Here is a 72,089-nt window from a genome sequence, read left to right as displayed (position 1 = left end):
GCAAATATTTCTCTCTCAGCTAAAGAGAGATTTATGGATTAGCCTCTTCCCTTATTCCCTGGTGGTTATTCCCTCCTATTGTTAAGAATCTAGGGGGCAATATAATGAGATGCTCACTTGGTTACTATCAATAAGACTTCAAATGGGTTTTTTTAGGAAGAAGCAGCCAAATTCATCCCAAGTGCAACATCAACAAAATCAATAATATAACAGTAATGAATGAAGAAAACTGCCTACACCACTGCAAAGTGTCTGTCTGATCATTTTGACTGGGAACATTTTTTAATTTTCAAACACTTTTCTTAATGACATGAAATCTTGGAATATTTATCCAAAAGCTCAGCCTGGAAAAAGGGCCAATCTACTGAAAATCTGTGTCAGCATATTCATGTCACACACACCTTGCTGACCTCAGGAAGGGGCAGGGCTCAGTTCATGGGTGTAGATTGTTAAGGGCTGAAGTGAGAAATTCCCAGAGGTATCCAAAAAGCAGCTGAACTTCTCAAAGCCAAGCACCTCCTTGGAAACCAAGCATCTCCATAGACAGCCTGATTTCATAAGAAAGGTTTTATTTTAAAGTCTTTCCCTCATTTTCTTTCTTGGAATTTCATTTTAACACATGGCTTATCTTTAAAAAAAATACTAGAACTGTGTGCTCTTTCTGTTGATATGAAACAAATCTATCATGATCTTATTGCTCATTTTTAATTAAAATTTTCTATTTTGTAATGCATGAGTCTTAGGCTGACTGGCAATCATTCAGGCTCTTGGAACAGAAGATCTTAGCACAGCTTCATAGAAAATTCAGTGAGAACCTCCTGCAGGAGTTCCTTTTCCCACAATGAGATTTCAGTAAATTACTCCATCCCTTTCAAGAGTAATTGCAATAAATCTGCTATTACCAGCAAACATGAAATATGTCAGTGCATCACAGTTCATTACAATAGGATCTCCATTGTGCACTAATAATAAATAGTAATGCTCAGATAACAGACAAGAAAATGTAACATCTGAGCACTGAAGGAACATAAATAAGGATCCAAACTCATCAGATGGTGTTCAGAAGAGAATAAATGGATGCCCTGTGGACTTCTATCAAAGTGATGGATGAAGGGTTTTCTTTTTTGACTACTGAAAATGCAAAGAAATAAAAAAGTATCCAGTGCCTAGAATTCCAATGGTTTCCCTGCATTTTCAGCAGCTCTCCTCTTCGATGAATAATTGAGGGCTGTGAGCCCAGAGTGTGAAGGACAACTGCTCTGGCAGGAATATCTGAGATCATAATCCACATTGTAGCAGTACCTTGGGCATTTAAAAGGAAATGGTCAAAGAATTCTGCTGTGGGTTTTGTTTTGCTTTACTTCTCAGTGTTTGTAAAAAATCATGATTTCTGGAAAGCATGAGCATATTTCCTTTTGTTCTCAGTTCGTCCTCATTTGGAAAGTCTTGATTCTTTCTCTTCATTTCTTTTTGGAGCACGATCCTATTCCGTATGTTTTTTCTGCAGTGCTGATCCTGTCAGTTAACAGCTAACAGTTATATTCATTTTTAATACTATTTTTTGTTCTTTCAAGCAACTCTGTTGAAGCACACTGCACCACAATGCAGCTGCAGCACAGCACACTTTATTTTAATCTTTCACTGATACCAGCGGATGCACAGAAAATGCGACTTACTTGCAAATTATAACTGAATAATTTAAAGCATGGCCAGATTATTATTGTGAGCTCATGAAGGAGAAAATTAAAGGTTTAAGGGACAAACTCAATTCTGATCTAAAACTACCGTAACATGTGGAGATAGTAAAACGTACATCAGTAGTGAAAATTGGTCCAAATATAATTTCTGAATTGACAGTGTGTGTGGATAATCTTGTGATGACATTTTATTATTTTTCAGGCTGAAACAGAAGTAATCAAATCTCATTTGTCAAGGCCGGTTTCTTATTTTAAGCATCTGAGCATTTTTTTCTGCAGCTTAGCAGGTGTGTTGAAGGACTTTCATTTTGTGAGGTGTATGGTAGAGGACAGAGACAGGGCACCTTGACTGATGAACGTTCTGAACCTTTGTGGAAACTCCATTCTTTCTTTACTCTTTCTTTACTCTTTCTTTACTCTTTCTTTACTCATTTCCAGCAATTTATAGTTGCTTGCAACTCCAGAAGCCTTTAATTATTTGTGATGGTATTTTCTTTGTAGAAATATTACTCATGCAGTTCTTGAGTGCATGGTAAATATTATTTACAATGTTAAATTTAAATAGCTATGCATTATACCCCAAACAGGTCAAGCATATATATCTATTTCAAACTTCTGTTAAAGTGGCTTCACTTCCATGGCTCAGCAGAAGTTTGAGAGATGCAATGCCTTAATGTTAGAATAAAATTGTTCCACCTGAATCCAGGAGGGTTGCTTTGTTTCTGCAGGAGTTTTAAAACTTAATTATCTTGTCTTCTTCTCTCTTGTCTGAAATAATAACAGCTTTGTTACTTTTAGAAATCAGAAGTGATTGAGACATGGGGCGGAATGGAAAGCCCTCTTGTCTGGGATCCCAGTGCTGCAGCTGATTGTTAGATAGCAAGCCTGGTGATTTCAGAGCTGACGTGCATAATGTCTCAGCAAAGTCTTGCCCTATGCTTGCCCAGGTGTTATGATAATTTTCCTGTCCTGCATGTGTAAAGATTTTAAAATGCAAACTGGGTTACGGAGATTGCCTGGTCTGATCCCGTGGGCAGCATAAAGCGTAAAATAGAAGCTCCTGATTTCAATAACAACAACATAATTTTGTTTGGAACTTATACATGCTTTTTTTCAGTTTTGTTTCTGTTTGTTTTTCAGAATGAAAGTAATCCCTGGAAAATGTATCTTTTCTTTTCCAAGCCTGTTTCCCTTCTACCATTTTCATTCCAATGCTTACAGTCTTAGCACTGGGTAAAATTGCTTTCAATTTTCTGTCTAACTTTGCCTAAATCAGTCCCTGATCTTGTTGTTGCATCTGGTTGTGTCACTCATGAGAAGTTTCTGGTATTAAAAAATTACTTCCTGAATAAGCAGTTACAGGCAGTGAGGACATTTCCTGCTTGCTCATCTCTTGGATAAAATACAGAATGTGAAGCAGGGCTTCCAGGCTTGTCATTGCTCATACAGGGTGTATGGTATTTAGACCCTCCTCCCCACCTGTACTTCATTTACAGAAGACTTTACACAAACCCAATGTATATTTTAGGGTTCTGACTTGATAATTTGTTCTTTAAACTTACCACTAAGACAGAATTGTGAGTAGCATGCTGTCATTTTGACTTTGAAAGTCCTGCCCATGCCATCATTTAGCCAGGGTACTGTAGAAGTCTGAAGGTGCTGCTGTGCTTGTGCTGAGGGATGGATGCAAACCCAGGGCAGTTCTGCCACTTCATCCTTTTCCCATCTTTTATTCCTCAAGTATATCAATATCAAACCCAAATGCAGTCCTTCAGGTTCCAACATTCTTACCACACAGAGCCACTTTTCATATGTTTTTTTCTCCATTTTGCTCTCTGAAGGAAGGGCAGTCACATCTACTGCTTCAGATCTTTATAAAATTTAATGTTTAAACAGTGTCATAGTTCTCAGCAGAGAGATTGAATCAGACTTGCATCAAATTGCGTTCTGACCTCAAGGTATTATCCTCAAACTGAATCCATGGTGCTTCCCCTCATTAGTTTAATGAATGCTACAGCAGTTTGTCTCGGTTGACTTTTTTCATAAATAATTGGAAGTCCTCTTTTGCCATGGTTTAATATCATTTCATGCCCTCTCCCTTAATGATTCATGGCTGATTTGTTAATCCAGAACTCTATTTTCCCTGAAATGCTCCTGTCCACAGTGATTATTCCCATAACTGCACCAAGCTGATTGAGAACTCCAGCTCCTGCCTGTGAACCATTACTCCATCCCCATCACAACAGATGCTGAGGAAATTTACTACTTTACTCTGCTGACTCTTTTTCGACTAGGAAATTTTGATCAGGTGCTTATTATGTGAACAGAGGGTTTGATAGTAACTAATTTGCATTACTTGTGTATTATCTTCCTGATCTAGGAAGTTACAGATTCAGTGTGCTGCCTGCTGACTGAAGCTGAGCCAGCTGCCAGTGTGACTGTGGAAAGTGTTCATGCTGAATTTTCTGATTCCACTGCAAGATAGAAGTTGTTGGGTGAGCAGCAGAAGAGGAAAAATAGGCCCTACTTCTCCTAGACAAATCTGCCTTTGCTTTCCAAAGAGGTCTTTCTTCACTGATGGACTTCCAGAAACTTCCAAACTTGTGTCATGATAGCTGTGCTGTGCTGGGGATAGGGATATTCAGAAGTTGAGATTTAGTTGGTTTATTTGGTGGTATTTGCAAACATACATTAACACTGTATTTCAGATCAGAAGTGGGACTCCCTTGGGAGGAAATCTTTCAGTGGTCACCACTCACCACACCGTCCCCTGGGAAGTGCCCAAATTGGATATTATTTGGACCAGAACAGAGTCAGGCACTTGGCTACACCCAGGGATTGTGAAAATCAGAGAAGTATGACCCCTTTATTTCTTCATTTAAAAATGTTTCTCCTGGGTGCTGAGATGATGTAGCTATTAGTACCAGTCCTGGAATAATTGGAACATTTTTAAGCTTTTTGTAAATATTCATTTTTATACCCTTCGGGTAGCAGTGTGGAGAAGGGCAGTGAAGATCTGCGTCCCCACGAACTTCAGTGCTTTTCTTTGTGTACTTAAAAGCCTTGGTGATGCATTTTACAGTATGTTGGGTTTGAAGTGGTCTGCAAGAAAGAAGTGTGGCTGGGAGAAAAAGCAACACCTAAAAATGTGTATTTACAGGTAAACAAATAACAATATATCCTAGAACAAGTAAATCACAAATAATACTCAGTTTTATCTCTGTACAAGTGTGCAGACTTCAGTGACCAGGGATGTAACTGAAGGCTGATTTAGTGCTAACAGCACAGCACAAACCAAAGGAAAATAGAGATGCACACTTGCACTTTTTGTTTGCAGAAATAAATTCCTGAACTGAAACACTTTTGTGGCCTTGTGTCCACAGTATTCCAATTTTTCTTGATGATAGTGGTGGAGGAGTGGGGAGGAAAATCATGAAGTGAAGCCTCTCACCTATTTATAGAATGTACTGATTTATAGGCAAGGCATGTAGGTGCCCTGTTCTTGCACAGAGCCAGAAAAACAGATCGGTTTGGTGCTGGGGAACACATGGGCTGTGTGCTGGCATCAGATTTAGTGTGAACTTGAGGGGTTGAATTTTTAGGAGGACATTTTGCCATATGTTTGCAGCTTTTAAATGGTGTGTTTTGTTAATGTAAATCATGTCGTTGATTTTTTCGTGACCTCAAATGGATTAAATTCCCAGTACTCTGGCCAGTGGTCTGGATTTGTGTTTTCATTAAAAAAAAAACCAACAAAATCAAACAAACCAAAAAGCAACAACAACAAAAAACACAAACCCACAACAAAAATGAACAAAGCAAAAATTTTTTTCTCACCTATTTTGGATACATCTTTTTCCAACATATCCTGATTTTTCTGTGTCCACTGGATTGTCACCAGCAGTGCAGCTGGCACAGTTGATCTTAGAATTGAGCTGAAGAAGTGCTTCTTTGTTAGATGATCTTAAATATACTGTTTTCTTTGCTGCAATGTTTTTTTTTCATTGGTGTTGGTTTGGGGGTTTTTTGCTGTTGTTTAATTGTTATTGATGGTAACTTGAAGAATTATATCCTCTGTGAAATGGCCAGCACTTAAAAAATTAAGCTATTACAGATCTAAGCATTAATAAAAACAAAGCAATTTAAAAGATTTGTACACCCACACATTCTACACTCAAGCAAAATAAAAAGCAACATTTTATGCAGAAAAGCCCACATATTTCACAGATCAGCACATTGCTATTCCTATGCAAAATATTTATAGACAAGTCAGTGGGTTTTAAATTCAGTTCAATATGGATTAGAGAAAAACTAAAGAAGTTTGAATGAATCAATAAGTTTCTCATTAATACTAGCCTTAGAGTGAGAATGTTTTTTATTAATACAGAACACCATGCTTTGTCTACAAATGAACCTGTCATATCATTTTGTCTTTTGTACTTCTTTCTGCTCAGTAATTATTGATCTATCAACATGAAAATTCTATGGATTTTCTATACAATGCCATACATTTTTCTCATGTAGGAGTGGCTGGTTATTTTAAATCAAGCTACTGTTGTAAAAGAATAAAATATGTCTAAATTGTGCAAATGGGAATATATTTCACTTGTCTAGGGGTTTGACAGACCTCACCTTCTGTGATTGAAGGTGGGGTTTTGTGTAGGAAGTGTGATTTTATTGAAATTACACAAGTGAGTGTTACTTTGGGTTTCTAAGCTCAGAGCGGTAACTTCACAAACATTGCCAAATTCAGGGATAAAGAAAAAAGGTTGTTCAGCTGCAATCTGAGTTCCAAGGAAAAATGTCCCAAATTTGCAGCTCTGCTGTTCTGCTGGGCCCAAGCTTAGTGCAAAATCAGGAGAGAGAAATAGAAAATCACTGGTCTCGTCCTGCAAGGATCTTCATCTCATGGGCCCCCTTGAAATCACTTTTACATCCATTGGGCTGAGCAGTTTGGCGTGGAGTTCACATCTAAACCCTACATCTGATACTCTTCTCTTACAGCCCTTTTGCTTTAGTGCTTGTCCATGGTGGATTCCAGGGAAGCAGGAGATGTGTTTGCCATCGGAAATCCTGTGTGCTGGCCTGTGCTCTTCTGCTGTGACCACTTGTGGGATTCACTGATTCAAAGAGTCAGCAAAAATCTTTGACATGTCACAGAAATAAATCATGTGCATGTCATTCTGGAAGACGCTGTAAATAAATTATAAAAGGGATTAACAGGAACCAGATCACATGTGAATCTATTCAACTCCTGACACATAAAGTCAGAGGTGCTGAATCTCATGCTGTGTCCAAGTCAAGAATATAAATTCTCCTGTAAGGCCTAAAACCTAAGGAAGAGGCTTTTAGTGTTCATGCTTAGGGACTTGCTTGTATCTTCAAAAATGTCTTCTAGAGAGCCTCAAGAGTTATGCGCAGTCATCTTCCTTGCATGTGTAGGTGGGAAATAAGTCAGAAAAAACAGGGAGTGCTTGAATATTCCCAAGAGAGAAGTTTTCCAGGGAGCCTGGTGGGTTTATAACGAAAAATTACTCCTGAGGAAAACAATCAGTAGGGGAAAAAGGGGTAAATCTTGGGGTATCTCTGGTCATGTTGTTGGTATCTACAGTCTCTAGTGCAAGTTGCACATAGCCTCAGGAGCATGAAGATGCTATCACAAATGAGTCTGGGAAATTTTCACGCCTATTAATGAGATCTGGGTTTGTAACATGCTTTTCAAACCCAAATTGTTTTATAGCTGTGCTCTTGTCAGACATCTGCAGCTTATTGCCAGCCAGTCAGAATGGGCTGTGGCCTGCATGAATGATGCTTTAACCCCAGGGGTAACCTCTGCCTGTTGTTGCTCCCCCTTTGAGGGCTGGGAGGGGGAAACTGAGGCAGGGCGAGGGCAGAGCTGTGAGCTCTGGGCTGTCGCTGTCTTGAACTAAGCTGAGTGTGTTTGCTTGGTCACACATCTGCCATATGCTAATCTATGCTGCACCAGAGGTTCCAGAAATATTTGTGGAAGGCAAGAACTTGAAAGAAAGTCCCTGCTTCTCTGTATAATTTAGGCACTGAATTTAGATATCCTGTAGAAAATGTAAAATTGCACATAATGACATAATGGGGGAAAATATATGTGCTGTGTACACAGCTGAACGTGTGTTGTCTAAATAATTCACATGAATATTAGAAAATTTGACAGATTTATAAGTGACTTACCTATTTTTTCCATATAGGTCTTTCCCCTGTTGAAGAAGACATAAATGGGAATATCTCTTTATACAGTTTTGAACACAACAATCATTATCTAGACAAGAAATCCCTTAATTAATGTGCCCATTTGTCATTATGTTATTAGCGATAATCACCTAATGAATGAATGTACTGATCCACAGTTCTATTAGGAGCTGCTTTTGATGCTCAGGCCACTCTAATTGCTACCTGTGCAATTGTGTAGCTCTGGTAAATTGCTAAAGACAGGTTGATGTAAACACAGTGTTCAAATTTAGAAGGAGTGACAGTCCTAATATAGGAAAATAATCAGAATAGATCTATTTGACAAAGCCAGTAATTATTAATTTGAATACCAATTAGTTCTGAGTAGGTAGGTTTATTCCAGCTCTTTCCTTGGACTTGAGAATGCTTGCATTCCATTTCCAAACTCTCCAGAAAAATAAAGGCAAAAATGTATTATGCAAAACCAACACGTGGCTGGCACTTGTCTTTTCAGTGTTTCTATTTACTGCCATGCTGCAAATCCATCTGCTCAAAATAGACAAATTGTCACCCCATTGTTGAATTTAAGTAATAAAATCTATCAGCAAGAGACCTCTGCAGGTGGCGGAAATCGATCCAAGCAGGACAGTGTAAAACACTGAGAGAAGAACTGCTCAGAAGGCTTTTGAAGATATATTGAGATGCACCTGCTTTTCTCACAGCAGTTTATCTCACATTTGGAGCTATTGTCTTTAATGGCATTGTCATTATTTTGGAGGTCTCTGATCTTCTCTTGCAAGTGACACATCATCTATTTATCTGTCTATCTATCAATCAGCTATTTTTGATAGGAACAAAACACCCTGTTTCCCCTCATATTTCCTCCAGTATTACCATGGGGACTAAGCTAAATTGATTAAAATTGGAACTTCATGATTTTTTATTAGCTCTGAAATGCAAATAACTGTCTGCACTTCCTGTAACCAAGTATTAGCAGAGCAAATACAAATTTGCATAACTTGGAAGGTTGGAGCATGGGTTGATTGCAAAACCTGGTGTTGCGGAAGCAAAACTTTTTAAAATAAACTCTCAAGGTTATTTTTTATTTTAGCAACTGAAAAATGTGAAATTAAGTCAATAAAAACTTGTATGTCATTAGCCTTATAGAAAATCTTTTCCTTCCTGCTTTTAAATATATATATCTGGAAAAAAAAAATTAATTCAAGAGTTCAAGCAAGTTCAATATTTTCCTTTTTCTTCTGAAAAGTAATTTATGTGAGACAATTCCCTGGTCTGAAATCTATAATACCTATTAATTTTTAGGAGAAATAGACACTAAAAGAGGTAGAGTGGTGCAACTGTGTCTCTGCAAAATTTGGTGTCTTTTCTGCCTTCAGCATGTCTTTGGATTAGGTACAAGTATAGATTTCGCATTCTTTTTTCTGGGTGTAATAGCACATGCCCTACTGAAAGTGCCTCATTTATTTTACTGTTGGAGTAGTTAATACTGTGAAGAACAGGGATGTTGGAAATAAACACCCTTCAAGGATTTTTTTCTCCCAAACCCTTTTAAAGTGTAGGATAAGGTTTTTGAAACATGGCATGCTGTTGTTTTCAGGTGCTTTATTTTAGGTAAGAATATGAGGTGTAGTCTTACTAAAGTGAAGAGGTTATTTATGATTTACTGAAAAAAGCCAGTGCCTTCACTGGACGATTTTCTGACATTGTTATATATTTTGCCAAGCAATAATTTTTAAAAATAAATTTAAATTATGTTAAACAGGGATTAGCTGTATGAAAGATATGGATTCTCTCAAGTTATCATATCCCAGGTTAGTGAAAGGATTGTTGAAGAATTGGCAAAATAGTATCAGGTAGGGAGAATGAGTTGATGTTTGAGGTGATGGGGTTTAGCAGGCCATGAGAAATGTTAAAAGAAAAATAACTTCATGCAACAGGTCTTTTGAAAGCAGATTTGCAACCGTTGGGCAGATCTGAGAATTTGCAAGGAAATGATGATGAGCCCAAAAGGAATCTCTCTGCTGATTTGCATCTGCCTTTGATGTTTTACATCCTAGCAGAAGCTGTAACTTCAGTTTGATGAAACCTTTGTTATTTGTTGGTTTTTGTTTTTCTTTTTTGTGTACATTGCTGGTGTTTTCTTTTGCAAAGTGGGCAAAATTCAGGAGGCATTTATTGTAAATGAATCAAATGTCTTTTCTTCTTAACAAGAAGTGTATCTTGTGAATATCTAAAGTCTGGAAAAACCACACTGAGCTCAAACTCTTTGTACTCTCAAACACCTGATTCCACACAGCACCAATTATGCCCCTTAAAATCTGAGGCATTTTTTGCAATGCTCTGACAGAAAAAATCTGCTGTAAGTAGTGTAGTGAAAAAGGAACTGGTTAAGTCCAGTGAGTGAATGAGGATCATGTGCTCATGAAACTTTTTTTATTTTGTAGGGTCATGTTTTAAGCAGTTATGGGGAGCTCTGGGCTGTCAGGTGTACAAATACACCTGCTAATCATAAAATTTTTCTTAATGAGAGAAGGAGCTAGGTCACTGGAGCTTTGGTACTGGTAAGAAGAATGCCTTTCTTATATTTTAAGGAAATGTCCTCAAAGGGATGGATCTTATTTGGACACAAATGCCAAGACTAAGTTGGAAACCTTCTAATTTTTTGGAAGGCTAGTTTAGAACATGGTCTGTGTGTTAGGCTAATTAGGTGAAACTTGTGTAACAAAGAATGTTTGGTCACTGTGACAAGAAAACCACTCGGAGCTTTGTTCAGCCAAGCTCAAGATGTGTTGCTTGTAGAAAGAGGATACCTCAGAGCAGTATCATTCAAATTTTTTCAGTTCAGGTTCCTTTTTTTTCCCTTTTGGCAGTTCCTGTAAGGAACACTACTTAAGGAATTTAAATCTGACAGCATGTCAAAGGCCATTTGGATCTCTCAAATTGGCAGGACAAAATATAATCTGACTTAAACTTCATTTCATGATCTCATTAAGAATTAAAATAAATAAACAAGACAGTAGACAGCAATTTGCAGGTGACCATGGCTGCATAAAGGCTCATTAGCTCTTCCTGACCTCCTGTCCTGCTTGCCAAGCCCAGCTTTGATCTAATGGTGCTGTTCCCGGCACACATCAGGCCTTAGCATGAGCTGGGGTAGCCAAAATATCAGTGGGAATTGAGTGAACAGTCCCACAGCACCCTTGTTTTCCTAATTCAGTCGTTCATGTCTGTCCAAAAGCCCCTGACCAAGGGACTGTGGCCTAATACTTTTGGCCAATGTTTTTGTGTAGAAAAGGGGACATTTTGAGGAAGAAAAAGATAAATAGATATGGGTGGTTGTCCTCATCACCCTGTGTGCAGGGATCTCAGTGCTCTCTTTAATTTTCTGTGCCAGAGAGCAGTTTTATTGTCAGTAACAGTCTTCAGCTCTATGTTCACTTTATGCTTGCTGTCTTTCTCTTCCTAGGAGTTAGCACTCCAGTCAGGAGAGCCTCCTCTAATTAATAAAATGCAACCCCAGGTGCTCTGCTGTGTAAGAACACTCAGCACCTGATTCAGTCTCTACAATCGTTGCTGATTGTATAATTTGTATGTCAAAGCAAGGGACACTTGAGATGTGCTGGCCCTCAGGAGGGAACATAAATGAGAGACATTAACAAAACAAACATCAAATTTGAAATCTCTTGTTGATAAGAATTGTTTGGGTGCTCCTGAGACCGTTTTTCCTTGTGTTGTCTCCCAGCAGAGACCAGTCCTTCCTTCAGCTCTTAGCACTTACAGGTATCCCATGGGTTAAAAACAGCCACACCTTTACATTTCAAATTTGTTTTGCTTATCTATTTCCTTCCATCACAATTCCTTTGCTGTCTCTAACTTTTCTTACCTAAACTCAGGCCTGTATAGTCAAAGGTAGGAAATAAAAAACATTTGTTAATAAACAGACACTGTTTTAGTTCAAGAGTTCAAAAACATTGGGTTCCAGTGAGCCTCACCTCTGGCAGTTATGCATATTAACTACCCTAAATTGTCTTCTTTTAGATTTTCTGTGAAACTCCAAAGAACAGAATTAAAACAAGAACTTCTAAGAGATTTTATCCTTGAAATATTAATTATTAATGACATATTAAAATTTCTATGCTTTCTATTAAAATTACTTTAATCATCAAGACAGAACAAAGAAGTGCCTTTGTAGTTGAAGATATTATTCAGGTGGTTGTTTCAAATAAAGCTGGAGAATTCTAAGGTATAAGTCTAGAAGATTTTGAAAATCTGTTTTGCAATATATTCATTAAGGAGTGGAAAGGAGTGGAAAATTGTTTACATGGCTGATGTTGTCCTTGCACACCACTGTTGTGTTGTACTGAACTGTACTTGTATTGTACTGTTGAGGTGGTGAAACTGAAAATTATCCATTAAACTGCAAGTACAGGCTTCATCTGCTGGGGTTAGGAAGAAAGTGGGGTTAATTAATGTCTGTATTCCCATGGCTTTCACTTTCAATTACTCCTTTAAATTCTATCTGGGTTGTTTTTTTCTGAGAACCAGTCTTTTAAAAAAAAATCATGTCTGCTATGTTCATTCCTGCAAGATGGTTAGTGCCTTCATTTCTCATCAGAGTCATTGCAAAATGAATGAATGCAACAGATTAAGAAATTGAATCTTAAATTATTCATTCATTATTCAGAGGGCTGGGAATCTCTGATGTAGCCAGGAGGATTCATAGGGGAAAAAAATGCAGGATCCTGTGGGAATTACTCCTTTTGGACATGAACTTCAAGTGACAAGGTCAGATTACCAACAAACTGGGCAACCTTGAGAACTGTAAGAAAAGTGTGTCAGAATATATGGTTGAAATAAAGCTGTAGATAAATACAATTTTAATGCATATTTAGTTTTAACTGCAAAGTTTGGGGAATACCATTCAGTTGTTAAAACCAAACAAATTATTTGAAAGATAGTTGGGGATGGAATTAGTACAAGATTAATCTCTCTTGTTCAGTAGCTTTTGGGAGCTGTGAAATAGAGTCAACACAATATTTATTTATGGACAGCTTAGGGAATTGAATTTTTTAGTTGGAATATTCATATAAAGGCAGATGGGACTACAGAAGGTTAAATTAAAAAAAAAAATGGTGGATGGAGAGATTGAGGACAAAAATAAACTGAATGCATCAGTCACTTCTAAAGGATGTTTTAATTATGGAGATCCATGGCTGGAGAAGATACATAATGTTATATTAATCTGCTAAAATTTGGTATCTACTTAATGAAATTCTTTCTTCTTCTGTCTTGCAAGAGGGAAATCTCTTTGCAACCCAAACTGTAGGAGGAAGTTTTTATCATCATCTCAGTCAAAGGTCTCCAACCCTTAGATGCATTTCAGGTTACTTCTATTAAGGACTTCTGTGTACATGTGTCCAGTTGTAATTCCATAGGTCTCTACAACTCTGATCCAAACTTTAGGGTCAAGATTGATGTTTTAGAGCCAGTACATTTTTCAGTAGCCTGTGAATGCAAATTGCTCTCTTCTGCAAGGTTTTCTTCTGATATGGGGAAAAAAACTTTTGGGTCCTTAATACAGAAAATTACTTATCTTGTGAATTTTTAACAGAGAAAAGCTCATTAAAAAAACCCCACAAACTTTGAAAATCAGTGATTCACCATGCTTGCAAAAGTAAAACTAATATCTTTAAGATGAAGTTTTTACAATTAATTTAGAGAATTTTATGCTATTTTATCATTACCCAAACCTATAATTTTCATTGGAAAATAAATATTTCTTCATAGAAAAATTTTTTAGGGCACTGAATGCAAGTATAGTACTGGCAATTTAACATAGCCACTTAAAACCTGTAATAATTATTTAAAAAATACAGACAGGTTGCAGTCATATAGGCAAGTCTTCCACTAAAAAAAAGTGAAAGAAAAAAGAGAAAAAAGGCAGCTATTTTTCATAAGGGAGAAGAAGAATAAGTTAAAGCATAAAGGTTAACTTGATTGACCTATCTTTCCTGGAAATATGCTGAAATTCATGGTTCAACAAAATATTTGTTTGCATCCAGAAGACAAGAAGAAGATAAGAACCCATATTCATTTATCAAGAAAAAAGTCACTTGAGACTTACTTAATTTCATTCTAAGACAGAATCATAAGTCATTGGAAAAGGGAGAAGAAATAGATGTCAGAAGCCTGATAAAGTTTTTGGCATTTTCTCAGATGACATTCTTATCCACAAAATAGGGAAACATAAATAAAACAGGAAAAATGTAAGCTCTGTGTATTTGGAATTCCAGAATGAGATAATCATTGAGGTTTGCTGTCAGAATGGAGGGATGCCCAAAATGAGGTTCAAGAGATCTCAATATGCCTTAAAATTCTCATGAGTGACTTGAGTAGCAGAATATGGAATGTAGTTATGGAATTTGTATGTGAGATGTAACTAGGGGTGCTTCAAACACAGTGGAGAACACTTTTCAGATTCAGGGTGACCTTGCTGAGGTAGAGGAAGGCACCAAAAGTGCACAGTACAATAAGAGCAAGGTAGAAATATTAGGAAACAGTTTGCTGCAACAATATATTGGAAAATGCCAATTTTGCAGAAAAAAGTGCACAGTTATCAGGTGAACATGAGTTAACAACATCACGTTCTTGCAAGAACGACAGACAATGTAATGATCTACATAAACGGGCCTAAAGGCATAAAAAATAATCCTTTTGCTTCACTTGTTTCTACATCCTTAGCCTCAGCTGGAGTTCAGTGTCCACCTTGCTGCAAAGATGTGGAGTTGGGACTGTTCCAGCTAAAAACATGACCAGTTTTCCTCTCCTTCCTCCTTTCTCAACCTTTTGTTCTCTAACTTTTGTTATTTTATTTCCCTGGTCTACTACTTAATTGTGGCCACGCTCGTTTCTTTGGCTACTCCAGCCCCCAAACCTCGTGGGTGACAGCACAGAGCAATTCCTAGAATGAAGCCTCATTGTTTCCAAAATGTGATTCCTGCCTGATCCTTGCTTGATGCTCTCTCTGATCAGCTTCAGAAGCTGGGGATGCTTGAGCACTTGCAGCTGGGGGATCTCTGCTCCATGCTGAGCAGTCAGAGCTTTTCCCTGGCTTTTAATGTATGTTAGAATATAGGCCTTAGTAATTGAGTAGCTGTTCAGAGGCAATATTTACAGAGAAAAGCCTGGGAACACAGCACAAGCAGACCTATCTCCCTTTAAATAGCTCCACAGATGGAAACCTACATGAAAAGTGTGTAACTGGGCAGAAAAATCTTCCTTTCCTAACTGGCACATTAATGTCACTTGTTAATCCTGGTTGCAACTTGTTTAATTGAGTCTTATTTCACTGATTAATGCTAAAAGAGATTTAAGTATTTCTGACAGCCCAGCAGCACCCTAAGTACTGTGCCACTGTCTCACTGCACTTGTTTCATCTCCTGTAGGCTGTTCACAGGCAGGTGAGAGCCTCTGAGTGCCCAGCTGTGCCAGCCCAGCTCCTGAGCTGCTGCTCAGCTCCGGCATCCCACATCCATCCAGGGCAGCTGCTGCTTCACACCAGCACCTCCAAACTTGGAAAACTTGCAAAAGTCCATATCTAACCAGATGGAGCTCTCACATATCACTAAGAACCATTTCCCTTCTGTTGCAGCTGCCCTTGTTCCTCATCCAACTAATGACCATCTTTGCTATTGTTATTATTTTCTTTTTTGTCATTTATATATTTTCTGGAAATGAGAGTTTTCACATTATTGACTAGGAATTTTGCCTGTGTATCTGTTCAGGTGTTTTTCCCGATAGTAGGAAGACTTTCCTCAGTTTGTTATTCAGCATACAGTAATTTCCCCCTTATATTCTGAGTTTCTTGAAATGGGTTGAAATCTAAAAATATTTCTGACAGAAGCAGTTACACCAGACATCTTAATTATTATGTTTCCAAGGGGATGACAGCCAGAGTAAGGAAAGCTGACATGTATCCCTGCAGCTATGTGCTTTTTATACTGGAACTTGAGGCTGTTATAAATTACCTGGGAGTGAGACAGCCATGAACACCTTACATCAGATTTATACCACCTTGTGTGGTATGAGAGCTCACCCTTGCCATTCTCGTTTTATTTCTGTGCTACTGAACTTATTGATGATCACAGATACCTCAGGTAGATATCCAAACATGACAAAAGCAGCTGCTCTGCAGCCTGATCCCCTACAGTGACTGCAGGAAAGGCAGGGCTCAGGAGCAGTTCAAAAAAAACTCCACCTGTTTTCCTTGATAACCACTGTTTGATTTCGAGGCACTGATGATTTTACTTGCTGTGAATTTTTTTTTATCCGTCAGGGCATGAGAATTCTGGACCTGCTGTCTCCTGGTTAAATGGAAGAGGAGGAGTTCCCCACACCCCACACTGTGCAGCTTACGGGACAAAGAACATAAAGAAGGAAGTAAATTTAAAAATAGACCCTGCTGATCAGGTGTTGAGTTGCCATGTCGCATTACACAGGTTTTAAATCTATTTTAAGATTGCTTTTGCAAAGATATGCTCTATTAAAGAGAAAATCTTATCTTATTACAAAGACATCTAATTGTTCAACCAGTTCAGAAGATATTGTTTGCGCAGGAAATTTTTGACAGGAAAAGCATACGGGAAAATATTTTACAGTATAACATTATGTGCTAGGGTTATTCTGCTAATCCTAAACTCCTCCTAAAAGAGGGAAAAATAGCTAAAAGGGACAAACAGGTCAATGCTAAAATGGGCTTCTTATGTTGCCAATGAAAATAGAGTGATCTTTATATAACTGAATAAATTTATTACTAGAGAAAGAAAGGATGATTTGAAAAAATTGCTATATCATATTTTATGTAAAGACTTCTCTGCAATTTTGAGCAACAAGCAGTTGTCAACAGCAACTGAAACATCACAATCATAAAACAAATACTGACAATCAGTGATTTGCAACTAAGATATATTGATGTCTGATGCTCTCCAGCAGTTAAAAGCTAACTTACCTACTTGTCACTCAATTCCCTGATGTTTTCATCAACTCTGCCTTCCATGAGCTTCATGAAGTCTGTTTGCCTGAATATTCAATAAGATATTAGGTTTGTGTACTGAGGTTTTGAATTTATGAGCTGTTAGGTTTCTTTTAGTCCTAAAAAGAAATGGCCTGAAGGGAATATATTTAATTTTAGGTGTCCTTGTAGGGATCTGCAGACCAGCAGTAGGACAATTTCAAAAGTAAATGTAAGAAGTGATAACAGCATAGAGATACTTGTCACCATCCCTGAAGTCTCCCCTCTGCCAGGAAACCCCAACAAGTTTTCTCGTGGATGCAACTTCCACTTCCAGTGTCATGAACTTAAGAAAAATTAAATACCAAAAAGTTAAAAGCTGTTGAAGGTCACTCAGGGACAGGATCACATGAAGTTGAAAGTTCCCCAGAGATATCTGAGAGAGGGGTTAGCCCACAGATGAAATAGCTTTTCTGAACTAAAAGTGGATATTTAGACTCAAGGAATAACCCTATTTCCAGTAGTGTCTAAAGACACTGATATTTCCTCTGAGTTTTTATGAAATGTCAAGTTTAATATTTCCAGTGCAAGAACACTTTAAAACTATTTTGAGATTGGTTTTGCAAAGATATGTTTTATTAAAGAGAAAATCTTTTGTTACTGATGTTCCCAAGGCATTGGTAATTTCCATCATCACGTTGTCCATCATATTTTATCTTCTTTAGAGTCCCTGACAGTCTCTCTGCAGACCCTTCACCGAGTGGAAAACTAGAATTTAATAGTGAAAACCAGGAAATATGTTTCAAAAAGTATTAAGAGCTATAATTTCTATACAGCTGGATCCCATGAAATGCAACTGCAGTTTATAGACTGTGTGAAGTTTGAGGAAGACTTAAGCAGAAGAACCGTTGTGGTTTCTGAAAACCTGATTTTCTGGATCTCAGCTCATTGCTTTTGAGTGAGAACCATGTTAGGAGGGGATGGCTGAGTGATGTGGCTGTAAATAGGATGAAATGGGTGTCAGTCATGAGACAACCCCATAGTTTTGACAGGACAGCTGTGGTTGCCTGTGCTGAAAAAGCTGGGGAACAGGTCAGCAAGATTTTGGGAAGCTTCAGAAACATTCAACTACTCAGGGTTTTACTGCAGATTGCCTACAGAGAGTGCTCCACCTACCCTGACAGATGTTGTGTAAATATTTAACTCATGTTATATATTTGATATATTTTTACATATATTCATTTTTTTGTATCTGACCTTGCAGAGTTGCCTGTGAATGTATCATGCACAGAGAGAGGAGGCTGGGGGCAGGAAGGTGAAGCAGCATGAAAGAATAATTCATTGCACTTCTGTCTGGATAAAGGCATAATGAGACTTTATAAGAACTCACAAATGCATGAAAAAAATGTCTTTAGGGTGACAACATTAATCTTTATTGCTCATTTTCACCAACCATGAGAAAATCCTATGTGGGTAATTATAACTACACATACACCACAACATATTCTAGCCTCTCTGTTGAGTATAATTCCTTATATTTAGTTAAATTTTAGTGGATTCATTCATGAAGAGACACTTACTGTCCTTACTGCAGCAGATGAGAGTTCAGAGACTGAGAATCAACCTGTCTGCATTGAAGAACGGCTTGAGTAAGAGAAAAAAAGAAATTATATCTCTGATCTCACCTGACAGATTTTTTATCTGCCGATTCAATTTAAGGTTTCTGACCTGGTGATCTTATTAGCTCTGTGGATTATTTCTGTATATCCAGGATAGTGACTAAATTAAGAGGTTTTTCTCCCCCCCCATATTTTGACAGGATTTATTGTTTTGGGAGAGATTCTCTGCACTTATATTTACAAGCACCAGTGGAACACGGCAAAAAATGTCAAAATAGAAGGAAAGTGTCAAAGTTACCCATGCATTTGTCAGTCAGAAGATTAATTACTGAGCAGGGTACAGGTCAAGGAATTTCTAAGAGGTTTTTTTTGAACAAAACCACATTGGGTGATGCTCTGAGAAGCACTGATTTCATGGGGAATGGTGTAGCTGCACTCCACTCAAAAATCACTGGACAGATAGTGCCAATTTTGAAGCCAGAAGAACTGTGTAATGTTAAATACTTTAAATTTTGACTTCTGTGGGGAAATTTTTTTTTGGGGAAATAGTGTGCCCCTCAGGTGTCTGCTTTGTGCTGGAGAGTTCACACTGAGACACTTTATGTGGGTGGGTGAGAGCATCTGTCTCGTGTTGAAAGAGAAGACAGTACTTTGAAGGTCCTCCCTAGTGTGGCTTCTTGCATGCAATTTGATGAGTTAACATTTATCACCATCAAGTGTGCCCTGTGTGGGTCCCCATATGGGTGGGAGGGTCAGGTTAGGGGCAAGAACAGATTTCCTGGCTGTGCTGGAGTAAACAGCAGCAGTGGAAGTTTGAGAAATGTGGAGGTTTGAAAGCAGTGATGTTGTCATGCTGATGGGCTCACTGGAGCACAGGGGACTGGACTCTGCTGCACATTCAAATGTTTCTGCTGGGATTCTGCCACAGGACAAATCCTTCAGTTTTTCTCCGCGTTGGTACCCAGCTACAAACCGGAGATAACAATCAATTTTTCGCATTTCGGTTGTAGGGCTGTTAAGAAAGAAAATCTATTTCTCCGTGTGTAAAGATGTCATCTGACACCTTTGGTGGAGATAGCATAAAAATAATCACATTACTTGAGGGAAAATGCTGCTTTTCCTTTATAGCTTTCTCTTTCCTGGTAAAGTCAGAACCTGAGGATCCGTGTTGGCTGCTGACTCTGGAAGAGCTAGACTGAGGTCTTTTGGAAGGCTGCCTGTGTTTGACTTACCTTCTCAAATTCACAGATATAGAGAAGTTAAATTGAACTTGGAATCTGTTTGGGTATTCCATAACTATTTGCTTAAATAAGACAGAGAAAAGAAGAAAAAGAAAGTAAAAAGCCTCCCCAAAACAACCAGAGAATTCAAAGTGAAAGGTTTTGGTAAGGTAACTGCAACCTCTGCCTCACCCTTTTTTTGGTGCTGCATTTCTCCTTAAATATGTAAGGCTTTTCCAGTTGCAAAATAAATTATTGTGCAGCTTAAAGCATGTACAGGTTTAATTGGCTCAATGAACTACTATGAAACAATGCCTAGGACGTTGTTCCTACTCTTTCCAATTTGGAGCAATGACCATTCTTTAAAAATCCTAAATTTTTAATCACGGATTTCAGGCAATTAATACAACCAGTAGTGGATTTTACCTACATGCCCATTCTTTTTACAAGGCCTTAATGTTTATCAGCATGCCGGAAAAGAAAAATAAAAATCAGCCTTAATGCTGACAGTAAGGCCATCTGTCAGGGAGCAGTTCCAGGAGGGCAATGTAAGAAAGGCATGGCTTTCATCTGTTATACTGTTTGACAAATTTGGTGGTTTGTATATGCTAATTAAGAAAAAAACCCCTCCAAACCCTGAACAAAGATCATAAGTGTCTATTAATTGCTTTATTTGTATGCTGAATTTCAACCCATATCTTCTCACTGTGGCTGGACATTTTACAAGGGGTAAGAAAGAAAAATCTGTAGTATCTACCTTATCCTTGGAGCTGGTTCAACAAGAGATTTTTTTGTTTGAACACCATGAAACTGCCATCAACTCTTCTGTTTGATTAACTGAAGAAAATAACGCTACACAAATTTTGCCAGCCTTGTCAATTATCAGCTCTTTGAAATGTATTGAATTTGCAAAGATAATACTGTCCACATTTTTCTCAATATCTTCAGGTCAAGATGTTATCAAACCCCTTAGGTAACTAAGATATGTGAAAAAACAGGATTGAACTGAACTCATCTATGTTTAGCAGTGGCTTTAACTAAAAGGAAGACAAAAATCACCTTTTTGTCTCCATTGGCAAAGAGCTCTGCAAGTAGTGGAGTCCTATTGTAGAATTCTGTCTATCTCCACAAATATGTATAAATTGAATTCACGTTGAACAGGGTATAGAGATTGCAAAGTTAAACATTCACTCACATTTATATGACAATTTTTGTGTGAAGTAGACATAAAATAACAGAGGACAAAATGACACTTGGTACAAAAAAAAATTATCCAAGCAGAAAAAAAATTTACAGATGGTGTCTAGGCTGTTGTATATAGAGTCAGGTATGAAATGATCTGAGTTCATCTTAGTAAGTTCATACATTTCTAGGCCTGAATTCTTAAAAAAAATGTTTACAGGGGTCTTTTTGGCTGCTTCTTTTAAGTTACCTCTAGGAGTGTTGGAATAGAGGCACACAATTTGAAAACTGCGGTCACAGTCCTCTTAAAAAAATTAAAGAGCTTAGCTTTAAAATCAGCCATTCAATTGGAAGCATTTATACTGATCTTTTAACAAGGCAGGAAACAAAACAGGTAGATACCTACTGATAGATGCCAATATAAACCTATTGTCACTTGTAAATAGGATAGATAGAGATGAGGATTTTTCCCCTTGAGAATCTTGTGAAATCCCTCAAGGTTGTTACATCACCAATTTTTCCAATGTCTCTATCAAACTTGGGGAGATCAAAACTGAACAAGATATTCCTGGTATGACTTAAATGCTGCATATCACTTCATCTTCTTCTTTCCTCAACACTAGCATTTCTAAATTAAGAACTTCCACTGAATATCCCGATGGATTTTCTATTAGATTCTTCTCCCAAATCAAGGAATTTTTAGATTTATTCTCCTACTGATCAGTGCAAATTTTTAAGTTTCTATTTCGAGGAAGCTCAGAGGTCTTGGGGCCAGCAAATCTGCTGACACGGAAGTTAACAAGATCACAGGGTAGCCTAATGATGGAGTTCAGTGGAGATGTAGATTAGATAATTTAGCCTGTTGGGTTTTATTTTAAAAGGACAAGTTGTAATTCATAGTTTTAGTAGCATATTTGTACAGCACAGATGAAATCCTCTTACAACCACGTTCATCTTCTAGACTGTCCAATCAGTCAGAAATCTGGGTGCCTTTATATGTTTCTTGCCCATCAGGGATATAAAATTGGATTTTGTAGAGGACTCTACAAAACTGCTGAGCTTTAGCCACAGTTTAAAAAATCTACAGTAAATCTTGGACTTTGATTCCATGTCTTACAGGGACAGAAGCTTTTCAGAAAACCCTGATTTTGATTTATGTGCCTCATGACATTTGTAGACGAACACATCGGATATTTTATTAAGGATCCCCTTCTAAGATCTCAACATCTGTAAGTTGGGAACTTCAACAGGCAGATTTGGAGGTTATGACTTTTCTAGCATAAGGCTAAATTGGGGTATAAGTTAAGGAGAAAAACAGAACTGCCAGATTTCTTTACAGTCATTTCCATCAAATAGGTATTATATTTTTTTTTCTCTCAAATAATTTTTTTTTCATACTCAGCATATCCAGTATATCCAGTTAAGAGAATGTGTCTAAAAGAAAAATACTGCAGTGACTAGCATATTAGATGATTGATCCTATCTTTCATCATATTTTGAGAGAGAGAAATTATACCTGTAGTGGACTTGATCACAATTTATGATTATGATTAATAGAACCTTTTTTTATTATCCCTACTATGTAGATCCCGTTCCACCTTTTCAAAAGCTTCAGCAAGCAAAAGTCTACCAGAAGAAATATAATTGAAAAGTAAAAAGAGTGTTTTTAGCTGAGCTAAAAAGCAATGTGAAAGACAGATAATTATCCCTAGATAGAACATCAATTACTTTTTCTATTTTAGCACATTAAATCGTCTTACCTTACTGTGGGCTGATAAAATGGGACAAATATTTTCCAGAAAAATTGAAATCCTAATGTCTAGTCTGCTTTTTAGACAAGGGGAGGGGGGAGAGAGGGAAGCAAATAAACATCTCTGGGTTACCCAGCAGAAGCAGGAAGGGTGAGGAGATGCAGACTGTGCATTGCCCCAGCCAGCCAGGCTGCACAGAGTTCTCCTGCCTTTTCCTTTCTCTTGGGCTGCTTTTTGTGACACTGGTGATGACTTATCTGGCTCTTCCAATCAAGGGCAATAATATTTTCTGCAGAAGCCTTGAATAAATTTGTTTCTCTTACACAGAGAGCTGGTTGGGAATCAGAGGCTGGGGAGGATGAGGACAAGATGGCAGGAACTGTTCCGCTCACTCCCAGGGTGTGATGAGAAATTAATTCCTAACAGATTTTTTCCCAGCCAATTTTTTTTTTTACCTCATGGAGTGAAAAGCCCCTAACATTTCCTTCAGTCTATCCTGTCACTGTGGTACTCTTCCCTCTACCTAGCCCAAGTCTAGCTCAAATATAAACTGTTTTCCTCATGTCTTTATGGAGAACAGGCTGCCTCCTACCTTAGCAGCAGCTGTTTGTGCAGCCCAAGAGAAGACCCAGCCTACTTCTCTCTCTTCTTTTAACTGAACAAAGCCAATTGCTTCGATCTTGCCTCACAGATCTTGTTTTCTAGAGCTTGGATCATTACTTCTGTCTCTCTGTGAATATGAAGTGGTCATTGTGTTTGTTTAAATATCCCATATTACACAGAGACATTAATCCAGCCAAGGTCTCACAAGGGCTGAGCAGAACAGAGAACTGGTCTGTGTCTTATTTAGCCTGGTTATATTTTCCAGGATGGCTTTCTTTTCCTTTTCCCAGCAGCATGACACTGTTAGCTATAGTATTGTTTAAGAACCTTTTCTGTAGAACTGCAATTAAATCAATTACGTTTGTCTTGGTGGTTATTTCTCCTTGAATATAATAAGTTGATTCTCTGGCATAGGTCAATACAATTTTTCAGAACATACCTATAATATATTGAAACAGGGTTAGAATCCAACATTTCATCTGAAGCAGTTGCAGCTCCTTTTGCCCTTGTATTTCATGCATACTTAGTAGTAGGTCTCTTTATGGAAAACCATCAGTTCTCCAACACCAAAACACTTGATTTGGAATGGCTCATGTTTGACAAGCGTTCCCCAAATTCAGGGCCAAGGTCTGAGCTTTTGCCCAAGTACCTGTCCTCACTGGGGACCCCTGGGAGCACCAGAGTGGCCTGGGCCAAAGGCAGTGGGGGTCTGGCACTTTGGGGGAAGTGGGTGCTCTATTCCTGACAACTACAGTAGAGTTTTAATGAAACACCCCAAGTATGGGAACTAAGAGCTCACTAGAAATCTTGAAGAAAAACAATTTATTCTGGTTTAGACTGATTAGGCATTGAGAACAGTGCTGTCCCACTGGAAAGGTTGCCAACAAGGCAAAGACTTTAAAAAATACACCTTACTGCTGTTGATAAAAAAGGGCGTCTCAGATGAAATGAGAAAAGATGTGTTCAGATCACTTGTAAATTCTGCTCTGATAGCAGCTGTCCTTTCCTCCCCTTCCTGCCCACGACACTCTCTGTCAATGACCTACAATGTCAGACCCCTGCCTACACCAATTCCTGGTGGACAGACAGCTGTGCCAGTAAAATACAGAAGTCCAGCTCTGCTGAAGAACACAGGTTGAATACACACTCATGCAGAAACGGCCTTCTTAACCTGAGGGGGTTATATTTCACCAAAGTGGTGTCAGGAGATGTGTACAGCATCATAAAGAAACCAATGCTCTCACTGAGAGGACCTGATCACAGAGGATAGTGCTCTAAAGCTGAAAGGCTCTCTGTTGACATACTGGATTTCAGTTCTTGCCATTCTCACCACAAGTACTTAATTTGACATTGAAGGACAAAAAAGGATGCATTTAAAAATGCCTAAGAATGGCTTTTTTTGTTATCATGCACTGACTAAGAATTTGACGTGACCTTGGTTTCTCATTTTTCCCTTTTGCAGTGTTTCACTACTAATTCCTCCTTTAAAAGCAGGCAATTTCTTTTCTTAAAAGGTAATTCTAATCTTAAGCCTCTTTTCCTAATGTTAGAATTGAAATCATGTTGATATATTCTCCCAACCTCTTGTAGCCTACCTCTAAATTATTTCTTGAACAAGTGTTATCTTTCAATCCCATGCTTTTACCCTTTTTCTTTTCATAATTCAAGGTTCAAATATGTTTATTTCCTTACATGAACCAAACTCCTCCAAGCCTATCCACTACCACCCACTCAGTCTACAATTTTCTCCCTTTTACATAGCAAAAATCTGGTTTTGAATCTTGTCTAACAAATAGAAGTATCAACATAAATTCTTTCTCATTCAGATGCAACATGGCAGCTATTTGATTTGCATTTGGCTTTTCAGCATAGTTCTCATGTCTTCACTGATTGTTTAATTGGTTTTTAGAAAGAATTTAAGGATAATGTGTTACAAGAAGTTTAAAACTCAGCCTTCACTGGCATCTGTTCCTCTGATTTATGGGACTCTGCCCCCACTTCTGACAGTGCAGAGATCTGTGAGATTTCTGTGTCACCCAAACGGAGGCTGCTCACTGCAGATCCTTCTGGGCAGACACTTCTTAGACATTCATGATAATCTTGGCAAAGATTTGAGACTTCTTATTTACAAAAGTCTTCTTATTTATTTGCCTGCCTTTATGATGAAGAAATTTTCACCTGTTACCTTAAGATCTCTAGGGAAAAAAAAACCCAAAAACCCCAAAAAACAACTAAAGCCTTGCCCCACTATTTCTGTTCTTGAAGAAACAAACATTGAATAAAAAAATGAAAAAAGTTCTAGAACTTTGGAGTAACAATTGGACTGTTTGCAGTTGAAAACCCATTAGTAAAGCTATAACCTATGTTTCCAGTTGCTAAACATCTTGGGAATTATCTGGATCTCTTATCCATAAAGCATTTAGACTTTATAATGAGATTTTTGAAAGACATGGATTGATTACCTCTTATCCTCATTTAGAAAATGATACCCTCTTCTGGATTTTAGTGTTTATTTCCACTAATGTCTACAGTTTAGAATCCTAAAATGTATTTAGCTACGATCTGGCCATACAATATCTGCAATGCAGGAAAACACCATAAAATTTTAAATGAGCAGGATTCCAATAAGTTTTCTCAGCTTTATGGCTGCTGCTAATGCTAAAAGGTTATAATATTTCATGCCTCTGTTTCACACAGAATATATTGAACCTCTGTAATCTTTTGCTTGTCTCTTTGCCAACTGCCAATAATCCAGCTGTGTCCCATTCCCAGCTTGGGCTGCATGGCTGCTTGCTTTCCCTGCATCCCTACAAAATATTTGTTTCCAGGAAGCAAATGGACAGACTTGGTTTGCAAGTGCAGGGTTCAGGCTGAGCTCTGAGTTTTGTGTTCTTAACAACATAAACAATTATTCTTATCAAAAGAACAGACATATTCTTAACAAAATAAAAAAATAATGCAGAGGCAAAAAAATAAAAGATTGGGTGAGGAAGATTAGGAAAAGGAGTGTGAGGATAGGGGCAGAAGAGCAGGGCAAACAATATTTTACTTCAGAGGATGCACAAAAAATTCTAGTAATAGGTATGGGCAAAGCAGAGCAAAGATAAACTTTTGAAATTCCAGACAGGAATAGGAGACGTAGATCGATCCTGTATTTCATTCATCAGAGGTGGGCAACTTTCTCTCCACTGGCATATAAAGAGTGAAAGTAGGTAAAAGATTAATAAAGTCATGGAGTACTGAGAGCCAAATACTTATAGGAACCTACTTTCCCACAGAAGAAAAACTCTTACTTACTGTTGGGTTTATAGGAGCAAAGAAGGACTCCAGTGGTGGCTGAGGTTTCTGCTTGTGGCTGTCAGAGAAAGGGATACAGGACAAATTCTGCTTTACTGAAGAGAGGCCAAATAGAAACCCAGTCCTGATACCTGCTGACCTGACCTTGAAAGCTTTGTCGTGGGAATGTGAGTGCCCTTGTGTGAAACACAAGAAAAATTAAATTCATATTAGCTGATGGTCTTGGACCTTTATCGTCCAGGCAAGCTAATTAATTTATCACTTTATTAAGGGGCTTGTAGAATGTAAAATCTTGCTTGTTAGCATGTTAACAAGGCTGTAAACTGAGCACTCTCTTTAGATTGTAATATAACCAGCTTTATGAGAGCAGGGGGATTATAAAAGCTTCCTCCACACCACACATCTGATTTAAATTAATAAAAGCACTAATGAAAAATCATCTTGGGGATGAGATAATAGACCTGCTCTGAGACCTGCAGTACCCAGTCCCCATGGAATACAGACACTGAAAAGCACAGCCTAAATTGATTGCTATTTACTCAGGTCTTTAGCATCAGAACCTTAATGTTTAAACCAAGGTATCACCAATTCAAGGCCTTAATTTGCATCAGCAGTCCCTGTGTGTTTTGGAGATTACTCAAGGTTAGGAAATGTACAATATTAACGTTATTTCTACTCTAGAATAAAGTTTTGTGCTTTCTTTGATAAGCAGTTTTTTATTTCATATTTGCAATTTTTTACTGATGAAAGGTCATGTAATCACCTGGCTTGCTGCGTGCCATCAAATCACATATTTTTTAAGTAGTTCTTATTTCCATCTCTCAGTTTTCTTCATTATTCTTTACCAGCTTCAAGGAATTGGCCTTGCTAAGCCATTCAGCTTTGGCAAACATTATTTTTAGTTCTTCAGTATGGATTTGACTGATAATCTTCTGCATTTCAGACAGGTACCTTTTCTAATTTTCAGAAACATCCTGGGGATTAGTGACAGTAAAAAAACATTATATGCTCTCAATTTCTTATGGTTTCTCTTTCTGGAAAAGGTGGTTAAAGGTATTTCTTCTTCAGTCTCTGAACTGGATAACACTAATATATCATGATTCTTAAAATAAAATGGAGATTTTGTCTAAGAGATTTAATCATGCCAGTAATAGGAGTTGTTTGTAATTTAGCCCAATATGACCTCATTAAACTTTATTTAAAGTGTATATCAACAGCAACATCCCCATCCCCTCTTCTCAAAGCCAGAAATAAAACCTTACCACACAAATCTTCATCGCTAACTAGGCTGGTGAGAAAAAAAAACATAGACTAAGATATTACACCTGGTTGGGATTATTTTCCCGCATAGGAAAAAAAAAATCAAAATTGTTAAAATAACTTACATAAATTTTAAAAGCCTGTTGAAATAAAGAAAATCTCTGAATTTCCAGTCCAGGAGTACAAAATTGTCCTTTTCATTCCTCGTTGGAAATAGTGAACTTTGCTGGGGATAAGTCCAGTATCATTCTCTTCCCTTCTAATCACAGAATATAAATTAAGAACAGGTCAAGGAGCCACCAGACTCCCCTTCAGACCCTGAAACAAATGAAACAAAACACTCCCAATGGGTTGGGGGACATGAGCTGAAGCTTCCCTGGCTCTGGCAAATGGGAGACGTGTGGAGGAAGGGATCACAAAGTTAAAATTATGACAATTCAAAGAAGGACTGGGAAAAGTGTAGGAAAAAAAGGCAATTGGGGTAGGGTTTTAGCAGTGGAAAGCAGAAATTGCAATGCTGGGAGTGGGTTTTGTAGCCAAGCACCTAAAAGGTGATGAATAGAGCCAGGCAGTGTACTTTGGTGAAAAACACAGCCTTAAGGCAAGTTTGGGAGTCTCCCTTTTTATCTTTGAAGATCTAGATGCTATAACTGAAAATAAATTCAGAATCCTGCAGGGAAATACTGAATTTTTATGGGAACAGCTAGGAAAGGCTCAGACAGTATTTGTCATCTGCTCTGAGGAAAATAAATCTGTTTTGAGAATAAAGTCATGGTTCCTCTTTTAAAATTTTATTTTATTTTGGTCTTCCATCTTCTGGAGGCTTCTCATGTCTCTCAGGAGAATTGGAAAAACTGGAATTCAGACAACAGCCATCATTTGTCTAAGAATACCTCTCACTGTGCATTTTAAATAGCCCTCCATTAAACTCTTAACCCTTTTCATCTAATTTCATATTCTTTCCATGTATTTCACATCCTTTCACTAGACTGTGCTTTATCTAAAATCTGCACACGCTGTAAGTCAGATATTAGGGGATCTGTGGCAAAAAATGGAAAGAGAGGAGCAGTTTTGCCCCTGAATTGAAAGAGGAAACCAAGAGTAGACACGAAGGTAAAGCTAAACCCAGAGATCTCTGCAAACCTGCAGCAGCAGCAGCTGAGGGGTGCAAGGTTCTGCCTAAGTGCTCCAATCAGCAACCCTTGACAAGACACACATTTGTTTCCTTTCTCCTTGTTTGAGTTACCTGTTTTTATTCCTCGATCACTGGTTTTTAATTTCTTCAGACTTCTAAATAGCATGGCAGCTTCTGCAAAGAAGCGTTTAAATGTTTTTGAGGCAGCAGGTTTCCTTTGTTGCCTTTAAATGGGAGGAAAATTGCTGTGATATCCTTCTGGTAGTTTGCCAGAAAAGAACCTTTTGCACACCAGGAATCATGAACCTGACCAGAGGCTGGTCCTCTGCTGGCCTGAGGCAAGCACAAGGGTACAGGCAGAGGTGTTGCTGATTATACTGTTAGAAAGTTAGTAAATGATGTTTCTTTAGATTTAATTCTCTATATAATTTAATTAATAGAGTTTTATCACCTCTCCTGCCAACTTTTAGCTAGAATTGCCATGTATTTCAGAGAAAAGACAGCAGTCCTGAGATCTGCCTCCGGGCAGCTGTTGTAGTCAGTCTTGTTGTTCTGAAGCAGACGTAGCCCTCACAATGCTGCTGGCATCTCTGGAGAAGCAGGAGACAAAAGGAGGAAAAATGTTTAGGTTACAGACCCAGAGAAAAGCCTTCCACATGCTGTGCATGTTTTCTTGTTATTAAGAGAGGTTTATTAAAGGTGTTATGTTAATGAAAATGTTAGTACAATCGGCCATTGGAAGTATTTCTGAAAGAAATGATAAGGCATCCTTTACTGTGGCTCAAAAGGGATTCTCATTTTAAACTTCTTGTGCTAATAGAGCAACCCTGCTTTGAAGTCAGGGACCACTGAGAATATCAAACATATTTATAGAGAGAGAAAAAGATGCATTTCTGAACTCTCTATCAATTTGCTGTCTTTTAGCCTCTCCCAGGGTTTAGGGAGACTGCCTGGAATATCACCCTATTAACTAAAATACTGTGAGAGCTGGCCAGCTTGCGGAGATAAAGCACCAAGAGGATGGTGTTTCACTTCACAGCAGTAGCTGATGCAGTCTCTTAAGTTTATTTTTCTTTCTTTCACTTTGTTTTTGTTGTTTTTGTTGCTGTTGTTGTTGGCTGGTTTTTTTTTTGTTTTGTTTTGGTTTGGTTTTTTTGTATTTCATTGTAGTCTCTTCAGCATGCCCTATTCCTCACAAATCATCCAGCTTGTTTTATCATTCAGCAGCAGTGAGACAACAGAAAGGAGCTTCCCTCTAAAACATAATTTAACTCCCAAGGGAAAAAAAAAATGTCTTATTTGCATGCAGAAATTCATTGTAATAAGGAAAATATCATGGGATAAATTCCAGGAAAAGAAGTCTACACCTATTCATACCACTATTTTCTACACTTTTGTAATTTTTATTGTCTTCAGTATAATCTCTTTCTTTATCATTTCAAGTGATGCTATTCTAAAGTTCTGTCCTAATGGCCAGCTTCGATAGAAATTTCTTTCTGATCATCTCTCTTCCTGTCTGCCTGCCCCACAACTTGCTGAAATCAACAGTTTTTCTCTGGCTTCAATGGACTTCAGGAGACTGTTTGGATTTTATTGGCTTATCACTGCCCAGGAGAGAGTGAACTGGAACTGCCTCTTGCTGGGTCAAAAGGAAACTCTCTCACTGTTTTTTTCAAGACAACGATTACATCTTAGCTTTTACCAGTCCTTAGTGAAATATTCACATCTTATGGACTCATGCGTTACTGTTTGCAACAAGATTTGTAATACGTGACAAAAAAAATATGAGGGTTGAGATGAACATATCTGCATCTCAGAGAAAAATGAGAACAGTTTAGCTCGTAACCCCAAAGCCGTGAAGTTTCTTTCTCTCACCCATCTTTTTTTTAATCTTTGGGTAAATTATGAGTTATATTTAGTGGGTGCTTGTATTCTGCTTTCTAAGCCATCCAAGCTCTGCAGAAATCAGTGAAGCTCTAAAAGTTTGGGAGTGTGTAGAACAACACAGACACAAGGCCTGCACTCTGAGTCAATGCAGGGCACATCTATGCAATAAATCCACGCCTGCTGTGTATGATGGACCTCTCAAAATCAAGACAAACATCTTTTGAAATAGCTTGAAGAATTAAATGTTTTCCCCATGTCCTCTTTTCCCTCTACTCTCCAAGATTTTTAGTCAGTGCCTCATTCCCTTCATGCACCGCATCTCAAAACACATTCTTGGAATCAGAGCCTGCTTTATCATTCATCCTTTTCAGAACAGCCTGCTGATAAACGTGAAAACAGCACCTCAACCCACACCCAGAGTTTTGAAAAAGAAGTAAATTCTTGCAGAGCTGCAGAACCTGTCTCTGTTCTCACAGAAGTAGTAAAGTGGGTTGAATGTGCACAACGGGATTCTGAAAAATGAAACAAACTGGAAGAAATGAACGGTGACCTGCACTGATCAAAGCAGTTTTGTCTCTCTGCCATGACATGTTTACACTTCTAGATGCAGCACAAGTTGGCAGGATTTTTGCTCATCACAGCTATGTGGGATTTTTCTGCGTATTTCAGTCATCATGAATTTTCTGACAATAATTGAAAGTCAACTTCTGTTCCCCTTTCTGCTTCAAGTTAAACCAGAGCAACTCTGGAGTAACTCTGTGGAAATTCTTTGCAGTGTTGCAACAGTGGATTTCTTGTGTTTCCCATTATGTGGTACAAGAGAAAAAGCCTCTCTTTTTAATGTGAGTGCAGCCACAACACTTGATGTAGCTTGGACAGGTATTGCCTCCTGCCAGATGCTTTTTAAAGCAGATTATGAAAAGAATCCTGCTTGTTTTGTTAAATATTCATTGTTGCAGCCTTTGCAAAATGAAAATGCAGATGAGCATAATTTTCCCAAGTCATCATGTGGTTACTGAATTCAAAGTCCAGAGGCTGTGGATGTTTTCAGCTCAGGAAGGCTGAAGATGTCAACAGCCCCACTGCAGAATGAGGAGTTTTCTGTCTCCTTCCACCATTTCTGTGAGTGCAAGGAGGCGCTTCTGTGCACTTGGAACTTCAGCAGTGGGACAGGAGTCAGCATCTCCTTCAAATAATCCAGAAGAGAGGAAAAAGGCTCCCCCAGGGAATGCCAGAATCTCAGAAAATGCACACAGAACAAAAGCCTTTGTCAAATGCAAACTGTTGGCTGCCCACCAAAACACACTAAGAAATACGGTTTGTGGCTTAGAGCAAATTGAATTTTACTGACTTTGAGGTCCAAGAAGGCTTAGAAATTGATTTTATGAAATTTTAGTGAAGTTATGTCATTAGTTTTTGGCCTGCCTCTGAGTAAAAATACTCTTCCGACAACAAGACATGCAAATCCAAGTTCACATCCGGGATCTAAACCCTGGCCTGTTCTGCCTTTAGGATCAAGAGTTTCTGATGGAAGGCTCCAGTTTTCATAATTCTTTTATTTAATTCTGAACAATTTGGCTCAGTTCTTTCAAAAAACCACAAACAAACAAAACTTCCCAAAGCAACAAAAACCTTCAAAAAAATATATATTTTGATATTTTATTTGCTCTACCTTGCAATCCAGAAGTGCTGTAGCTAAGACGAGTGTTCTCCATAGCACACAGATCCACAGTGCAGTAAGATCTTTTCTTACAAATGCTCTTTATGAACACACAAGTTACAGAGGCTTTTTTTAATTTGAAACAGCTGCTAGAACTGTGTCTTTATGCGAGTGCATAAAAAAGAGTGATAAATATATATGTGTACACCCTCATACAGATTGCAGCCTTTCAACAGGGTGAACTACTCACTGCTGAAACAAACCTCCTCTGGCTTTCTATTCATCCTGTGAGTCAAATTCTGGTGAACTACTCACTGCTGAAACAAACCTCCTCTATTCATCCTGTGAGTCAAATTCCCATTAGCACTCTTTCAGGTACATCCTTCTGCCAGCACAAATCCACACAAGTACATCTTGGTAAAGATGCCTGGTTGGTTTTTTTCAGTAACTTACATTTGAATCTTTGTTTCCTTCAGAAGAGCTAAGGAAGAGGTACTGCAATAACCTGAGATGAGCCTAAAACCCCTGGAAACAGAAATATTGATACAAATAACAGCTAAAGACTGGTAGGATTACAGGAGGGGGAGAGGCTGGGGAGGAAAGGGATTGTTTTGATAAACCTATCTTTATATTGCATGCTAAAAGTCCCTGTCCCTAAGGACTGCCAGTGTAAATGCTCAAGGAAACAAAAGTCAGACAAGGAGGAACCACTTGCTCAAGGACATGCTGAGCACCTCTATGGCAGAGCTTGGAGCTCCAACATCTAAGTCCCCCAAAGTGCTTGCTGAAGCTCAGTTTTGTTGTCAGTTCTTGTAAAGCAGAAAATACTATTTGAGCAAAATATTTCTAAATAGATATCTCAGTATTGGAGACAGCGGTTCGTTTTAGGCTATATTATATTATATATGTTATATTATATTAATTATGTTAGCTTATGCTGATTCTTTCTGGCCTGTAGAAATGACACCCTCCCTACATCCATGGCACTTGCCCACATTACTCCAGAAAACAGGAACACGTGCAGCATCTGCCTTTTTTGCTTGACTGATTGCGATTATTTCGTTTCACTCCATGCCACTTCTGCTTCTAATTTTCTAGAGAACACACCTTCCCAGGAAGGTCAGATTGGCAGCAGATGCTAAAGATGACTTATATTTCCAGTAACTAGCAAACACTTTCCACTTCAGTTCGGTCGGAAGCCATGCATGGACCAAACAGACCATCCAGCTGCTTTTGAAGAAAACCCATATTGCTCTATCACCAAAAGAAAAGAAAATGGATATTTATGGATAAACAGTTATGTTTCTGGCACATGCTCTAGCAGTGGCTGTTGCAGCATCACAGTGAAATTACCCTGTTAATGAACTCCTGTTAAGTGCTAATGACAGGTGATGTACAGCGGGGCACATCAAGCTCTGGTGGCTTGCAGCAATTCACACACATCCAGATCTGCTGTGCTGTAAGGTTAAGGGGCACCTCTGACACAGAGACCTTTACCTAATTATGGCACAACAGAAACCCTTAGATTCTTACAAAATGAAAACCTACTCACAAAATGCCTGGTTCCTTTGATCAGAAATTCAACATTGTGTTTCTCAGGAGTGTTATTGACCGCTGCCAATAGATTCCCATCAGCCGGGTATATCTGTGTCCTGCAGCTTTTCCTTATATTTATGCTTCACACCCTTAGCCAAGCACAGGTTTAATTGTGACACAATATCAGTAATAAAACCCATAAATTAATATATTTTATGCCAATTTTTGTGGGATAATGAAGCAGTGCCTTGCAGTACCACGGGGGAGTGCATTTTTGCATTGTCGAATAAACCTTGTGAGCAGCAGAAGGAATTGCAAGGGGATCACATTTGTGACAGCTTGAGATTGTGCTTCTGAGCTTGCAACAGGTCCTGCCAGATCAGTGCTTCAGCTGCAGAGATTTGTGTTCAAGCTGCTACTTGTTGATCAGGAGTTTTCCCAAGAACAAATCCCAAAGGAAGCCAGTAGCATCACGGCATTTTGTTGCTCCTGATAAACAACGGGCTCTGAAGTGGCAGCTGGGTACAAGAGGTTTCCCAGAGAAACAAAAACAGTTAAAGGACACTGTCAGGTGGGAGACTGTGCTCTGACAACCACAGAATCCTGCTTGGGCTGCAGTTTGAAATCTCTCCACACTGGTGCAACCTGTCAGGGGATTAAACACCAGGAGAGTCTGGAGAGCTGGACGGGACAGGAGCTGCTTGGGTGATGTGGGTGTCACGGCAGGGACACTGTGGCTCTGCTTGGAGCCTCCCTTTGCAGAGGATTATCAGCAGGGAGTGAGCAGCCAAGGACTAAGGATTAATTTTTTTCCTGACAATGTTCTCTGACAAGTTTCCTTCTGTACCATCATGTTGCTGGGGCAGTTTTTGCATCCTTTGATGATCAGCCCTGTCTGAGTTGCCACCAGGGCAGAGTTAGCAAGACTGGTGTTTTAACTGAACTGAATTCATGATAGAATGCACCCTCATGAGGATTCTTCTCATTTTAGCTTCTCTGTCTCATATTTGTTACTTCTTTCTTTCAGTGTGGCTTCTTTCCTCTTCTTCCTAAAGCTCAGCAGTGTGTTTAATTCTCTTTTTTTTCTTTACTAATTTGTTAAATACAAAAGAAGTCAAAATGCATCTCTAATAGTCCTCAGGCTAATTTCTCTTTCCAAGCTTTCCCAAGCCCCTCAAATTCACTAAAAGACAATTTTTCATTTTTGAAACTGTTGAACTGAGACAGGAAAGGCAAACAGAAATACCTGATAGCACACCTGACTCTTGACTTAATTTGCTGCCTAAAACGTCTGGCAAACAACTCAGCTGGTGTTTCCTCTTTAGCTTCTGGTATTATGCCTCCTATGAGTTTTTCCTTTTTTTTTTTATTCTCGCTGAAGTAATAGAAAACCAGTTTTTACTTTATAGTAAATAGTAATAGAAAAATAGTTTTTACTTTATATTTATAGTATACACATCTATTTATTTACACACACATTTCAAGAGAGTAAGATACATTTGTAGGTTCTTGTTTTGAAATAAAGAGTGGAGAAAAGTCTAGAAAAGACAATTGGGTTTATTGACCTGCTCCGGTAGATGCATGAAGCCATCTCCATGAGAATAGCGGGAACCATGATCAACACAACTACTGCAGAAAAATCATTGATTGCACTTTTCCCCACCAATGTAGTTTAAGTGATATTAGAGTACAAGAGTAAGTAGTGAAAGCTGGGGTCTTCCTCTTGGGTATTTTGAAGACCAAGTGTTCAGCTAGAGGTAAGTGAATTGCTTTTCCTTTCCTCGTTATTCTGTTCGCCGCAACACAGGGTTTTTCAAAGCCTTAATTTATCATTTGGAAAGTGCTTTAAGATCTTTTCACAGAGCTGGCTATAAAAATGTGAAGTATTAGGAAGCAAAATCCCATGAACAATTAAAAATTTATCACCTTCAAGACAGAGCTTTCAGAAAAATGTCCAGTGGAAATTAAAAGACAACCTGGACTTGCTGGAGGGACACTCTATTAACAGGAAAACTGAAGAAAAACAACCACTTCCAACTGGGTGATGTTTTCTGTCCCTTCTTTTCTTCCTCTGTAGTCCCCTGCATGTTCACACCACCATGGGAAGCAGGAGCATGGAGGACAAAGAGTATGTCCTGAAGAATAGCAATGTGGAGATACCCAGTGGGGAGCCATGGGGGAGCATTTAAGAGGAGGTTTATGGAGCTGAGGAGAAAGAACAGTCAGAGGCTGCTGGAGACAGGGGCAGATGTGCCTGGGGGAAGGTGTGGATGGAAAGGGATTGATCTCTAGAGGCAGGGATGGGGAGGAGTTGGCATTTGGGGCTCAAACAATTACCTGGAGGCCAGTCATGGGGAGTGGAGGAGGAAGTTCTTGTTCCTTGGGGCAGGCGGAACAGTGGCAGTATGAGGATGTCACACTTGTGTCAGTCCTGAGGTAACTCCATACTCTACTGTGTCAGCGTAAACAGGGTAGTTTTCCTAGGAAATCACTGAGCAAGAAGAGCAGAACAAGCACCAGGAGATGCCAGAGGAGGTCCTCTCTCATCATAAAGCATTTTTGATCTGTCCCTGAACATCTCCAGCTGAGCCTTCTTGGAGAGTCTCTCCCAGGGCTTTGCTGGCCTTATCTTCATGTGGCTTTTCCTGAGCTGAACCTGCTACCTTTTAAGCCCAGTCTTATCCTACAGTGCTTGTAACAGCTACTCTGAGTAGTAAACTGACAGAAGTACAACATTGGTCATTAAAGGGAGGAGTGAGATTATGTGTATGAAACAAGAAGGATTGTACATGACCCACTGGACTGCAGTGCTATAAACAAAGGAAAAAGAGGTACTGGAGAAGAGTTTATTGTTTGCTAATTGAATTTACAGACACAGGAAAAAGTCTGAAGTAAAGTAATCTGAAAGCAAAGACCCAGCATGGCAATTGAACTAATATTCAACACTATAGATTATTTTAGCATTTAAATCAGTAATAAAAGTCCCAAGGAAAACTGACTTGGAGCACAGAACTTCTGACTGCAGCTGCTCCAAACTGAAAGTGTTCGTGCATGTGGTCTGGTTATCTGCTGAACTGCAAGACACTTGCCCTAAACTCGAGAAGTTTTATGTTTAAAAAGTTTCTTTTGGCATTTGTTATGCAATGTTCTTCTTGGCCTTTTTCCATGGAAGTGAAAAACTAATAATTTTATCTGTTCACTTTTTTTTCCCCCAGCTTCAATTATTTTTAATGGGTGTTTCAAGTTTTCCTTTTACAATATGCTGAGAGCTACTCACACACAAGGGAAAAAAGAAACCATTCAGCAAGAGAGCTATAAATGCCACATTTTTCAATGGTGAAAAAGACTAACTTTCTGAATCTTGATAGCAGTACTTTGGAAACCACTTCACAGAGTGCCTTTTTTTTTTTTTTTAAACAAAAGTCAAGCAGTCCACATGCTGCCAGCCCGACAGTGTAAACAAATCTGTTTCTCCGGATTCCCTTTGTCAAATCAGCCTCCAGCTGAAATGCGTTATCTCAGATGAAATGTATCAGGCACATAAAGCAATAATTACAGCTGTCTGGCTGCATGTTGAGAATAAAGAGCCAGTCTTTATCAAGGTCAGCAAGAGAGGCTGCAGAAAATACACACAATTTTTGTGTAGAAGTTGGGAGTGGGGTTTCTCCACAGACACACAAAACAGCAGCAAGCCCAAGCCTAGGGAATACTGTGCTGACAGGATCTTAGGAAGAACACAGCAGTCAACAGGTTATAGAAATTCTCTTTACACATTTCTCTTTACACATCTGGAGAGTCATTTTTCTGGCTTCATGTTGTTTTTGGGCACTCTGAACCAGATATCACCTGAGAGCCACCCTTCTCAGCCTCTCTCTTGGTGTTCAAACAGGGATCTGCAGACGCAGGGAGAAGCTGCCTCAGTGGGATAGTGCCTGAACCAGCCTCCCAGAGGACATGGAAATGCTTGGATTAACTTTCATACCTTGCAGGAGGACTTTGCACTAGCTGCTCCCAAAGGACCTTAGTAGAGGGAAATCTAGCAGTGGTTTGTATGGAAAAAAAAATCTCTTTATCAAACCCTGAGCACCAGGTCCTCCAAGCTGTGATAGCCTGAGAGTGGCACTATGAACCTCAGAGAATTTGCTCTTTCTGAGTGGTTTTTAATGTGCCTTCAGGGCCAAGCACCTTTGCCATTCAGGCTTCCTGCAGCCTGCATTGAGCTGGTGTCATGGAAAATTTCTGAGTGAAGCAGGGGGTTAAAGTTGTTTTTGCCTTGGCCAAGAGTCATGTTTTGGAAAAACACAGTGAAGCTCCTCAATAGGAGTTGATTACTTCTTAAGAGCCACTCTAGCCTGTCTCAAAGGGCACCACAACAGTGACTGCCAGGCATTTCAAATCTTCTGAAGACACCCAGGCAGAGAAACTCCCTGCAGATTTCCTGTCAGTCCAATGCTGCTGCCAGATCCACGGTCCAGGAAACATACTGAAGACCCCAAATAGCCCAATGAGCATGGCCTGGTGCATAATTCCCCATTCTGGAACTGGGTATCTTGGCAGGAAATCTGAGCTAGGCCCCGATGCAGTTAAAGGCTGTAGAAGAAATCAAATTTCATAGTGCTCTCAAGAGATGAGGCCATGCTCACCAGGAGAAAAGGAAAGCAGAGAGTAAGGATGAGATCCTACACAATGACCATTCCTTAAGAGCTCATCCCAACCATTCACTTAGGAACAGCAGATACCAATAGTTTGTGCACTTTTCTTCAGAAAACAGTGTTATGAAAAAAAAAGCAACTGGTGAACCATGACAGTATCTTGTTTGAAGACCTCAATTCTAAGAGATGTTAAAATACTGCACTCAGCACTGCTCCCCAGAATAACTTAAGAGCGTTAAAAATTATACTCTTTTTTTGGATTATCTTTTTGTTCACTAAGGTTTAAACCTACCCTGAAAATCTGTGGAGAAATAGGGCAAAAGCAAACACCAAAGAGCAGAAATATCCCCATTTTATCTTCAGTCATTTTGTTTCATATAGTTTTTTACTGCAATGTTGAAGAAAGTTTTCAGTCTGAATATTTATTTAGGCATTACTTAGAACATTTCTTATTCAGACTATCATTGTTTGTTCTTTGAGAAAAAAAGCAACCAAACAAAACAGAGAACAAACAAAACCTCAAGCCCATATTATTTGGTTTAAAAGTGATAAGTTTTTATTTGGTAAATAGGATTTCTTTTGAATTAATCTGAAATGAACCCTGCAGTTTTTAAGTTGTCAACAGTCATCTTTTGATTGTCAACAGCTTCATTTCTCTATACCATTAATGTGCAATAGCATAGCTAATTCATATCAGTACAGAGACAAACTTATTTGTTGCTGTAGACTCAGAGAGGAAAAGTTATGGATTCCCTAGAAATAAGGGGGTTTAGATTAAATAATATAATTAAAACGATTTTTAAAGAGCATCAAACTTTGGATACATCCTTTTCTCATAACTGAGGCGTGAGTGGGTTTGTATTCGTTGGTTGATATTTGTGAAGTTATTATTCACTTACAGAAAAAATAGAATTTCTACTTAGATCATATGGATTCACAGATTTATTTGAAGAAACAAATTAAGTTGTCTCATCATCTAAAGCACTCTTAACTAAAGGGAGAAAACAGCTGATGTCCTATAGCAAAAGATTTTTGCTGTTCTGTGCAAAATAAAATCTCACAGCTGGCTGTGCAATGACGTCCCTCTCAGCTGGAAGATTGGCATCAAGGCACCTCTCTCATACATTATTCTCATCTACTGTGCAAAACTGGAATTTGTATCCAGGTACTCTGGCAGGGAAATAAATAGTTTTGCCTACTGAATGTAGGAATTTAATTGTCAAATTAACCATTCTGCACTATTTTTCTCCATGCTCCTGTTCACAGAATCACAGAATCAAGGAATATCCTGGGTTGGAAGGGACCCACAAAGGTCCTCGAGTTCAACTCCTGGCCCTGCACAGGACACCCCAAGAGTCACACCATGTGCCTGAGAGCGTTGTCCAGACACTTCTTGAGCTCTGTCAGATTTGGTGCTGTGACCACTTTGGAGAACCTGTTCCAGTGCCCAGTCACCTTCTGGAGGAAGAACCTTTTCCTGATATCCAACTTAAACCTCCCCCGACACAACTTCAGGCCATTCCCTGGGCTCCTGTCACTGTCACCACAGAGCAGAGGTCAGTGTGTGCCCCTCCTCTATCCCTTGCGAGGAGGCTGCAGACTGCAGTGAGATCTCCCCTCAGTCTCCTGTTCAGAGCTCCTTGTCTTTTGTCTTGTGGGCATGAATTCTGTACTTAATATATTACTATTTTTATTTATTTGGGGGGGAACTGGTTTTTTGTGGTTAATTTACAGCATTGCCAAAAGAAATGGCTCCCTCCCTCTGGAAGTAGCAATGCTGTGTTTGAAATCTTATTTAAAAAGTTAAGGTCAAAGTATTTTAGCAGAATTTTCATTGTAGGAAAGAAGACAGAACTGAGCACTTGGCTAGTTTTGACTGTTCTCCTTTAAGTTTGCATTTGCATGTAATGAGATGCACTCTCTGTATATCCAGTGGCACCGTTATTCCACTGATGGGTTTTGTTATGTTTAATTGGGAAGACCTTTTCCCCTATTTTTCCAACACGCCACCAAAAAGTTACTTGTGCCATTTATTTTTTGTTTGAAACTGCATTTTGTCTGTCAAAACACTAAAGAATGATGCTCTCTTTTGACTTACAGTTTTTATGTGGCTAGACAAGTCTGCATTAAAGCATCTCAGATCCTCTTTTTTCCCCAAAATAAAAAACACCTCAAAAATAATTTGATGGGAATAAGAAACATTAAAAACCTCCTCAAAATATTTGAGCAGGTCTGAAAATTCTCTTCTTGGTCAGTAATTTAAGTCATAAAAGGCCATGAAGCTCTAATTTTGTTAATATTCATTAGAGCTTTTCCCTTTTTTTGTTAAAGATACTGCCCTTGGTTTTCAATCTATTACAAATTAATTACACTATAATATTTAGTGGGGTTTTTTTCCCAAATATTCCCATGGATGTTCTGCCTACAGGCAGGAATTTACACCGGCTGTGTTTGTGTGTAGGATCTGCTTTTTATTTCTTTATTTAAGTCAGCTAACAAACATGGTTTATGTTATCAGTGATGAGAAAAGCATTCCAGATGGATTTGTTGTTTTGTTCTCTATTAGCAGAATTAAGGAGCTGGGAGGGTGCAAGTTCCTGGTGACATGTATTTTTATCTAATTAAAGAAGTGCACCAGCAGTTTGTACAAAATAATTTTCTGAGCACACTAATAAATGTGTAGAAGAATTTGAAGATAGATTGGAGGTTTTTTGTCTGGATCCAAGATTACTGAAGTTTTTTTTGTTTCTTTTTAACTGTCTCAATAGTCAGCAAGCATTTACTTGCAATTATTTTTTTCTCCAACTGATGGCATAAATAATTAATATGATAAAAGATTCTTACAAATCAAATCAGTAAACAACCTTCAAGAGGAATTGGTATGCATCCAATCCCCCAGACTCCCAGCAAGAATAACTTATGCCAATTAGACCTGTGAAATGGATTGATATTTTTGGCCTATGATAGTTAGCCAAGCTCTGCAGGTTCAGTTGCCCCCAAAATGTTCAGGAAGATAACTCAGATATCCTGGGTGTTGGAGATAATTGAACGCAGATCTAGGCATCGTTGGGCTCAGCTTTTTTCTGTAGATCTTAGGGGTGGGGGTGCTCCCCAAGGTGCAGGCAATCCTAATTCTGTCAATTCTTCAAATCTGCCTCTCTTCCCTCCTATGAAATGCCCCCATGGTGAGGTGGTTCTGAGTAGCAGCTCTCAGCTCTTTCTGTCAGTGCTGCCAGACTTTGGTGTCCACTGGAGAATGGCCCAGGTGAGTGTCCCAACCACTGCTCCTCCCCACTGTGGGGGGAAATTTTTATCCAAGTGTTGCTCACTCCGTGTTTACTCCTTGCTCTAATTATTCTCAGATAGCAAAATAGTGTCAGTAGAAGAGGTTCAGAGGTGTCCCTCCAAATACTTGCTTTGCTTCATGGTTAGTATATCCTGTCAGATATTTTACTTTGTGGGTTTTAATTTTTTTTTTTTTTTGCCAAGTGTTGCTCTATGCAATTTTGGTCAACTTGTTTTCTTTTCTTTTTGATAAAGAAAATATTTATTTTTTAACTGAGGTTAAGGAAGGTTTTCTAAACTTTGCAGTTTAGAAATATTACATAACTTAATATTCATGAGAAAAGCCATTGCAGCTGAAACTTTATGAGGAAGAAATGCACAGTTGTCATTTTAATTTTTATTATACCAAAATTTTTATTTTCACAGTGCTTTCATTTAATACCTGTTAGAGAATGTCTGATTTTTTCTGTGGTTCTTAGCAAAAATTTACACTGGAAGAAAAATCCATGTAGAAAATACATTACAGCAGAAAGCTGAATTGAAAGTGGAAGTGGCAATTCACACATGGCTGATCCTTTGGGAACATCTGAAACAGGACCTTTTGGTATTTCTTTTGGAGGAAGGGACAAATTTTTCCAGTTGACTCCAGCATGAGTAATTTGGGACTTGTTGGATTTGATTGTGAGAAAGGACCAACTCCTTCCAGATCTGTTCTGTTAAAGCACTTTGCTCCAAGAGCACATGGAGCACGTTCACCCTCAAACATAAAGCTGGGTGTTTGAATTGGGAACTTGCAGAACCGGGCAGTGGACTTTGCCACAATGCAGAGCTCTGGGCTGTCAGAGAGTATTCCCTATTTCCCTCTACCTGGGAAATAAATGGGTTTTCCCCACTCTTCATCATGCAGATGATGGCTCCAAGGCAGTGTTATTCACCTTATCAGCTGTTAGTTCAAAGGCTCAGGACTCTGCTCAGTGTTGTGTGTTGCTTCCCACTAGGAAGTTCCCAAAGATGCTGAACTTTACAAGGACTTTTAGTCCCAGCAAGGGACTGCCAGATACTGCTGGGGCTGTTTTTCCTGGGGGTCCAGTCAGGTTCAGGTCAGAACAACAAAACAAATTAACATGGTCCTTAACCATGTAAGCTTAACACTTGAGTACATTGTTTCTCAAGCTTGGAAGCAAAAAAAACCAAACGTTTTTTGCTTTTTTTTTCCTTTTCTTTTCCAGCCCACTCTCGGTGGCAGCTGACCCAGTGGTGTCCACAGGTGTGTCGTGGAAGGCAGATGAGAAAAACTGATCTGATTCAGTTTGAGAGGCTGATGAGGGGCTCTGGCAGGACAACGGTAAGAGCAGTGTTGTGGGGTGGGCGAGCACTGCCCCACTGCATCCTGCATCCTCTCACCCCATGTCTCTGCCCTGGCAGTGCCACAATGCCACCCTCTTTTAGGGCTGCCTTCCAAACATTTTTACCACACATGAGCATTGAAGCAACAGAGGAGACTGTATTGGAATTAATTTTTCAGCTGGCTTCTTTTTTTTTTTTCTCCTTTTTTGCCTTTTTTTTTTCCTTGAAATACTTATAGGAAACTGCATTAGAATCCCAAAATATTGGAAAATTAAAAAACCATCTGGAGATCTAAACCAACTGTAAAGAGTTAGAGAAGCCCTGATGCATGACCACAAAGACAGATACGATCCATTGTGGGTGGGGCAGACACCTTGCAGTTGTAGTGAGGACCATAAAGTTCTGATATTAAAAAAAATATCTTGGGATAGCTAAGTAATCACAGAATGAAAATGATAGAAATTAATCTTTGGCTACATAAATATAGCAAGACTTTATTTAGCAAATACTTATTCTGGGAGGGTTTTACATACAGAAACACCTAAACTTGTGCTAAAGAGTTGGGATTGGCTTGATGGAAGTGTTGTGTACAAGTATATAAACCAAAAATACATTCTTTGTCACATATATCTATGTCTTTTTCCAAACCATAGGTTGTTCCAAGTTGCTATTTGAATTTTAGCAAGTAGTTTCAGGATTTATTTTTAGGTTTTGGTTCCTTAAAAATGCTTTGTAAAGATATACAGTGTGATATGAAGATACAAAACATTACTTCCCATGGAAACGTGCTGGAGTCATAGAGACTTTTTCTTTTCAGTTTCTTCACAGAAGAGCAGCACTCTGTTTAAAGAGAGTTAGGAATCTTCAATCTTTTTCACACTCAATTATTTTCCAGACTATGTGTGTGTGTGTATATCTGTGGGGTTTATTTTAGAACAATTTGGTTGCAATGGAAAGGAGGTTTGTAGTCATTTGGGTTATTATATCTAGAAATACAGCAATATAAAAGCATAAAAATAACACTGAAGAAAATGCGTAAGAAAGGGAAAGGAAGGAAAAGAATAGAAGGATATCAGCACCTGGACCCAGGGATAGGCTGTGGTTATTGCAATTTTGATGTCTATTGGTTGATGGTCCTACCTTGATCCATCTGGGGTGGGGGAAGCCCATGTGGCACAAAGTTCGATGGGTTAATAAATGCTCAGGTCTATGTGGGAACACCCAGGTACCTCCCCTGGGCAGGGGGAGTTTTACACAGTCTGATGAAACACTGGGGGTCACATGCAGTCCTCTGGTGGAAGGTCTCAGAAATGAATTTGGGGGCACTTTGGGGGGCTTTGATGGTTTATGATCCCTTCTAAGACACAAGATCTGGCTCCTTGGGCTGGTTAGGCCCCATCAGAAGAGATGAATTCTTTCAGGCCTTCTTGTGAGTGTCCTGGTACCTGCCAAGGGTGGAGCTTTATGCCTGAGCCAGATGTGAAAGGGAGGGTATTGGCATGATGAAAAGCACTGATGCCTAAAGATTTTTAGCTTTTTATATATTTTTCATATATTTGTAACTTTGTAGACTGTTAATACACAGTTATAATTGCTAGTACCTTTCCTGCCCTCTTGCATAGTTTAACAAACCCTTATTAATACATTCTTGAAATTCTGTTTAGTCTTGCCTTTAGTCTGGCAAGGACACTTTATTTTGCACTATACATCATAGATACAATAAAGTGTGAGGATAAATATCAGGAGGAGGGCTCCAATGGGGCAGAACCTGGGGGAAAATCACCTAACCAACTTCTCTTCTAGTTGTACCATATTTGATAGATATACTTATCAACTAACCTTATAGAAATTGTAGGAATAATGTATCGGGTGTGTATATCAGCATTTTGTGTACCTTGAAGGCTTGTAGTTAAAGATTTGATTGTATGTTATCATTTTAACAGTGTTTGGAAAAAGTTTTGTGTTTTATTCCAGGCAACAGCACTATCCCACCTCCTCTGGGTCATTTTCTTATCAGCCTTCTCCCTGATCTGGCTCAAACCCCAGCCTGTGGCCCCTGCTGGTGGGTTCTCTGCAAATCTCAGCAAAGCACTCCCTGCTTTTGAAAATTGCCAATTGTTTGGGTCATTTACCATAAACATTTCCCACCTGGATTGCACCCAGCTGCTGCAAACAGATGGCACCACAAATCCAACCAGCCCAGGCCATCATGTCTGCTGTGGTGCTGCTCTGCTGCCTTCATCCTGCAAGATTAATGTGATCCATGTCACAACAGCCAGACTTAAAATCAATAGGAAATAGTCTCCAGTGAAGCTCTTGAGACCCCATCTCCTGGGGTAATAAGGGAGGTCAGCATCCTTCAATATCCAGCTCTGTGTCAGGGAGATTCCTGCCAAAATCAATGTAGCTGAAGCAGGAACTGTTTCGGTAGGGCCGTCCCCACATGACACGCCTCCAACACATCCTTTCACTGCACTGGCAGCAGCTGACAGAACTGCCAGGAGGGAATCCCAGTTTCCCTGACTCACTGCAAATGAGCAGCCCTCAGCAACTCCAAAAAAAAAGTCTCCTCACGAGTATAGAATTTACTGCAATTTCAAACCCTGCATTTATATTTTCACTTGTATGATTTCACTTTTTATGGAAAAGTCATTTAGGCTGAAGATAAGTCACAAAGCAAACCTAAATTTTTTAGGTTTACAAAAAATGCATACATTAATTTAGGTTCAACAGCTTTTTCTTGAGGTCCCATGCTATCAGCATTGTGGCATGGCCCGAATAATTCACCAATAATTCAAAGATGCTTGGAAGTGTCAGAATTTTCTGCACACAAATAGCAGAAGTCTTGTTGGATGAAAAGGAAATGAAGGTAAGGTGGATTTATCCAACTATCTACCACACAGTGAGATAAAAAAGTATTATCATATTCAATGCTACTTTAATTATTGATGGACAGCTCAAATATCTTTCATCTCTTCTGCAAAGAATATAAATCTATTTTTTCTTGTTCAAACTGATCCAATTTATAAGGTTGGCAATGTTTGCTACTCCACGTTTGTATTTGCTGAAAAGGAACTTAAATTCTCTTAATATTTAATACTATTTAGTATAAAAGGAGGATCTTTTCCAAAAAAAATGACACAACATTGTTGTTCTAAACACTGTTTCACCAATCCTGTATATTTCTTAAATGCATAACTTTTCCAAAATGGAAATTCTCCTCTTAAAAAATATACTACAATTTGCTCCACAAAAAAGTTGTTTGCTTGCTTTATCCCAGGAGGAGCTCAAGTAGTATTTGTGTAGCTTTTCTTCATGTATGTCAAACTTTTTTGCTTCCTTCTCCAACAGGAGAAAAAAAGAGAAACTCAGGATCTCCAGAATCCTTTTGTTTGAAAGGTGTTTGGAAAATGAGAGGGAAAAGTGAAGAAACTTGAGTGTCCTTCAACAGAGACTTGAAAATTCCTGCAAGCTACTATTTCCACTTTGATGTGAGAGTTAAGAATGGACATCTCAGACTACCTAATGCAATGGGAAGCAAGTAATTCCAAGCATTCCCATGCTATCAGGCGGAGGGAAATTGAGTGCAGTGGTTTTAGAGCAACGTGACTTTGGGGCTGTGGTGTTTTTATGACTGTCAGGAGGTCTCCAGGAACATTGTTTCATGCTTCTTCCTAGGAGAACCTTTGAAAACATAGCATCATAGAATGGTTTGGGTTGGAAGATCATCCAGTTCCAACCTCCCTACCATGGACAGGGCACCTTCCACTAAACCAGGTTTTTCAGGGCCCTGTCCAACCTATCCATACTCAGGCCTTTAACCAAAGAGTGTCATTTGTTGTGTATCGTACTGCTGGCAAACATCCCAGCCTACAAAAAACACTCCTGTGGGAAATCTCTCAATAAAAACTTTCCAGCCCCTTTTGTTTTCAGCAGAAGGAGGAGCAGGAACTCATCAACGTGGAGAGGCAGCAAAGCTGCACCATCACTGCATTCAAGTTGGATTAAGTGCTCTGAATTGAGCTCTGGAGAAAGCAAAGGCAACAAGTCTGGTTCTAAACTCTCATCAAACGGCTCCGCAGAGATGGTAAGAACTGCACAATTTGGATGTCTGCGGCTTATTTTTCAGGTTAAAGCACTAAACTATGCAGAAATCAAGGCACAAAACTCGTTTAGGCTGCAGTCCTGTCCTTAGGACACTCTGAATTACTGTGCATGGAGCACAGTTTGTGAAATTCCTTGCTGTTTGGAGACCCTTTAGATCCTCACACTTTACAATGAGCTACAGAATAAATTTTTATCACGGCCTCTGAGTTTTTCATGCTACAGTTGCATAAATTTGCTAACAAAACATGGAGCAATTCCTTTGGTTGTTCCATTTCTTTTCCTAAACAAAAATAAGAGTGTAAAGGGAGGAGAAAGGAAATACAGGAAAGATTTTTTTTAGAGTGCAAAACTGTGCTCAGCTTTGGGAGTTCTCTCCTAGTAAAGCAGTGTAAATCAGTGAGGTTGAGTAGAGTGACCCCTTTCCGAGGGAGGCAGGCTTGATTTCAGGCTTAGGTGGACGCAGACCAGAAGAAGCCTTGAGATGACCATGAGAAAAGACTTAGTTCTGCCACCAGGGATCACTGCAGAACTGTTGCCAGAGAGGCTAGCTGTGGAAATGTCCTAATTTATCATCTTTGGGTCTGAAGGGAAGGGCAGGCTGCAGAACGCCGCCCAGAGGGGATCTGGCTGGGAAGAAGCTGGGCTAAACCCATGCCCTTAGAAGCTCACAGATCATGGGAGTGTGGGAGAATGATAACAGAGGACATGACTGAGGTTTAAAATGTGTAAAAATTTAAATAAATAAGACCTAGTCGCTGAAGAATGGGCTCTGAACGAGAATGGCTGGGAGGTACTGTTTGACGCCTCAGTTAGCAATTTGGTCTAGAGGCACACAAGGTTTGTCAAACAATTTAACAAAGTTTTAAACATTTTCAGGTTTCTAGAAAAACAAAAACTCCTAATAAAAATACCCCCGTAACCCCAAATTAAATAACCCGTATGTTGAGAACTGGCAAACCCCAAAGTTTTAAACACTTTGTGCTGTGCAATTTGCCAAAAGATTTTGTAGGCAGTCACTATCACACCAGTGATGTGCCCCTTTAAAGACCTCAGACATTCCAATAGTTTTAATTATGGTGGGGAATGAGATCCTCTGAGAAGAAGGAAAGAGCTGGGGAGAAAAATTTAGCAGGAAAGTATGAGATATCTGCTAAGGTTTCACAGGTGTTTTTTCAAGACAGAAAGAGAAATCTTCAAGGCTAATGCTGAGAAAGAAAGGGTAAAATTAGGGGCAGCAAGATTAAAATATTACTCAAGGTTACTCAAGATTAGCTGTATGATGAATGGTCTACAGAACGCTGCATAAATCAAGATAACTAAGATAAATGGAAGCCTAATTTAAGGAATGTGCTGTCTCTGGATCAGAACTAGAAGGAACCAGATGCATGACTGCCAATTTAGGAGGTACAGGAGCAATACCAAAATCAGGGCAGATCTGTACAAGAGACTGTTTCCTCATGTCTTCACCAAAGATGGTAGAGAAAAATCATCCAGGAATTGGAGCTGGGCAGTAGCATCAATTTTTAATGTGCTTCCCTTCTCACAGGGGGAAATTTTTGGCTTTTTTTAGACTGGAACTCCTCTCCCCTGTGACAATGACTTGACTCTTTGCTACAGCCTTCCTTTCCTATGCCTAAATGTACATTAGTCATTGCACTTCCTTCTCATTGCACACTCAAACCTCTTTTCATCTTTTATTTCATTCCTTTCCTCATTCTCTTTTTGAGCAGTTAGGAGATATGATCAGAGAGACCAGGACTCCTCTGCCTATGTTATACAAGAATTGGGGTATTTTTAAAGAAAAAAGACAACAATAAAATTCTTTACACAAATGTAATTTTAAAGAGGAGATGTCTTTAACACTTGGATTTATGTCCAAAAATGCCTCTTCCAGAGAATTATTTTCATTGTGCATGCAGAAAGCAGCACCCTGAACACCACTGAGAGGGCACAGAGCCTTCTGACACCACAGAGGAGAGAAAAACCTGTTTCTTGCTGGTAGAGTCTCAGTGAAAATATTCATCAAAGGAAATTTATAATGCACTGACATTGAGCAAAAGGCCAAAGATGATCCTGGATCTTCTGAAAGAGGTGAATGAAGAGTGGAAGTTCTGACAGCATTTGACGAATGATGGAGGACCATCAGCTGCACCAGCCTTGAGGAGGCATTTGAGTCGTGGTCCAGGTACAGCAGGGGTAATAAACTCTACACCCCTTGGGAAGGATAATTTGGAGATGCCTAAAATCTGGGGTTCCTGAGTGTGGGCTGCAAATTGTGATTAGGTGACAGCTGCTAGAAGAAGCAGATGCCAAATGTCAAATGGATGAAGGCTGATTTGGGATCACAGCCAAGGTACTCTGGCACAGGGAAAGAAAGTTCCCATTCCTAAGAGCCTTAAGGAACAGCCACTTCCCAAAGAGCTATTCCGGCCCCACCTGTCTCTTCCAAGATGCTTTCCCTTTCTCTCCCCCACTTCATACACAGTAATGTGTTTCTTTAACTGATGTTAATTAAAATCACCCTGACATCATCAGAGCCAGATGAATAATTTAGTTTGATGAAAATTTTAATGAGAAATTAAGATTGTTTGTAGGGGTTTTCAGTGTTTCTTCAGCTTAATAACTACCTTCTCTTTGTGTTCCTTCCACTTACTGTTCCCCCCTCCTACACTTTCTTCCAGCCAGCCACTCCTGTTCTTTTTCCCATCCATGAGCTTGAGGGATTTCAGGGTGAGTCAAACTGCAGAAATGATTGTGATTAAAAAAAGAAAAAAAGGTTGAACAGCAGTTTTAAATTTTTACTTTTAACTGGATTCTTGCAGGAGCCCAGTTTGCAGAGTACAACATCCCAGGATACTTCCAGGGTACATTAATCTGTCTGGAAACCACTGAGGAACAGATTCAATAATAATAATAATAATAAAACTATGTAAAGTGGTGTCATATTAGTGGTAGTCTTATCACAATTATTTTCTTCATTTTATTTATCCTCCTTAAAGAAACTAGGGATAGACACAAATCCAAGGGTGAACAGTGAGAATTATCACTGGCACAGAGGGACTTCTGCTCTTTATTTAGGGGAGTTATTTCTGACTAAAATTCTGCTCTTTCCCAATTCTCAGCACTATGTAACAGGACAATTTGTTCTTTATGAGAGTTAATACCTGTCTCCCAGCATCTGCACCCACCTACACACATTAAATAAGTAATTTAATTCTCTGACTCGGTGCAGCAATTGCTGTAGGCCTGCATGCCAGTAATTTAGGGGCTGGTTTGTATTTTTAGCTTGAAAAAGAGGAGACAAGGGGGTGTATCTACAATCTAATACACATATATGTACCTGCTTCTCCCCCTGGTAGATTATTCAGGGGTTAATGCATTATAATGGAACTGTTTATATTTGTTAGTCATAGATTACTGCACATTGCGTGAAGGAAATCTGTCACCGTTCATAAATCCTAGTTTTATTCTGTGTTCTGCTTAGCCAAAAATATGCACATATGTACAGACACATTTTATTACACAGAGGCACTGCTGAATATAAATAGAGTATTTGTCAAACTTCAGATTAACATAAAAATAACATTGTGCAAATACCTGGTTCTGCCAACCCACTGGCACATCCTCCACATTTTTAAGTGTTCTGCCTAAAGCAGCATAGCTAAAAGATTGCATTAGTGGAAAGAAATAGGTGAAAATTCACCACAAATTACACAAATACAAGTAAGAGAGACAGCAGATGTCACTAATATGAGAAAACATTGCTGACACGCCAGGGGACCTTCCACTTAAATGATATCAGAGAATTAATGATGAAGGAATGACAAGCTGAGGGTAGAATCGAGACAATGTCTCACATACATCATGATGTCTGCTAGAATCAAGAAAATGACAACTTCCCTGTGTGAATTCACAGTTTAAAGTAGAGGATTAAGCAAAAATCACACAGAGTGTTTTAAAATTTACCTCTCCGTTTGATGTATTTTGTATAAGCAATCAATATCAGTTGCCTACACGTGGAAGCAATGTTCTAAATGCTTCCAAAATCCTCTGCAATCTGTGTCAACCTAAAGACAGAGAGGCTGTGGGTTATGCAAGAGATAAGGTGCTACCAGGTGCTCTTACCTGAGCATTCACAAAGGTCTGAATTCCACTGGCTACATAAATTTTTTGCAAAAAGTATGGTTTTAACCACAGGCTAACAACACCTGCACCTCGACACTAAGCCCTTCTTGGGAAAGGACTTAGGTGACACTTAAGTGACATTTTTAATGGAGACTATGAGTTCTGTCAAAGGGCACACATCTTCCCTATGGTGCTGCAGCAGAGCTTGATAGAAATAGAAGATAACCCTTTTTTCACACTTTTTCAAACAATACTGAAGGTTTTAATTCATAAGGCAGGCACTTAATGCAGAGGGGATATTTAGCTTTCCTCTGCTCCTTTCTCTATATTCTACTCCCATCATCTGCACTTGTGAAGGGTGAAGGAGAAGCAAGAGAAGAGTCAATTACGTGGATTCTAGATGGTTATGTTTTTAGGCATGATTCTAGAAAATAATGCTTGTAGGGGATGAAGTGGGGTGGGACAGTGAAAGCTCCACGGGCCAAAAATAGTTAATTTGACTGAGATTTATGTGCTAAAATGTTGTTAATTATTGCCCAAAACACTGTTGCACTCCAGGGCTTCTTGCCAGGTTCCATCAGATCCAGACCACTTGAAAGAGATTTCACACTATCGTGTCAGTAAGTATCTAAGGGAAAAAATGTGTAAAATTATATCTATTAAAGAGAACATTTAGTGTAGATAAGGGCAAAGTAAAAGTTATAAAATCCTACTTACTGTAGTAAAAATGTCAAATTTCCAGTTTCATTGTTTTATACATTGGTTGGCATCAGCACAGGAATCTCTGTGAATGAAAGGGAACAGATTTTGCCACCTTTCTCTGAGTTGTGTGGGCCCCCACCATGACTGCTTTGCTTTATAGGTCCTGGTGTAGTAAGACCACATCTCAGTCCATGAAACACAGTCCTGTCAAAGCTGAGTAAGGAACTGGGAGTATTTCACACACATTGCAGCTGGAGTCAATTCTTCGTTAGAGCACAGCTCATAATTTCAGCAAGTGCACCTACTGTCAGAAATCAGCCTGAAATTATAATGAAGATGTCAATGCTAATCAGAAAAATAAATCTAAAAGGAAAATCCTCTCTTGAGCCTGAGCCCATGATGATTTGAAAGGGAGTAGCAGGTGATAGAAATGGAAACTGTTATACTAACGGGGGTTTGCTCTGTTTTCTTTGAGGTCTGAAAGCATTTATGAAAAGCAAACTCCACAAGTTTTAGCCTGATCTCTCAGCTAAGAAAGTTCTTAGTAGCTGACAGTGAAAACAATTCAGTCTTTATCACCATCCCATGAAATAGATAAGTTTATGTATTATACAGAGGAATTCCAAATCAAAGCTAGGAGTTTTAAATTGCTTTACAATGTTAGATAAAGGGAGTCTGGAGCAGAATTTACAAATGCAGAAGCCAGTGGCCTTGACAGCAGTTTATTTATATTCTGGCTTCTGTAGGTTTTGTGCTCTTTTTCAATAAAGAGCAACCAGGACATTTAACTTTGGTTTGCTGTGGCTGTGAGAGCTCAGCAGTTGTTAGAGCAGGAACTCAGAAAGCCTGGGTTCAGCTTCCCACTTGGGAACCAGTTTGGTGTGTGGCCTTGGAAGAGATACTCTAATTACTGGTGGCAATCTGGAGGTAGAATTTTATTTCCTGTCTTGCCAAAATAATGCAAGAATTAATTAAAGTTTCCAAAACACTATGAGATCCTGAGGCTAAATATTCTGTAAAAGCACTAATGATCTATCTTGTCTGGTTTCGACCATATGCACACAGTCAGTTTGATGTTTTTGCAGAAAAATCTCCTCTTGCCAGAATAACAAACTTGAGCTCTTCCTTATTGCTCCATGCCATGATGTTTAATATAGAACAAAACAAGATGTAAGTGATGGAGATTTTTCTGCAAATATTTTCTTGATATTTCTTCATGATTTAAATAATGGATATAAATTTATCCCTACATTTATGAAAAACTATTTGCTCAGTACTCAGTGTCTTCTAGTCTTCCAAAGAGTGTCTTCTAAAAAAATTGTAAACCAAATCATTTGTCTTACACCTTATTTTCAGTAACACTACCGCTCCCTCCTTCAAAATATAAAATTATCATTTGAGAAAACTTACATCTAAACATGCATCCCTGTGGATGGCCAATGTCTTTCTCTACATGGCCTACTGTGGGCACAGGAAAGAAGGTATCTCAGAATGTTGTCTGGAAAACTGGATCACAGCCCTTCCACAGAGCACTGATGCAGAGCAAAAACTCTTTCAAGGTAAAGGCTATTTTGTGTGCTACTCCAGCTCCTGGAAGACAATAAGGCTTTTAGTTATTTGTGACTTTCATTCAATAGTTTCATTGCTACTTGGGAATTTCAACTAAATCTTAAAAAACTAAGGGGAGGAAAAAGGGACACAACAGTTTCATTTATCAAAACTGGGACTTATGGCTAAAAAGTATGTTATTTTGGCAGTGACCTGTGTGAATAGTGAAGTCTGAAGAGCACGGGTCCCTGATTGTTGGATAAAAAATTCAAAACTTGGTCCAAAAGAGCATAGATGGATCAATTCCTATGCTGAAGGCAAGTCACAAGTGGCCAGGTCCTTTCTAGATGTAATTCTGAGTAAGCAGAAACCACTCACAAGCTCATGCACAACTTCTGTTCTCCAGCTGTCTGCTAAAGTGTTGTCCTCCTCAGCTTTCGGGTGTATTATACACTTACAATGTCTTTATATTTAACTGGAAAGATCAATTATCTTACTTTCCTTCATTATTCCAGCGTAGCAAGGAAAATTTTGGAGAAAGTCTCACTCACAGCTGCAAGAAGTTAATTGTGCATGTGATAACAGGACGTGGTCTTGACCGAAGGACGGAAAATCATGCTGCACTCCAGATGAGTAATTTTTGTGCTGAATAGTTATTAGTCAGATTTTGTTTTGGTCTCAGGAGCCAAAGCTTCTGCTTTTGTATCTTAGTGAGAGGCTTTGGCCAGTCTTTCCACTTTATCTTTAAGAAGATAACAGATTTTTATGGTCTTCTCCTCTATACGAAAATAATAACTTGAGACATGTGGATGAAGGTATATTGGAGTAGAGCTGACTGAATTGCTTTGATTGAAAACTTCTCAATTCTTCTTGACAAACAGTTTTTCTCCAAATGTGCTTCTATTGCCTGTTTCTTTATGGGTGAGAGAAAAACACCTTGTTCCCTTAAAATTTGTTATATAAGAGCAATTTAACAGTTTTTATTTCATGGATTATTTATGGTTTATTTTTAGAAATAAGAAGGTAAAAAAGAACAAGCTTGGTGGTGCTTTTGGTGAATTTTGGACTTGCTGCAATAATTTACAGTCTAAAGCGACACAGACTTTTTTTGTTTAATATTTTTTTACCTCCCCATATCTCCAAATAATGTCAACACATTGAAAAGCTGGATGCCATTAAGTACTTGAGGTGGCTCTGTTTAGTGAGTCAGTACTTACTTTAAAAGACAACACAAGTGTCAGAAAATACAGAGATCTGTACCAGCCCTGAAAGTCTTTCCTGCGTTCTGGGCATAATAACAGATTTTTTTTTTTTTTTTAATCTGCTTGCTGTAGCTGTTGAATATAAAATTAGGTAACATTATCCAGCCTGCTTAGCAACTTCAGGATGAAAAAGGTGATGTTTGCACAGCCATGTGGGAACTGCAAGGCTCAGTGCCTATCTGTTAACATCCTCCCAAGGAAGGAGTTCAGGCTTATATGCAATCAGTAGGCTACGATCAGACTTATTATTACACACAAGAAATTTGGTTGGGAATTATATCTTAGTGAACCATTGTCAGTGGCTGGGGTTATGGCTACAACTGTTTTATCATTATCCCCGCTGGGATTTCACTAGCAGCAGCACACATCAGTCTGTGGATGGCTGTGCTGTATTACTGCTATGCTAGCTTGTTTCCTTGGATCCAGATCCAAACCCATTAAAATATTACAGCAAGGCGCACTGGATTTCCCTGGCTCAAGGTTGTAGCATGCATGTTAATCATGCAAGAGGTGATTTTTTCACAACGGGGACAAGCCAAAAAATCGAGCCCAGCATCCAGCTCAATTTTCCCAGCATAAGTGACTCATTTTTTCGATGCCCAGCACCACCGTGGGCACCCCAGACTTGGTGCTGAGCTCCCCCTGCTCCCCTGCCATGCTCCGATGTGGGCACAGGCACCTTGGTCGGGTTCGGGTTGGACATCAGGAGGAATTTCCTCCCAGAAAGGGTTATCAGACATTGGAATGGGCTGCTCAGGGAGGTGTTGGAGTCACTGTCCCTGGAGGTGTTTGAGGTGGCACTAAGTGCCATGGTGGTGTTCAGTCACAGGTGGGACTCGATGCTGCCCTCAGAGGTCTTTTCTGACCTGATTGATTCTGCGGTTCCGTGAGGTGAGGTGCCCCCATGAAGACTCAGAACCACCCCCCGTGGCCGGGCTGTCCCTGCGGTCCCTCACAGCCCTGCGGGGCACACCAGCGTCACCAAAACTGCGGGGAAAACAAAAACCCTCCAACAACATTTTTAGCGTTAGAGAATCAAGGCATTACTTTACTCTGGCCAGGATGTGCAACAGAAATAATTTCATCCACACATAGCCCGGGTTGTGCAGAGAAAATCATTCCACACCACATGAATTTTACTAGATTTTTCGCAAACTTTATACAGTCAAAACCTATAGAAATTCATTGGTTCAATGTACATTGGTCCCAAATTATGCAGTTCGTAGTATTTGGTTTCCTGGATACAGATTTCTTTGCCTATGATGCTAATTAAGTCCTCATTCCTTGGTTCTCTTCTCTCTCTTTTCCCAAACCAGGGGTCTCTGACCATGCCAGGAGTGATGTTTGGAGTTGATGGCGTTATCTTTTGTGTATGTTCTGTGCTGCTCCCAGTCTGTTGAGATGTTAAGGTTGTCATGCCTCACCTGGTGAAACAGTGCCCAGGAAAGCAACTTCATTTCCCTTCCCCCAGGGCAAAGGTGAACATAGGTTGGATTTGATGATCTCGAAGGTCTTTTCCAACCTACTGCATTCAGCGATTCTGTGAAAACTGAATAAAGTTACATTAAAAAAATTTTAAATTTCGTATAATCTCCAACACCTGGGGCAGCGCCGCTCCCTCCGCCCCGGGGCTGGGCGGGCCCGGCGGCCACAGGTGCGGCTCTTTGGCAGCGCCGCGGGTGCCCATCCCGCCCGTTCCCGGCTGTCCCTCCAGGTTTTCCCTCCAGGCTTTCCCTCCAGGCTTTGCCAGGCAGAATTTCGGTGTCTGAGCATTCCCCTCGGATGACCGTGTGGAGGTGGGTGCAACGCCACCGGGTGCTGGGGGATGGCTGTGTCTTTTGAGCATCCCTTGATGCTTTAGGATGTGCAGCGGTGATGTGGTGTTGTGCTGGTACTTGTAATGCATTGGGGTGAATTTTTAGGAACTGAGCTCGTGTCTCAGGAACTTATTAGTGTATTCAGCACTAATGAGGGGCACCTCAGGTGCTGTGTCTAGTTCTGAGTCCCTCAGTTCAGGAAGGACAATGAGGGGCTGAAGTGTGACCAGACAAGGGCAACAAAGCTGGGGAAAGGTCAGGAGCACAAGTCCCGTGAGGGAGCTGGGGGTGTTCAGCCTGGAGAAGAGGAGGCTCAGGGAGGACCTTTTCACTCTCTACAACTCCCTGAAAGGAGCCAGGTGGGGTTCAGCCTCTTTTCCTATGGAACCACTGACAGGATACGAGGACTCAAGCTACACCAGGAGAGGTTCAGGTTGGATATTTGGAGGAATTTTTTCACAGAAAGAGTGATGAGATATTGGGATGGGCTACCCAGGCTGGTGGTGGAATCCCCATCCCTGCAGGTTTTTAAGGAAAGACTGGACATGGCAGTTAGGTCCATGGTCTAGTAGACATGATGGTGTTCAGTCACAGGTTGGTCTCAATGACCTCTTAGGCTTTTCCCAGTCTCATTGATTCCATGGCTCTAAGAATGAGCAGGGAGAGGAGGTGAGCTTGGCTGAGGGGCTGTGCCAGGTGACCCAGCCTCTGAAGTGAAACTGAGGAATGGTTTCTGAGGTTTCACCCCAGTGCTTGGTCTGGTCTTTTTCCACTTTCCTTGTCAACACTGGAATGCCAATGAAAAGTGTAACACTTGCTACCAGAAAAAAAAAAAAAAAAAAAAAAAAAGAGAAAAATAGATTTGAGTCTGGAGCTGATCAAGTACTGTGATTTACAGAACATGTCCCTCCAGCATTCCTGGAATTTGTACTTAACTCTCTTTAATGTGAGGTTCATGGCCATAGCATAAACTCACTTACATTTCACTTCTGTACAATATAGTTATTGAACAGACACTGGAGTAAATATTTGTAGAAATTCTGGAGGACAAGGAGTTACCACAACAGAAAGGCACTTTACTGCTAGTTTATTTAAGAGTATTTATCTAGTGCCAGTTTGGGTTTTTTTAGATGTTGTACTATTAAAAACTATTTTCCTTAAAGTTTGTGATGATTTGAATGTTACTGTGTAATCTGAAAAGTTAAGGAATTATCTGTGTTTATGCATACCTGGAATTGAAAAGTAATGTGGGATAAGAGGGAGGATCTGGTGCATCCAAAGACCCCAAACATCAATAGTGTTGTCACTTTCTTGCTGTATTCCGTACACAGTCAAGGGAAAGGAGCAAATAATATTTTAACTATATTTCCCATTGTTGCAAAATGACAGCTTTTTAAAGAGACAGTTTCTGGATATAAAGCAGTATACAGATGAGCAGAAAATTATTATTACTGGGAGTGCAGAGATGTTACTGCAGCCTCCAGAGCTGCAGTATTGCCAGCCTTGTGGACTCAGGAATTCAATAAACCAGAGAAGTGGTCTCAGTGATGAAACTGTGAATGCAGAAAAGCCTGTTCCTCATATGACCCTTTTTTCCCCAGGCTTGATATTTCAAGTAACAGATTATCTTGGTGCCCTAGGAAAGAGGACATTCAACACTAAAAATGGCCTGGTTTTGCCAGCACAGTTTTTTTTTCTATATCACAAAAAAATTTTCTTGCTTGTACCAGCTAATGTTATTCCAAAATACCTTTGAAGTTCACAATGGTTAAGGCAAGTCACCAAGCATGTTCTTACAGAAGAGAGGCTACAAAGGGATGGAAGTGTTTCTGCTAAGGGTGACCCAGTGTTCAGGAACTGAACAGGAGATGTAACCAGGCATCTAAAATGAAGCCCAGCAAGCTTATTCCATTTGCCTTCCTCTTATTGATTTGCCTTTGGCTGATGCCTGTCAGCTTCTCCAAAACCCCTCTGCATTTTGCCTTACTGTTCTGGGTTTGGGGAGTGCAAAACTGATATCTGCAGTCAAATCATCATCCAATGTGATAGTATTCCAATGCCTAGAATTTTTGGTTTTGTTTTTTTTTTTTTAATTATTGCTCAGATTTGGCTTTGAAAGGCTGCACATCACCCACAGGTCAAGAAATGCCAAAGATTGGGTCTTGGGCCATGTTTGCACTCAGCTAAATTCCAGGTGGCAGTGATTCTAGGTGCTCCTTTGCTGTGTTTTAGGCTCTTGGAGTAGGGCAACCATCTCAAAGGTCCACATTAGAGAGCAGGAAAAATAAATACCAACAGGGAACTAAAAAATAAATAATGCTCCTGCTAAGCTAATATGACAGGGTTTTACAAAAGAATCTGGCATCAAAAGGAGGGAACAAGCACTGCTGGGAATTTTCTGTTTTTAGAACTGGCAGATTACAGCCCAGAACAGCACACAAGGAACTGGTGAGTAATACCCGTTGTATTCTTACTGGCACCTGGATGGCTGCCAACATCTTCATTTCAGTAATTGTGCTCTCATTGCTGTGCTGTGTGAGAAGCAGATCCTGGGGACAATGAGATAGAAGTTGGTTTTGGTTTTTTTTTTTAGGTATTTATAAATGACTGAGTGTTTTATCAAGAAAGATAACACAATTTAATAAGGCTAGTGGGATCTGGATTAATATTGTACAATGAAATGAATGTAAGCAGCCTTAACTCTTAACTTGAACTTTTCAACTTAATCGCTTAAAGTTTTATTAATTTTTGGATTTCATGCACAGCCAGAAAATGGGAACTTTGCTAGAAAAGCCTTTCTTCAGCGTATGGTAATGTGTGTTGGTTCTGGTGTAAATTTGTAGAGTAAACTTAACTATTGGTGTGCAAGGGAGTCCTACTCATATTTACTAAATCCCCTTTTTTTTCCTCACTGAATGTGTCACATAGCCAGTTACTCATGGAGATCAATTTTTAAATACTTGTGCATGTCTGTTTTCAGAAGTAGGTTACATTTGTTCATGCAGTCAGGAAAGGGAAAAATACCAGATCATCTTTTTTTGAACACAGCTCAGCAACCCTCTGAGTACTGGCAGCTGAGCTCTACATGGGGAAACGCTGCAGAGAAATTTGGCTACATCTGAATAATGCAATTCCATTCACAGTATTCTAGGAACACGATGAAAAGAGAGAGGCTAAGTTTGTCAAACGTATTGTTTGTGGCAAATTATTCATTCGGCTTTAACAAGCACTCAGCAGCTGCTGTGCTTTGGGTGCTGCTAAAGCTGTCCTCGAGAAGTGACAGGTATTGGGGAGTCTCCTCCCTGGCTTGGTGTGCACGCTGCACCATCAGGAGTGTTTTCCCATAGCTCCAGGCCATATCAGCTGTCCCTATCTCATCCTCGGTTCAATTAAGACATGATGTGCTTTTCTTCCTCGCTGCTTTCCTTTTATCTCCTCTCCTTCTATTTCTGTGACATTTTTCTTCTCCCCATTAGAGTTGCTCCTGAATACTGATAAGGTTGAATTTGCTGTAAATTACTGGAGAAATAGGCCAGCCCCGTGGTGCCTGGTATCTTGCAAACATCAAATCTTTCTTGTTCAGAGGGCTCCAAGAATTATCTGAGTTTTCAGCCTTTATTTTTCATAAGGTTTAAACCCAAATGCTTTTTTTTTTTTTTTTAACTGCTTTCTTACTTGTTCTTGCGAGGCTTCCCTGTGAAGGCTCAATGCAAAATAAAGTAAAATTCTCTCTCAGGCCTGTTTTAATGATGAAGATTTAGAAAGTCTCAGAAGTTGGGCTGGCCCAACAGAGAGGTCCCTGCTATATAGTACTAGTAGAGCTTGAGTTGGTTACTTTGCGGGGGTTTTTTTTTGGATGTTTTATTTTGTTTCTCTTAATTTTTAATCCTATTTTTTACTTTCAATTCTTTCATCCCCCAAGCTGGCACTTCACTCCACTGCACTTCTTAACTTTATGCCAGTGGAAATACTTTTTTATGTATATGTATTATAGTGCTAGTGATGCTGTTTATAAAGAGTTAGTTTGAGATATTTCAAACGATTTTTTAAGATTAGTTTTGAATCTGTTCATTACATTTTCATAGCATACCAACATAATTAACTTTTAATATTTACATTAGAAATTTCACAAAAAAACCAGAAGAGATTGTCAGATTTTTAAACTTGGCAGAGAGACTGAGAGTAGAGATGAGCTTGTTTGTCTTTGCCATTTGATACCCCAAGTCCCAAAATCAAATTGTATCAGGGCATTAAGATTGTTTACATTGGGTTTTTCTTGTGTGTGTGGTTTGGTGGTTTTTTTTCTTTTTTTTAAATTCAAGAGCACGTTGTGGCTGGGGAGGGTTATAGGATGATTGCCTTGTCCTTCGAGGACAAGTGATGTATTCAGTGTGCCTGTTAATTTAATTATAATTTAATTATTATTGTTTAGTTTGGATTTTTGACTTGACATAAAACAGCAGCAACAAAAGCAAATTGCTCGAAATCAGGATGGCATTCAGTCTTTTCCATCTGTAGTTAATTTTGGTGCTGTATTTTGTTTCTTCAGCATCTGGATATTGCTTTCCAGGAAATGCACTTTTATCTGTTGTGGCTTTTATTGTTGTTGAGCTCATGTGTACCCCTGCATACGTGAAGAAGTAACTTGCTGGTTTTTTGAGTCTTAGATGTCTGTAATCTATAGGCTCACCCTCTTCAGTGTGTATAAAATATAACCCTGTGTTGAAGCTTGCATAATGTTGGAATGAAAATATTTAGTAGCATTTTATCATTGGAGTGTTGCATTTTTATTAAACAGCCCTTCAAGGTAAGGTTTGGGCCTCAACAGAAAGTGAAAATTCAGCCTATCAGTTATAAATGAATTTTCAAAGCACCATAAGAAATAAGAGGGATATGAGAAGTTTTGGCAGGTACTCCATTCTTTCTAACCAAGCTAAAAAAACGTACAAGTTTGGTAGAAATTGTTGACAAAATCTTATAAATATTGGTGCAGTTTCTATCACAAAGTCAATAATAGTCACACAATCTGTTAGAGTGATTGGAGTGTTTCAGTGAAATCTTTGGGAAGTTTTTCCTAAGTGATTCACTCAGTTTATTTGCATTTTCTGATTCATTCTGCCAGACAGCATTTTAGTGTTTCTACTCCAGTGGCCCAAGCTACTCCTAAGTGCTCTGCTTCATACTGCAGCAATTTTAAGTACTTTCTTTGCCCGTTGCTTTTTGGAGACAGTGCAAGGGGCCATACTTACCAGAAAGCAGAGATTCAGCAGTTTATGAAAAACTGGCATCTTGTAGAATTTCTAGTCCTGCCATTTGTCATCATTAGTGACTATTCCTGAAGCCTCTGTCATTTCTGTAGCTATTTCTACAGAGCAGACCGAATGCTGTTTTGTGATTTGGGAAGCTGCTGGCTTGAATGATGCTATATCTAAGTGTTGGTTTGTATGGAGTAGCTGTGGATTTTATCTGTTCCAAGGTAAGCTACTGTCCCTGAGAATGGCTTAACCAATTGCTCTGCAAATACCACAGATTGCAGGTGCCAGTTTAGAGAAAAGTGGGGTCTATAAATAGGGGTTTCATCTTGGCAGAAACATTTGATTCACAGTTTTAATTTTGACTCTTCTCACCTGAATGTGTAAAAGAGAAAATTTGCTATAATAGACCTTCAAATAATGTCTCAGGTAATTAAGGGTCAAGATCCTGTTCTGACACAGAAGGTTTCATATTTCCATGAACTCTGCCACTGTGGCAAGCAAACCTCACCCGGTGTGCTCAGAAAAAAGTACGCTTATCCCAATTTCCACTGTTCTGAAGATTGAGGAAAGGGTGAACAGTGGCTCCTAGTGCTTTATCTAACCTGAAAGAATTGGCTGGAAATACAGAGAGAACTAAATTACACTTTATATACTGAGTGTAGTGAAATCTGCGTGTGACTGAGGGCGAGTGCATGTAGCTTTATTCTTTCTTTTGGGGGCATAACAGGATTCCCATCAGTTTTCTGTATGTAGGCAACTATAATCCATATACTAGAACTATAATGCATAATACTGGAAGTTAGGAAAGTACAAGGGATACTATGGTTTCTTCATCTTGGAGCTTCCTGTGCACCAGTGACAGTGTTTTAAAATGCTTTTAAGCAAAGCACTGGGTGTCTGCTGTCGTTTTCTTAATTTAGCCCTGTGTAGTTCAATTTTCCCCATCGTCCTTTCTGGTCTAATTAGGAAAATAAAATTGCAAGCTGGACTCCTAGGAAGCTACAGTATCTCGTGTGTGACTTGCAGCATCCTGTCACCTCAGTTTAAATGGGAGCTAAATGGAAAGCTGGAATTGTGTCTGGGGCCTGCGGCGCAGTGAAAAGAAGTTCCATGAGTGGCTCCCCTCTGCCCTACCCCTTTGCTGTCCTTTTTTAGAACCATGCTGATGAACTTGCTCATGGGGATTGAAGCCTTCCAAACCCAACACCAGCCTTTGACTGTTTTAAAACTTTTCTAATGGTTTGAAGCAGATTGTGAGACATCCTGTTTCTAAACCTGTTCTATGCGGATCTTCGGAAACCGATATGCTTCTCTGTTTGTTTTTTTAACACAAGCCCACACAGAGAACAGAAGCTTAATGGCTACTCTGAGTTATTCAGTGACAGTTGCAGAATCCTCTTGTGCTAAATAGCTGCTGCTGAGGTACTGTGAAAATTGTCTGATAGACCTTGGAACTTCTCTTTGTTGTGCCTGTGAATTTGCGTAGAGACTTTTCATTTGTCCCCAGTGCAGCCAGTACTGACATACATACCAAGATTTAACTAGGGAGGTTGGTACTCTGCTTTTTAAGTGGGTGCATAGTCAGCCTTTCGTATTAAGGCAGAATGCTTGCTGCAGATTTTGAAATATTTTCAAAATCCAATTTGTCTGAGTCAGAGCTGTGTCCAGACTGTAGTTGGTAAAGGCAGCTGATCAGATTGGCAAACAAAAGTAGCTTTTGTGAGTACCAGCCCTTTTTTGTCTCTGTTCCAGCTGCATTACTCAGTCCAATAAACTGCTTTTTCCTGCAGAATTTGCTTGCTTCCATTAGATTCACTTCACTGCTGCGGTATAGAAATAAATGGGACTCTTACCTTAAGGGAATAGTTTAAAATAGATAGATATTAAAAGTGTGCAACCATCATCATTATTGAAAATTGCCAATTGCTTGGGTAGTGAGGAGCTGTATTTAGGTGAAAAATTTTTAGGAGTGATGCAACTGCATTTTAAATTAGTATAAATAATAAGTTCTACAGTGTTCATTAGGAGATGATCAATATGCTTAATATGGAAGCATGTCTTCCAGTGAATTGCTTCCAGCTTGTCATGGCTAAAGAGTTGGTGTCTTATTTGTTAAGACATTCCTTCAGTTAAACCTGTGTTGTTTTTGGTAATTTCCTAGTAAAATCCTACTAATTTTGACACTTGAGTTTCGCATTTATGTTTAAATTTAGAGTTCTACTTAGCAATGTTTTTTATGAAATTAGGATTTAGGCTCCAGCATTTTCTTTTAAACAAGGAATCTCAGAACCGATAGAGACTCTGCACAGTAACCCTTGTAATGTGTCAGACTCCTCTTTTTCCATCTCCTTTTTTCCGTGACTGCTGCTTGGAATCTGGGCTGATGCTAATCTAGAAGGACAGTCACACCTCATGAAAGAACCATCACTGCTAATCAAATCAGAGTGAAAACCCACCACTCTGCATCAGTGGAGACATTTAATGTGCTGAATATTTCATGCACTGGGGGCTGTGGCTGTAGACAAAACCCTCTCAACAGCTCCTCATTGCGTGCAAATATTTACTCAGACGCTCTGGAGTGGTTGAACTGGTGTGCAGCAACACCGGGAAGCCTTGAGTGATCCTTCTAAGTAATGGTAATTACAAGTGACTCCACACATGCTGGGTCACGGTGGCTTGCAGACAGCCCCTTGCTTTGTCAAAGCTCCCCTTGCCTGCATGATTAAGTGGGCAGAGTGCCACAGGAAATTTGATGCATACAGGATGACAAATGTCTGTTTTGGCTGCTGAGAATTGAACTCAATCGTAGATCTGCAGAAACATCAAAACACAATCAAGGGCTGACATCAAACCTGCGAGCCAAGAGAATTCCTCAGGCAAAAAGGGCTGAACTTGAAAGTGTGTGTGGCGGTACAGCAGTTTGTTTTGCTGATTCCTTGCAAGGAGGGGTAGAGGAAGTAACAACCCAGAAAAGTGTCTCTCTGCCTTTCCAGCTATTCTTTATGTTTAAATTGTAGAGGTGGAGGGGCAAAAGAACAGAGCAATGAAACCCAGTAAGTTTCCTTTCAGTTTTTATATTTTTTCTCTACAGTATAAAATAGTTGCTCTTGGCTGTCCATAGTGGAAACCTTCCATCTTCTCCTTGTGACACCAGGAAAAGTTCACTATTTAAAATACTGGTGCAAATGCTTCATTCACCTGCTGCTTTTGCAATTGCTTGGTCTTATAAGACTGTTTTAAAGACTGTTTTAAAAGCTGTCCTGTCTTGTTGCCTGCATGTTACTCACACTGTGATAAGTGTTGACACAAAGGGTCAAGCTGTAGAATTAGATTCATCTTGTACCTCCCACCAGAGGTAAGGATTGACTGAATGCTATTTTCAGGCCCTAGGTCTGTATAATCTGAGTAGTCCTGTAGGTTGATGTGTGTGGTGAAATCCACTTCCAGGTTGGGAGAAAGCTGTAAGTTTGCAACACAAGCACATAATCTTTGAGTGCAGAATCAGTGACTGTGCTCTTTTGCTCTGTGTGAGTGATGGCAGAGGGTTAGTGGATGCTACATCAATCTTCATTTTAACTAGAAGTCTTCTGCATCAGGAGTGCTGGTGTTTGCCTTACAAGGTTTATAGCCCTTCCTGAATCTCCTCTAGAGATGCCACCACGTGTCCTCTTTCCTCTGCTTTTGTAGTGCCACTACATGGAAGGTGGAGACAAAATATACCTTGACAGGTGTGCTTGTCAAATAATAAAAAAAATTATTCCTAAGCAGGTGTTCAGGAGCTGTGACAAAACTGTTGAAAGAGTTATTTGCTGGATTGGGACAGTCTGTGGAGCTTGACAAATAATGAACTGCTGAAAGGAATTTTGAGCAAATGTCAATATTTGTCCAATAAGTTGCTTTCAAGAAATAATTTTTTTCTAGGCTGTATTCATCTGTCAGGAGACTTGGTGGTGATGGCTCTAAAGCAAAGACCTTCACAAGGAGTATGGAAGCACTTTGTGTTGGGATGCTTCTGGAGGCAGTCTCTGTAGAGGGGCAGAATTCCTCACCAGGGTAAAAGAGTGCAGCTTCTGCCCTGTCCCACTTGAACATTCTGCTGTGCAGCTCTGTTCTAAGGAAGGAGGGAAAAGTAGTTACTTCTATCCCAGTCCATTTGATTATTGACAGACTTCTCTGTGTGTTGAGGCTGTTAAATACAGAGGAGTAAAACCAAACCAATTTTATACTTGGTGTGCCCTGTTTCACCAGCTGTGGCCAGATAAAACCCACAAAACCCAAGGAATATCCCCACAAATGTACAAAGCAAACTATGAAAGCAACTTAGCTTTCTTCCAAGAGCAGCAGTTTTAATTTCTGAATGTACCTGGTTAAACTTGTCACACTCCTACATGCTGCCTGCTTCCAGTGTGCCAGGTGCTTGGGCAGGTAGCACCACAAATGCTACTTGCCCCAGGCTTATGTTCTTGAGTATTTCCTCTCAGTGCCTGGATCCACAGTGGTGGAATGAAACTGTTGATATTGGATAGGTCCTTTCTCAGGTGGGATCAGTCTGGAGGTTCATAATGAGTTTACCTATAGAAATTGGTATTACTCATGACAAGCTGGAGATGCAGAGGGCAATTTTTCCTAGGAACAATTGATTTGTGAATGACAGAACTTACATTTGTCTTTTCCACAGAACCTTTCTATGAAAAGCATGATTGTGTCTTATTGTAAGGGAAAGGGCATCCATAAAACACTTTTTTCTCAATGTGTACTGTGTACAATTATGTACAATATTTTATAAGGAGACCACAGTGTTAGTTCATGTGGCTTTACTATGTCTCCTTCTGGATGGATTTGCATGATGTCAGCCTCTTCAGAATAGACTCAATCTGAGAGAACTAGTGATTTATTGGGTTTACTTATTTTCAGTGTAGGCCTCTGTTCTTGCTGTTCAGAAACATCAGTTAAAAAGGAGCATTTTGAGAGTGGTGTATTTTATCTTTTCAAAGAAGCCTGTGAACTGCTGGGTAATTGGCCTTACATGCTGTTAGGCCTTTTGGAGAATTTCTTATGCTGTAACCTTTTTCAGGAAATGTTCCTCCCTTTTCAGATGGGACACAAAAGTCATGTTGCTCCTATCCAGAAATGTTGCAATGGTTGTGATATGTGTTGTAATGAATCTCTGTGGAAAAGAACTTTACTATTTTGGATTTAGTGAAAGCAAATTCAGGTACTTCCTACAAGCATTCATAGCATCTCCTTGCATGGAAGAAGTGAACATGTTGCTGCTCTGAATGCTGAGTGGCTCCATGGTGTCACCAAATACAACTTTAGAATTTGGCTCCTTGCGCTTTGTTCAGTACCTGGGAAGCAGCGAGCGGTGGTTGAAGTAAGAGTAAGGTTCTACACATAATACACACAGCTGGTCTTTTTATTTTCAAGCCTTTTCTTCCATGTTTTCCTACTTCATTATGGGCCTTAAAAAGGTTTTAGCCTGAAGGGTTTCAGCTGACCTTTTCTGGCTTTTTCTTGAGTAAGATAGCAGGGATATGAGTAAGAATTACAGCATGTTATCAGGTACAGGGAGAGAACCCAAAATATACATGAAAGGTTTTTAAAATGCGGAAAGGTGTGTTCTGTAGTCCCTTGAAAACGAAAACCTATGAGATACAAGGAACTGAACCCCATGGTTTTCCTGACATTTCCAGGCTGTCTAGATCAATATTGTATGCCTGCCCCAAGTTTGCTGAAACAGTTCTTGGAAACTGCTTATTGATGAAATCTTACTTATGCCAAAAAGTCATTTAGTCAGGAAAAAAACCCCACCATAACCTGTTTGCATTATAAGTGTTTGCACTCATCTCAGTGCAAGGTCACTGACAGTCACACCAGTTGTTCTATGAGGAACTTACTACATCTTTGATAATGGCTTGTGTACCATGTCCAGGCTGCTTCTGTTCTAAACATCAGCTGACTTTGAGAATTGGGAATTACAGTTGTCAAATTATTTCAAAAAGACATGGTGATCCTTATTTTTTTTTCTTCTCACTTAACTTGCCTAAAAGCACCTTCAGCTGTTCTGATCTTAAAGTGCAGGGTGTACAGCAGTGTTTGCTTGCTGAAAATCCAGGAAACACTGAGTTGTCAGTTCTGTTGACATCTGCCTGCCCTTATGTGCTTTAAAAAATTGGATAAGGAAATGGGAATCTATTGTGCCGCTCTTGTTTCTTAATGGGAATATCTCAGAAAATAAATCACTTCCTCCACCCTTTTTCTATGAGGATAAATCAGGCAGAATCTGAGTAGAGGCTTCAAGTTACTGAAGTTCTGCTTTATCTGCTTTTGATTCCCTAATGGACCTTCATCTCCAGAAGGGTGAGATGAGATGGTTATGTTCTGATTAATGTGGACTATTTACCATTTCTGCTGATAAGCTGGAAGGATGCATTAAATCTGCCTCAGCAAGTGGCAGTGAAGTTTCAAACGGTAACGAGGACAGCTGCATCTTTCTTTGACTCCTGAAGGTCAAGAATTTCTAAATCCTTTCCCAGTTTATAAATAAGACTGCTGATGTGATTCAGTTAGTTATGGAAACTGTAACCTCAAGGATATTTTCAGCCTTTTGTGTTGGTGGAAATACTTCTGGCTGTATTTATAATGATATTCCAGATAGTGCTTTTCAGTGTTTTTTTTGGGCAGTGGCTCATGTCAAGCCACAGATGTATTTTGAATGAGTAGTGAGTCTGCCTAAATCTTAAACTGGAAGTTGGAGTTAGAGCCAGACTTGAAGGTGACAATTACATGAGGAATATGTGTGCCCAAAGCCCTCAGCTTCCTTAGGCTTGTGCATTTCAGAGTATGTGGTTCAGTGCTGCTTGTGCTTGGTGTCTGAGATGGAAGCAGAAATGATTACTTGCAAGACTGCAAGCCCTTGCTTGTCAAGGTCAAGATTTTTAGTTTGATTTTTCTCCCCCCAGTGGTATAGAAGAGCTGCGTAAAACTGAGATCTGAAATGCAGCTGGGTATAATCCTCATTTGAGAAAAGAGGGGAGGGAAATAGCTACTGGTTAAAAAAGGGAAGAGTAAGAGCAGGGTCAGAGTTGCACATAAACCCTGCATATTCCTCTGGCATGACCTTTGCCAGTGTCACGGTCTGGGATGCCAGCCTGGTGCTTAGGACTGCTGCTGCTGGGGACATCAGTGTGTGGAGCAGTGGTCACTCTACCCCTGGGGCCTGTATGTCTTTTATTTTGCAGGTCTTATCTGAGCTTTTGCTGCCTTTTCTTACTCATATCCCTTTTTGCTGTCTTTTACCCTGTATGCCCTGGCTTCAGCTACTTTCAGTTCCTTGGTGGCCCCCTGAATGTTGCCAGCCCATTCTGACTTTGCCCCTTTTCCTGCTGCCTGTGCCAAAGTTGAATTGTAGCTCCTCAAGGGTGAAGAGTTTTCTCAGAAGGACACAGCTGCCTTTACAGGCTCTAAAAGCCTTGAGTTGATCCTGAGTAATGGCTTGTTTATTGAGCCCACAGATGATGGCTGTGCTTACCTTAGAGAAGAGTGGACTGTATATTACTGTTGCAAGTTCAGTGGTACCTTGCTCATAAAATACTGCCATGCTTGCTCTCTTGTGAAGTATTTTGATACTAACCCTTCAGAGAATTTAATCTGATCAGTAAAATTTCTTACCTTGCTGCAGATCCCTTCTGTTGGAATTTGCTCTGGTGCCATGTTCCTCTTGTGAAGTCACTGTAGCATTTGAGGGTTTAATACCTAAGGTCAAATATGTGACTGTGCGAGAGGGGTCAGTGCTGACAGGGCTGTCAACCTCTTTCTGGACAACTTCCCCACTTTTTGGGGGAGCTACCTTCTGATCTGATTTGCATATTGCAAATACTTTGAGGATGTTACGGAACTTCAGACCATAATGATTTGCATTTGACAAACAGTCGAACTTAGTTTAGTCCAGTGCTTGTTTTTGGTAGTGGCTGGGATTACATTTGTGAAGAAAGTTTTTAAAAGAAATCAGGAATACATGGAATAGAGCAAACTCTGTGCTCACTTGGATCTTTAATGAGTAGACATGAATTTCTCATGTGATGTGGGAGGCATTTGCTGATGCATCCACAAAATATATTTAACAGGAGCTGTAGCTCTGGATAGTTGAGCTATTTCTTTTGTGTGTTGTTACCTTGTTAATAATGGTATGTTCTTATTTCTGTTTCAAACTATGTGTTGAGTTTTACCATTTACAAAACTGTCAGTTTATCAAATGCAAGGTCTTTTTTGTATGAGAAACTAAATATTTTTATGTGCTGCCTTTACAGAGGCACCGAATTTGTTAGACTAAGGTGTGGACAGACAATTGTGTAAGTGAAATAATTTGGAGTTGAAGTGTGAATCTGGTTTGCGTCTGGGATTTTGGTATTGCTCTGGGACTGAGAATAACATGGCTCCTTTTACTGGAAGTGTTGTCATTATAAAGGTGCAGAGATTAAATATGTCATTATTTTTTTAATGCCAATTCCAAATAATTTCTCTTTATGCACAATAATTTCAGTCTGGTATTCCAAACTCTAATGAGGATGGTGGTGTGTATATTGCTGGTATTTATAAAATCAAGTTGTGTTAAAAGTTACTTTTTTTTGTAATGCCCAGCTACGAACAACAGATTTGTGCAGTTGAATTTCCTGGCAGTTCACTGAAGAACTGTGTTTTCTGTGTTTGTGCGTGTTAAATGCTACTGAAATGTCTTATATAGACTTGAATAGAAAGTCTATGCCATGGGGATCTAGAAAATCTTCAGCAAACTTCAGGGATGAGGTGAAATGACATGAGTCCTCTCCACAGCGAGGTATTTACCCTGAGCCTTTCACAAATCTGACAAAGTGTATGTTAGAAGAATGTGAGAGAAGTATGTCAATAGTTTGCTCCTCTGAAAGTACAACAGATTCAAGTCTCTGCTTTTCAGATGCCTCGTGACAATTTACAGCAAGAGCTGGCTGCTGTGGCAGCATTCCTCTGATCCTTCACTTGTAAAACTGGGAGGAAAAGCCACAAATCAAACTGGATTTCATTTGCTGCATCAAAGCGAACTCAAATGAGTACATTCCTCCTTTGATTTTGTTAATTTTTGAGAGGTCTCCTGAGGAGATACCTGAATTTGAGGCATATGGGGAGCTGCTACTTCTGAGAGCTTAAAATGCTTGCATCTTGCATTAGAAAATCCTGACACACTGATGTATGACCAAACTGATGTGCATCCAGCTCCTGTGAATCACAGGGCTTCATGGAAAGCTGTTCAAAGCACACTGAAAAGACACCTGCTGGTCACAGCTCAGATTGAATCAATTGACCAAGTCACTGCTGAAGAGTTCCTGCTGTGTGCACTGTCCCAGCCAAAACTGGGATTGTCTTCACTCAGCAGGTGTTTTGCCAGCAGAGCTGAATGGTAAATATCCCCTCAAGCAGGTCATAGATGTCCTAGTAAGTGTCAATAGTACATAATGTATGGATATGGTTAATTAATAATTTGGTGCTAATAATACAATAGACTTCAACTGAGTTACTGAAAATGTGGTTTTGTAAAAAGACTCCATTCTCCAGATTTATTCTCTTACCTCCAGAGTCCAGAATTGCTGAGGGCCACCCTCAGCAGTAAAGACTGGGGCAAAGAAGGTGTGCAGAAATTCCACATTCTTTGTGTCTTCTGTTACCAGGGCCAGTCCTCTTGGACTCCCTTCTCTTCTGGAGCCCTAAAGCACAGCATGTCTCTAAGCAGGTCTTTGAAGAGGTCAAAGTTATCTCTCCAGGGCCAGAGACAGGGGTACCCTGTCATGCTGTGGAAGAAGGTTTGGCAGGTGGTAAAGGACTGCTGATGGTAGGTGGAGGGCTGAGGAAACTAAAGCCCTTACAAGCCACTGGCTCT

This window comes from Corvus brachyrhynchos, unplaced genomic scaffold (genome assembly GCF_000691975.1).
Source record: "Corvus brachyrhynchos isolate BGI_N302 unplaced genomic scaffold, ASM69197v1 scaffold152, whole genome shotgun sequence".
Lineage (NCBI taxonomy): Eukaryota > Metazoa > Chordata > Aves > Passeriformes > Corvidae > Corvus > Corvus brachyrhynchos.
Note: the sequence above shows the minus strand (reverse complement) of the source record.